Below are 71,943 nucleotides of genomic sequence, written 5' to 3'. Positions count from 1 at the left end.
CCAGTGCAAAAAGACTACAAGGAAGAAAGAATGTAGAAGAAGAAAGCCCCATTATAACTGCCAGCACACATTGGATTTTGGCCATTATTTTAAAACCCAAACATGTTATATTTAAAAATAATCACAAGCTTACTATACAACATGTTATTTTCCAGTTCTCATTGTTGGAAACAATGTTGTTGTAGAAAGAATGACTGCATGTACAATACTATGTCACACTCTTCTTTATCTTGCATATTTATGTTACTTTTTCTATTATGTGCCTGCAAGTCTTGGACTTATTAAGAATTGTGTGCATTTTTTTTCTTCAAATGGTATGTGTTTTGTGAGTAGGCATGATTTTTTATAGTTATTTTTTCCTGAAAAATTTGTATTAACTCATAAAGGTGGAGCCTTGTGCTACATCGAATGGTGTTTCAATAATTATGCTGAAACTGTTTTTCCATATGTGTTGTAAACAAAACTGTGCCTTTTGCAACTGACTTGTACACAGCAGACTTGAACTTGAAGCCTACAAGAAGGGACATTTCTGTTGGGATAAAATACTGTACATCAGTCTATGCATTATTAATGGCAGCTTCTTTGTGGAGCCGTTTTTGTTCCTTTTCGTTGTACTTTGGATACTCAAGACTCTTGTCACCCTGATACTACTAAACATAATGTAGCTGTAAAAACTCAGAATGGTTTGTGGGTGTGTAGCTACTACAACAGCTTCCTTTACAAGGAAGAAGAAGGTTGGCCATGCTACATCACTGGCCAAATGCAATTCCTTTGCAGAACATCATTGCTGTGTTATCAGGTGCACAATTTAAGGCCAATGTAGCTGGTTACATTTGCTTCACTCACAAAAAGGAAATTTTTAGTTTCTCAAATGTTGTTGGACTCCCAACTTCCATCAAGTTTCAATCAGTGGTCAGTGAGGATGGGAGTTAGAGCCCAACAATTTCTGGAGGCTTGCAAGTTGCTCATCTTGGCCTACCTGTATAACCTACAGATTTCTGAAAATGTCCTTCTTTCCCTGGGATCCCTCATACAGTGTGTCTTTGATATCTGCTGGGGTTTGGTTCCAGGACCCCCCATGGATACCAAAATCTGTGGATGTTCAAGTCCCATTAAACACAGTGGCGTCCTAGCAAAATCAACGTTTGTGGAATTTATATATTTTTGGAAGATTTTTGAGTTATGGATAGTTGAATCTGTGGATAAAGAATCCATGGATATGGAGGGCCAGCTGTAGTAAGCAGCTGGTCTACACTAGGAGCAGATCACATGCTTTAAAAAGTGCTCCAGGATCATATTGAAGTAGGCAGCAGAAAAGAAGCTGCCCCTGTTCCACTCATTCTTAAAATTACATTTTCCCATGTATTTAAACTTGGAATTAATTTTGGGGTTGTTGTTTTTTAAACATTCATTTCTTGTGCTGTCCCAGCTGATTTCAGTTGAAGACCCAGCCTGTCTTCTGTTGTAACTTTGGCAATTGTTATAAAAATGACATGAAACTTGCAGCAGACATATTAATTGTCCCATTCACATACTGGTACATACACATCAGGCCTGCCAGATTTCAGATGGATGAGATGAAGAAGTCTGTATTTGATGGGCAGTTTTAAAGGGCACATAGATTTAGCTTAGCCACTACCTAAACAAGAAGGATATCCTGTCAGTTACTGTAGCACACTCCACACACAGCCAGTGTGGTGTAGTGGTTTGAACATAAGAATTACAACTCTGGTGACCAGGGTTCGATTCTTAGCTCAGCCATGAAACCCACTGGGTGAACTTCAGCAAGTCACATGCTCTCAGCCTTAGGGCAATGGCAAAAGTTCTTCTGAACAAATGTTGACAAGAAAACCCCATTTTAGGATTGCCTTAGGGTTGCCATAACTTGGAAATGACTTGATGTTTATACCAGGTACTTAGTACATAGACATGACTAAGTAACACCTGGCTAGACAGTGCCCTCCCCATGCCCATGTTAAGAGCCAGTAACCACAATGGGTGAAGGAGGTGTGTTCAGATGTGAATCAGGGTGCCAGGAGGATATGCTTGTGGGCACATATACCTGTGTTCCTTTGCTTTGCATTCCCAGGTAATACCTCCCTGCAATTCCATGCTGATATTAATAAGCACAGGGGATAAAATGCAGTTCTGTAAAGTGCTGTGACATAATTGCCATGGGATAGAATAATAATTCCCCAGTAGCTCTTTCTAGGATAATTCATGCAAGCAGAAGTAGAGTTATAGTAGTAAAGAACGCCTACATCCCAACTCATCCAAAATGGTCAATGGTACCAACAACCAGTGACTTGAACAAAACAATCCCAGTGTTTGCCTTTTGGAACTTGTTTTTAACAGTTTATTCATGTTGACACTTGTGTCCTGGCTAACAAGGTGGACAGACCATTCCTATACACTCACAGTATGCCAGAACTAGAGATACAACACCATCGCATCTGCACAACAGCCATCATATTCAATGTCTTGACACCACTGCTCCTTAAAACATCTACCTTTGGGCATTCATCTGCTTCCCTTTAAAATGCTTTAAGAAAGTGGGAGTGGGAGGAGAAAGGAGAGAGCTCAGAATTTTTTAACATTCAAATTTCAATTTTTATTCTTTTTAAATTTTCTTTAAAAACACATTTCAACCAAATCTTCACTATGTACAGTATATGTAAACACATTTAGATTGTATGTATGATATCATAATTTGAAGGTATAATTTTAATTTTGCTGATTGTTTATGTCACAACTATTAGCATTACACTCAGTGGTCTATGGAATTTACGATTTATGAGTAGTGTTAGTGCAATGAAGCATCACTAAGGATTCTGTATGATGTGAAATGGGAGGAGCTCAATGGAGGGGTGACACCAACTCTAGTGGCGCTACTTGTGGGGAGACAGGTTTTTGTTGTTGTGTGCCTTCAACGTATGGTGACCCTAAGACCTATCATGGGATCTTCTTGGCAAGATTTGTTCAAAGGACATTTGCCATTGCCTTCTCCTGAGGCTGAGAGAGTGTGACTTGTGGCCAAGCAGGGACTCAAACTCCCTACAATACATGGACTGTGTCAACAATTGTGTAAAGACACAGAGACAGCCAATAAACATATACCAAGATGGTACAACCTCAGACACACCCCTGGCTCAACATTCTGTGGTTGTGCAACCACAGCTACAGAATCAGCAATAACTTGGCTACAGTAATGGCATTCCTCCAGTTAGATATTGGGTTTCTTGGTACTAATGTTCAGAAGGTTTTGCAACTTTCTACAGAACTAGACCAGTAGTATTAAAAAAAATAAACTTCATGTTCTTTGACCAATGCCCACATTACTGTGATTTTGGAAAACAGAAGGATCTAAATTGCTATAGAAAATTCTAGCTCATTGAATCGGTAGGGTTTATATAAGTATTGATTTACCAGTGAGTCATTAATTCAACAGACACAACTCCAATTTGCACTAACTACTGGCTTTAGACTGTGGTTACTAAATATGGCACTCTAATGCTGTTAATGGCACCAAATATTCTGATAGTATCAAACTGTCCAAAAAGAATGTTAACATTTTCCAGTAGTCTCTGTTAATACCAGGCACAGAGGAAACGTAGCAGTTATTAAAATAAATAAAAATAAAATAAAAATGTTCTCCTCTTTATACTTTTATTTTTGCTCACTCTTTTAGGCTTGCTTTTATCCAAGGGCAGTCTGAACAACTTGTGTACTTCACATAGTTGTAGCTTTGGAGAAAAGCCCTTGTTTAGTGATAAAGCATGCACTTTGTATGCAGAAGGTCTGAGTTTGGAAAAGGAGTACAGTTCCCCAAATCCCCCAGCCAGCACTGTAACGCCTTGAGCAGTTTCCTGTATTCCTAACTGCATAAATTTGAACAGAACTACTTAGATCACATTTTTAGCATACACCGTTTATTCTGTTATGTTTTGAGTTAAGCATATTAGTAAGGGAAAATAACAGTATAGCTCCACAAAGAAAAATAAAAAGGTAACAACATGACTAGAGGAAAAAGAATATATACCACAGATCAAGATGACAGTATAGTTGCTGGAATACGGCTTTGAGAAATTGCCAGAAATTTAATGTAATAGTTAAATTCCCCCCCCCCCAAAAAAAATCTGAATTGTAAAAAAAGTGCATAATGGAGAGATGAATCTTTGTAAGCAAATGAAATGAAAGGCCACCGAACTGCTTCAGATTTAAGGCTGAATCTACACTGGAGAAATAATGCAATTTAAGACTGCTTTAACTGTCATGGTTCAACGCTATGGAATCCTGGGATTTAAAGTTTTGTGGCACCAGAGCTCTCTGACAGACAAGGCTAAATATCTCACCAAAAAAACCCCAGAATTCCCTAACATTGATCCATGGCAGTTGAAGTGGTATCAAACTGCATTATTCTGGCAGTGCAGATTGGCTCTTAGACAAGTGGTCCTTTTAAAAATGCATTGAAGATGGACTATTGTACAGGTTAATGTGAATGTGCACTTCCACCTATTGCTGATTCCAAGCAAGTTTCTTTGGTGAGAGATCCCAATGAACAGTACTCACTAGTATAGTCCCAGAGCAAAGGACAGAAGGTTGTATGCTTCCAATGTGAGGTTTAATATGCATTAAAGCATGTGACATAGTTGTCTGAGTGTTGGACTACAACTGGAAACCAGGGTTCAATGCCTGACTTGGCCATGAAACCCACTGGTGACCTTGGGCAAGTCACATTCTCTCAGCCTCAGGGGAAGGCAATGGCAAACTTGCTCTGGACAAATCTTGTTCAGGATACCTTATGATAGGGTCACCTTAGGCTTGTCACGCAACTTGAAGTCACGCAACAACAACAACAACAACAACAACAACAAAACAGACCTAAACCACATTGTATATAACCATCATGCTTATTTCAGCCATAATACAATGCAAATCAGGATGGCAATGATCACCGTCATTATCAATACCACATCATCATCAATACCATATTTAATCTTCATACATTCTAATACAGTTTAAAATACCAGACAATAAAAAAAAATTGAATAGGAAGACAATGATATATGTGTCTTGCCATTGTCCTTACTCATCACTGTCTATTACTTTAAACTATTATTATTATATATTTATTATATTAATTAGTATCCCTCTTTCCCCCCAAAACTGGGACCCAAAGTGGCTTACAGTCTAAAAAGTTATAATAAAAACTTACAAAAGTGACAATTAAAATAGATTTAAACTGTTGCAAAGTTAAAACAGATCGGTTGTTTTAAAACAGAATATACTTATCCTTCCTCATTCGCTGGGGTTAGTGGCACAGGACCCCCGTGAATGTAGAAAAACCACAAAGAACAAAAACATTATGTTTTTACCTGAGAGAACACCTCTCTAGGAATCTCTAGGTTCTCCAGGGCAACTCTGTGTTCGACGTCTGACAGACACTGACCACAGAACTGCACTGGAGGAATTACAAATGCCTGGTGGAGTGTTCTCTCTAGGAATTTCTAGGTCCTTCAGTGCGACTGTTGGTTAAAGTTGACCACAGAGTTGCAGTGGAAGACCTAGATATTCCTAGAGAGAACTTATTAATAAAATCCATGAATAATCAAATCTGCAAATCTGCAAAAGTCAAAGCCGCAAATGTGGAGAGACAAGTGTACAATTAAAAAGATAAAAAGACTTAAAAACTATACACATTAAAACAACACACCACCCCCAGGATGTTCTTTAAAAGCTTTCTGTTTTAAATACCTGTCCAAACAAAAACTTTAAATACCTGTCTAAACAAGGAGAGGGCCAGTCTGTTCTCCCTGGGAAGGGAGTTCCAGAGTCTAGGGGCAGCCACCAAGAAGGCCCTCCACCAACCGTGCTTGTGATGGTGATAGAATGGAAAGAAGGGCCTCTCCAGAGGATCTCAGAGACCAGGCTGGTTATACAGGGAGATATGCCAAATAGCCTGGACCTGAACCATATAAGGCTTTATAGGTTATTACCAGCATTTTGAATTGTGCCTAGAAACAAGCTGGCAGCCAATGAGGCTGTTTCAACAGGGGCATTGTGTGGTCTCTGTAACCTGCCTCAGTTAATAGTCAGGCTACAGCTCTTTGGAGCAGCTGAAGTTTCCGAACACTCTTCAAAGGTAGCCCCATGTAGAGTGCGTTACAGTAGACCAAATGGGATGTAGCTAAGGCATGTACCTCCATGGCCAGATCTGATGTCTCAAGGAATGGATGCAGTTGGCACACATGTTTTAAATGGACAAAAACACTCCTGGTCACTGCAGAGCCCTGGGTCTCCAGGTTCAAGGCTGAGTCCAGGAGTATCATTGTCTCTACTTGCTGCAGTGTTGGAAAAGTTGCTTGTTACATTATTCACTCTGTTGCTCAATGACTTTTTGTTACTTAAAGAAAAACTCAAAATGCTCAGAGTGGTTGAGAACAGCACAAATTTTTAAACATTTCCCCTTAATTTTCTTGCTCTATATGCCCCTTTAAAAGTAATTTGAAAATAAATTCACTGTGTATTGCACCTGAAGAAGTGGGTTTATATCCACAAAAGCTCATACTAAAATATAGTTAGTCTTATTAAAAGAGCTGCTATAGTCCTTTTTTCTCCTCCTCCCCCCTTCTCCTTTTTATGCTACAAGAGACTCACACGGCTATGTCTTTGGAAATGAACAATTATATTCATTAATCCAGTAAAGTAAATTTGTTTACACACTCATTACATTACTTTTGAAATATGGATTTATTACACTTTCTTTACAAAGAGAGAGTGGAACTTGCTACAGGCTATAGGTGTTACTTGCAAGTGAAGTTCTGTCCCAACCTTTTCTCATCTTGAACTTCCTAATGTATCCTTAACTCCTGTTTCAATCTTTAATACTTGTCCTTTAATCCCAATGATATAAAGGTTAGATGTGGTTATTTGGTGGTTGAGCGAGAAGGACTCTGCACATGCTCAGACAATATTTTGTCTTTACATGTTCCTGAACTGAACACTCAGATTCCAGATGAATAAAGATGAGTTTTCAGTCAAATAGAACTCTGATTGAAAATGTTACGCATCATAAATAAATGTGTTTCTGATACAGGCATGGTACATTTTTAAAGGACTAAACTATAAATAAAGACCATGAAGGATTTACATAAATTCACACTAGATAACCAGGAAATTTAAAGAAAGACTTCCCATACCTTGGATCAAACACTGATCAGAATGGAGACTGCAGACAAGAAATAAGAAGACTAGGAATGGGAAAGGCAGCCATGAAAGAACTAGAAAAGATATACAACTGAACACTAAAGTTAGAATCATCCAAGCCACTGTACTCCCCATCACCATGTCTGGATGTGAGAGCTGGGCAGTGAAGAAAGCAGAGAGGAAGAAAATTAATTCATTTGACATGAAGAAGAGTGCTGAGGATATGACCAAAAAGATAAGCAAGTGAACAAATAGAACAAATCAAGCCTGAACTCTCCCTGGAAGCCAGAATGACATACTTTGGCCATGAGAAGGCATTAGAAAAGCCAATGATTCTAGGGAAGTCAGGGGAGTTTATCACACGGGAGGAATTTCTCTTAATTTCGAATTAAAAGAAAGTGGGGCCAGAATGCATTCATGTGAATTCGCTGCTTCAGCAAATTTACATGAATTTGAATTGTGTTCGAACTGGCTTCCCTTTGCCCGAAAATAGCTTGCCTTTCCCCGAAATTGCGTGTGTTAGTCTATCATGCAATAATGTTAAATCCCATGATTGCGTTCAGATTGCCATTGGATTATACTTCCAATTTCCCTTGTCTGATAAACTCCAGGGAGACCATGGGTCTGAGCAGAGAGGTAGAGGATGGAGGTGGGGGGCTTGGAGATGTCTCATTCACAGCTCACCATGAGGCAAGGTTGACTCGAAGGCAGCTAACAACAAAACCACACAACCTGGGATATGCCATAGGTAAAGCGCTGATCCATTAAAGGATACTATGGGAGTATCTCCCTCTTTTCTCACAGTCGATTAATACAATTATACAATTACCTTATATACTCGACTATGTTGACCTCATGTATAAGTCGAGGGCAAGTTTTGGGGCCAAAATTATGGATTTCAATATGAGCCATGGATAAGTTGAAGGCAAAACTTAGGGGCATCTGACAAAGGATCTAAAAGATGAAGCAAAGGGAAACAACACCAAAGAACGTACAAAATCCCAACAGGGAGAACTGTTTGTGCTCACACTAAAGGCTGGATGGATAAGAGAGCAGAGGGAGGTCAGTGCTTCCAGCACAGATTACGCTCTTGCTTTTCTCCAGGGAGTAATTCCTGCTTTAAAAAAAAGAGAGAGTTAAGGTACAATACTTACATTGTGGATAAGTCTATTAATAATTTGGGTCAATTATTTGACTTAAATTTCTAGACTTCAGCATGAGTATATACAGTATGTATTAAAAATGTATAAAATGCAAATGTATTAAACACAATTATATTAAATACACACACACACACATATATATATATTAAATATTGCATTAAATACAATTTTATATATATATATATAAGAACACTAACACCAATTAATGGACTTTAAGCCTCTTGGTGGAAGGCATGGCCTCTCCCTCCAGCTGTCAGCCTGCAAGCAGCCTCTGTTTACATTCTGCAGAGAGCTCCACGTTGCCTCCTCGTTCTCCCTCCCCATTGGCTGGAATGCGGCCTGAGACCCCGCCCAGGGGCGGAGCTTGAAGGGAGGAGCTGTCTCAAGGCTTCTTTGCAAGGAGGGAAAAAGCAGAGGCGGTGGCAGGAGCTGTCAAGGAAGGAAGGCCCTTTTGCGCGGGATCCACAAGGCGGGAGAGAGGGCTCAGCTTTTATTATGGGGCGGGAGACCCACAGGGACACATGGGGGGTGGTCTTGGAAGTTTGGGATGGGGTCAGTTTATACCCCCGGGGGGGGCAAAGCCATGCCACATTTCCTTGCACTGGTCCCCAAACTTTGATCCTCCAGGAGTTTTGGACTTCAACTCTCAGAATCCCCAACCTTTGGCCAGGCTGGCTGGGGATTCTGGGAGCTTGAGTCAAAAAAATGTGGAGGAGCAAAGTTTAGGCACCTTGAGTCCATAGCAATGGTTCCCAAACTTTGTTCCTCCAGATATTTTGGGCTTCAGCTCCCAGAATCCCCAAACACTGGCCAAGATGGGAGCTGGAGTTCAAAACACTGGAAGAGCAAAGTTTAGGGACCCTGAGTCCAGTGCAAATGTTCCCAAACTGTGTTCCTACATATTTTAGGACTTCAGCTCCCAGAAGCCCCAGCGATTGTCTAACAATCAGGAATTCTGGGAGTTGAGGTCCAAATCATCTGGAGAAGCAAAGTTTGGGAACTACTGGAACTTTAGCTTGTTGTTATTGCATTGTGTGCTTGTTGTGTGCCATGTTGTTTCTGACTTACGGAGACCCTAAGGAGAACCTATCACAGGGTTTTCTTGGCAAGATTTGTTCAGGGGTGGTTTGCCATTGCCATCCCCTGAAGCTGAGAGAGTGTGACTTGCCCAAGGTCACCCAATGGGTTTACATGGCCGAGACAGGATTCAAACCCTGGTTTCCAGAGTCAGTGAAACCACTACACCACACTGGTGGATCTAGCTTTTAGGTGGTTCGCACAGTTTGGCCTTCCAGATGTTTTGGACTTCAGCTCACAGAATTTCTGACTGTTGGCCAAACTGAGTGGGGCTTCTGGGAGTCGAAGTCCAAAATACTTAGAAGACCAAAGTTTGGGAAACAGTTTGGCACCAATTGGTGGTTCCCAAACTCTAGCCTTACAGTTGTTTTGGACTTTGGCTCCCAGAATCCCAGACCGTTGGCCACTCCATGCATCTGAAGTAGACTCAAGTTTACTATTCAGCTTCTTTCACTGAGGCTGCCTCCACAGTGCAGAAATAATCCGGTTATTATTAAAGTGGGGTCAAACCGGATTATTTCTGCGCTGTGGAGGCAACCTCAGTCTCAAAGGGACTATAAAGCCCTGAGTTTGCAAAAGGGTTACAAGACTAGGCTACCTAGTCTCAAAGGGGCTACAAGATCCCTTTGCAAACTTGTGAAGGCCAGAGCTTTCCAGACTGACAGGGCCCTGTGTTTGAATTCTGCTTGAGATTCCAAGCCTCTGAGAAAGTGGCTGGCTGTCCTTTTGGCAAGAAGATTAGCACTCCCATCTGTATGCCCTTTGCAAAGTGCATTTGGCAGGACCAGGGCCTCTTCCTCATCCTCCTCTTTCGCAATGGGTTCCTGGGGCAAAACCTGGGCCTTGTGTTCCTCCTGGGGCTAATTTCCTAGGTAGGACATGGCAGCGTTTATTGGGGTGTCTCAGAAAATCCTTCTCCTTGCAAGCCAACATTTTTGAAGTCTTTCTCCCTGCAAGCCAGATATTTTTATTTGATGACCTCCCCGCTCTCTGGCCAAATAATAATAACACCACTAGAGCCAATGGTTTGAATGTAAGGCTCTGGAAAATAGGGTTTGAGGTTTCACTTAGTTGTAGAAACACACTGGGTGACTAGGGGCAAGTCACACTTTCTCAGCCTCAGGGGGAAGCCATGGTCTCTGGCCAAATCTTGCCAAGAAAACCCCACAATTGTTTCACCTTATGGGGCTCACAATAAGTTGTAAACAACAATAACAGTTACAACCACAAAAGCTTGGTAGCTGCTGGGGTTTGGTTCCAGGATCCCCCTCAAAATCCGTGGATGCTCAAGTCTTATTAAAAGTTCAGTGGCTAGTAGTGAAATGGTGTCCCTGGTGCAAAATAGCAAAATCAAGCTTTGTTTTTTGGAATACTGTATATATATATATATATTGTTGTGTGCCTACAAGTTGTTTCTGACTTGCAGTGACCATATGTCAACCCTGTCATAGGATTTTCCTGGCAAGATATGTTCAGAGGAGGTTTGCCATCTCTCTCTCTCACACACACATACACACACATATATATTTGCTATTGTGTGCCTTCAAGTCATTTCCAACTTATGGCAACCCCAAGGAGACCCTGCCATGGGTTTTCTTGGCAAGTTTCTTCAGAGGAGAAATATATTTGTACATATACATGTGTTTGTGTGTGTGAGAGAGAATATATGTGTGTGTAGTCACACTCTCTCACCCTCAGGGGAACGCAATGGCAAACCTCCTCTGAAGAAACTTGCCAAGAAAAGCCCAGGATAGGGTCGCCATAAATTGGAAACCAAGAGTGTGTGTGTGTGTATAAATATGTGTGTGTGTGTATGCATCAATATATACTGTGTGTATATGTGTGTCTACATAGGTATGTGTTTATATATATATATATATATATATATATATGTATATCTACGTATTTGTGTGTATATATATCTATGTATGTGTGTGTATACCTGTGTGTATATCTATATAGTATATGTCTGTGTATATATGTGTGTGTGTGTGTGATGTGTGTATATATGTGTGTACACACACACACACATGTCTGTCTATCTATCTATCTATCTATCTATCTGTATATGTGTGTGTGTATATATATATATATAGTGAATATGCATATATGTTTATACGTATGTGTGTGTATATGTATATATAGATGTATGTGTATATCTATATATAGTATATATGTATGTGTGTATATGTATCTACATCTGTATATACTATATATATATATATAGAGAGAGAGAGAGAGAGAGAGAGAGAAAGTATGTCTGTATGTATGTGTGTGGTGTGTGTGTGTATATATATACATATACATATAGTGTATATGCTTATATGTGTGTGTATAGTGTATATGACTGTGTGTATGTATGTGTGTATACATATATATATGCACATAGGCATACACACATTAATATATATATATATACACACACACACACACTATATATATATATATAGTGTATATGCCTATATGCCTATATGTATCTATGTACCTATGTGTGTCTGGGGGGGCCCTCAGTTGGGCGGGAGATCTCTTCAGCCCGGGAACTGGGAGGGATGAGCCTGGGCCCAGAGTGGCGCATGCGCAGACGGAGCCCTATATAAGCCTTCTTGGCGCCGGCGCCAGCTGAGAAGAAGGAGGAGGAGAGGAGCTTGGAGCCCTGGTCAGTCGGAGGGAGAGGGCCACTTTTGGGGGGCCCTGGGTTTCTGGGGAGGTGATGGGTGGGTGACGTCTGCCCCTGAGACAGGCCAGGCTCTGCCTTGGGTGGGATGCTTGCTGGGGTGGGGGTCCCCCCAAAAAACACCCCTCTGAGGAGCAGTGTCATCTTAGGGGTGCCTGTCCGTTTAGGGGTGCCTTGGATTTTGGGGTGTCAAGGGGTTTCCTCTCTGAGGGAGGAAGACAGGAAGGAAGGAAGGAGGGAGGGAGGAGGAGAAGGCGGGATGCCCGCCTCCCCGCTCGCCGGCTTCTCTTTTTGGAGGGAGAATGAGGCGCCAAGAAATAGTGGGGGACCCCTGAGGCGGGAAAAAGGGGGTCTCCCCAAAGGCTGAGGAGGGGCATGCTTCCCCATGGATTCCCTTTCTCTGGCAGGGAAGGGGACCCTTGGGCGCCAGCAAGAGCTATTTTGTTATTTGGGGGGCAGTAGGGGGTCCCCTCTTTTACAGACAAGAAAAGGAGGTGCCTGTCCTCCAGGTGTTGGGGGTGTCTCCCCCCAAAAAGGTTTAGGAGGCATTTCCCCATTGATTCCTCTTCTCTGGGAGGGAAAGTACTCATTTGGCGCCATCAGGAGCGATTTTATTATTTGGGGGGGCAGTAGGGGGTGCCCAGTTTTGAAGGCTGGAAAACAGGGTGTCTGCCCCCCCAAATGTTGGGGGTGTCTCTTCCACAAATGTTGGGGGGCTCCTCCCCTTTGAATCCCCTTCTCTGGGAGCGAAATGCCTCCTTTGGCGCCAATTTATTATTTTGGGGGACAGTAGGGGTCCCCTCTTTTAGAGGCAAGAATAAGGGGTGTCTGTCCCTCCAAATGTTGGGGGTATCTCTTTCCCCAGATTGGGGGGCTATTCCTCTTTGAATCCCTTTCTCTGGGAGGGAAAATCCTCCTTTGGCGCCATCAGGAGCTATTTTTATTATTTGGGGGGGGGCGGAAGGGGTCCCCAGTTTTGAAGGCGGGAAAAAGGGGTGTCTCCCCCCAGAAAAGGTTAGGGGTTATTTCTCCATTGATTCTCTTTCTCTGGGAGGGAAGGCTCTCCTTGGGCGCCATCAGGAGCTCTTTCCTTTTATTTGGGGGGCTGGTAGGGGTCCCCCACTTTTGGATGCGGGGAAAAGGGGTGTCTGCCCCCCAAAGGTTGAGGGTGTCTCCCCCCTCTTCCCCTTTGACTCCCTTCTCTGGGGGGGAAGTTCTCCTTTGGCCATCAGAAGCTATTTTATTATTTTTGGGGGGCCAGTAGGGATCCCCCCTTCAAGAGGCGAGAAAAGGGGGTGTCTCCCCCAAAGGTTGTAGGTGTCTCCCCCCAAGTTTTTTGGGGGTGCTGTTCCCCTTTGACTCCCCTTTTCTAGGAGAGAAGGCTCTCCTTGGCCTCTCTCTTTTTGGGGTCTGCAGGGGTCCCCCTTTCCCTCAGTCCAAGGGGTGTGTGAGGGAGTCCCCTAACCCTCTCTTTTGGGGTGATTCGAGGGCCGGCTTCCTGGGCCTGGCTGCCTTTGCTGGGTGTGGGCTGAGATTTTTGGAGGGAGAAGCTGCAAAGGGGGTGGAGAGCCCGCCTGGCAGCTTCCCGGGCAGCCCTGAGCAGCACTTGCCATATTGGCCTTTATGGATCTCTTCACCCCCAAAATGGGACAGATATATTGGACTAGAGGGGGGCATAAGGAGGAGTGAAACGTATAGGAAGCAGGAGATTGAGAGAGACAGAGAGAGAGAGAGAGAGAGAGAGGGAGGCTGATGGGGGAACACCTCTCTTTTCCTCCAAATTTGCCCCTCCATTTGACCCTTGATTTTCCTCCTGGGGGGCATGAGAGGGAGGGGTGGGTGATCTCCCCTTTTGGTGGGTGCTGTCTTTGGAGGGAAACTGGCTTTTAAGGGAAGGAGGAATCAGTGTTTCAAGCTCCCTCCCTTTCCTTTGCACTTTCCTCTCTGCATATTGGGGTACCCATAGAGGAGCCCACTTCTCAGCATGCATTTTTAAAGTTTATTTTGAAAATCAGGGTGCTTCTCTCTCCTTTGAACTGTCTCCTGCCTGGGTCATCCCACCCTTGCTCTTGCACTTTCCTCTCTGTTTATTGGGGTACCCATAGAGGACTGCATGGGTCTTCCCACCCTTTACCTTTTCTGGTACCCATACAGGACCCCACTTCTCAGCATGCCTTTTCTTTATGTAAAAATTGGGGTGCTTCCTCCCATCCCACCTGAACTATGGTTACATAGAGGACCCCACTAATCAGCATGCATTTTCTTCCTTTATTTAAAAAATAGGGGTGCTTCTCCCCCCACTTTGAACCATCTCCTGACTGGGCCTTCCCATCCTTTGCTTCGCACTTTTTGGGGTCCCCACACAGGACCCCACTTCTCAGCATGCATTTTCTTTCTTTATTTTAAAAAATAGGGGTGCTTCCCTCCCCCCTTTTGAACTGTCTCCCGGCTGGGTCTTTGCACCTTTGCCTTGCACTGTTTGGGGTTCCCAAAGAGGACCCCATCTCATAGCATGTCTTTTCTTTATTTATTTTAAAAATAGGGATGTTCCCCCCCATCCTGCCTGAACTATGGTTACATAGAGGACCCCACTTCTCAGTGTGCATTTTCTTACTTTATTTAAAAAATAGGGGTGCTTGTCCCCACCTCTCCTGCCTGAAATATCTCCTGCCTGGGTCTTCCCACCTTTTCCCTTACACTTCCTTCATTGCATATTGGGGTACCCATACAGGACCCCACTACTCAGCATGCATTTTCTTTATTTAAAAAATAGGGGTGCATACCCCCACCTCTCTCACCTGAGTTATCTCCCTATCTGGGACTTTCTACCTTTCCCCCTGCACTTTCCTCTCTGCATATTGGGGTACCCATAGAAGACCCCACTTCTTAGCATGCCTTTTCTTTATTTAAAAAATAGGGGTGCTTCTCCTCCCCCTGCCTGGGTCTTCCCACTCTTTGCCCAAGTTCCCTTTTTTTAATTTTTGCACCCCTTTTTAACATTTTAAATATTGCATCCCATTAGGGCCATAGGGAGTTTAGCAGTATGGAGGCTGGCGGCAATCTGGAGACGATTGCCTCCTCCTCCACTTACCCGCTTTCTGCAAATTTGGCGCGGGCCAGAGAACAACTGCATCTGGCTTGGCTTTTAGGAAGCGAGGGGCCAGAGGAGGGGTCTTTATAGCTGTCCCCCTTCCCCAGCTTGGCAAGGAGGGACACAACACATGGCAATCCCAGCAGAAGGATAGGGGAGGGTACCAAGCGGATGTTTTGTTACTTGTTTCTTATTGAGTGTATAAACAAACCACAACATGTCTCTTTGTAATAAAGCACCCATCACTCAGCCATGGAAACCCACCTTGGGCAAGTCACACTTTCTCAGCCTCAAAGGATGGCCATGGCAAACCCCTTCTGAAGAAACTTGCCAGAAAACCCTATGCTAGGTTTGCCTTAAAATCATTGTAAGTTGGAAATGACTTGAAGGCACGCAAAAACAACAAACAAGGGTTTGGGGACAGGGTGAACTGATGTCCTCCTTTTCCAGGAGGATTTTGAAAATATCCTCCATTTTCAGCATGACTAAGAAACATAGATTTATATTTATATGAGATTTTTTTAGCTTTTATTTGGCAAAACCCTACATTTTTCTTTAATGTCCTACATTTTACAGTGCCTTGTCCTCCTCAGATGTTGTTGTTGTGTGCCTTCAAGTAATTTCCGACTCATGGCAACCCTAAGGCAATGGGGTTTCTGGACAAGTTTCTTCAGAGAAGGTTTACCATTGCCATCCTCTGAGGCTGAGCGTGTGTGACTTGCCCAAGATCACCCAGTGGGCTTGGATGGCTGAGCAGGTTAGGACATCTGGTTACCCAGTCTTGGGGAACATATACCATAAATTTCTGGTGAAAGATCCTTTTGTATGATTTCTATGCATACAATATGTTCACATATAGACTAGCTATTGATGGACCCAGACGTTTGCCCCACTTACCAAGAATGCAATGGAAGGTAACTTGATTGTGATAATGTAGCATTGTGTTTTACAATGTGCCAGTGTGGTGTAGTGGTTTGAGTGTTGGACTGTGGCTCTGGAAACCAGGGTCCAATTCCCTGCTCAGCTATGGAAGTCCACTGGGTGATCTTGGGCAAGTCATGCTCTCAGTCTCAAAGGACAGCAATGGCAACCCTCCTCTGAAGAAACTTGCAAGTATAGCCATGATAGGTTTGCCTTAGGGTTACCATAAGTCAGCAATGACTTGAAAGACACACAACAACAAACCTTTAATTCAGATGTGCAAGGTTTCTTTCAAAGGCTGTATAGCATGACCAGGTTGCCCAGATGATTTCCTGTTCCAAATACAGGATTATCAGAAGTTGACAGGTGCCTGCTTCTCTGTGGAGCACTGGTATGCTCCTGGTGGTACATTGCAACATTTGGGTAGAGGCTTATGGAATTCACATTTGGATGTGGTTTATGCTTCATGCATCAGTTCTTTATTCTTGGTCTCAGATATTTCTGCAGCATTCAATTGGGGAATATGGAGCTGGTGTGCGTATATACGGAACTGGAAATAATTTAAGATAAATAATGTTTTGTATATACTTAAGTTAATATAAAATCTTCTCTCATTTTCAGGCAAGCATCTGGGATTTTAAGAATGTCCAGACGCAGGTAACATGTCATTTCCCAAGTAAGCTATAGTGTACATAGTTGCACAATCAGCACTTTCTGCATTTAATTTCCTTCTGAAACTAATTATCTACAATCCCACCTCATCTGTGCATACTATGTTTTTACCTGAACTTCTAAGAAATTCTGCATGCATATGATGATGTTGTTATAGACCATGAAAACACATGCTGTTATCAATTTGTTAGTCACACAAAGTTCTGGTATATATAACAATACAGTCTTAATGGAAAAAAATGTCTTTCCCTTTCTACAGCAGCCGCTTGCAAGCTAAACTACATCAGCCTTGCCAGGATACTTCTCCACAAGAACTGCAGGTGTCAGCGTCTCTTCATAATAGAAAAAGAAAAGCAATGCAAGTGAGTAGCAATTTAAAAAGTTTAATGTAGAATTGTGATTAAGAATATGAAATAAAACTGCCTGATTCAGATCTCAACCAAGAACTCACTGTGCTGTCTTAAGCAAACCTTTATCTTTTGAGGAAAATATTTATTTTACAGTGCTGGCTTACTCAAGCTCTTGGCAAGCTCTTATTGAGGCTGACCCCCAATTTTAGTCTGTGGTGAACTGCACACAGATTTAGGTTTGCTGCAGTGATGTATTGTGGGAAACTAAAAATGGTATACTTTCTCTATCACTGCCAGAAAGCTTACTTGGGGAGGGGCAGGGACATAGCCAGGATTTTAGGAAGGGGGGGAGGTCCAGACTAAGTGCCACCATTATAATGGGGCTTGGGTGTGGCGGTGCAGCAGCACACACCATTCATTTTTCTAATGGAAGGGGGGGGGGTCCAGACCTCAAGATCCCCCCCCTTGGCTACGTCCCTGGGAGGGGAGACTAGGTGATACATTCCCAAGAATCCCTCATATTTGGCATTGACTCAACATGTATATCATTTTGGGCTAATTTACACAGGGCAGAATACTCCAGGCTGCTTCCAGAGCATTCTGACGCCAAAGCTGTTTCGGATTCCACATATTACCTCTGCATGTGAGAGTGATGCTGGGCATCTGTGTACACATACATCCCTGTATGCTGCCTGGTATTGCTACTGCTGGCATACATGTCACTGCCTCTGAGGTCAGAAATGAGGTGCCTAGCATCAATCACATGGCTAGGCACCTTGTTGTGACCTCCAAGGGAGCAGCGCTGGACAGCACAGAAAGATGAGAGTGTAGACAGCCATCCAGTATCATTCTGTAATGTTCTGGATTTTCCAGCAAAGTCCAGAGCAAAAGATGAGGTTTTTTTTAAACACCGGTTTAGCCAGGGATAGGGCAGATTCAGTGTGGAACTAGCCTTTTCTCATGAAAACAGTCCGCACTTGAATCAGGGTGACCTTAGGCAAGACAGTTTGTAGTGAGTGTGGGAGGAAGCCAGTGTAATTGCTCTGTGTAGACATGCCCCATGTGAGAACACTGAATACAGGTATACCCCAGTTAATGAATCAGAATAACAGAATTATAAAATTGGAAGAGACGTCAAGGGCCATCCAATCCAACCCACTGCCATGCAGGAATACACATTCTAACACTCCTGACAGATGGCCATCCAGCTTCTGTTTGAAAACCTCCAAAGAAGGAGACTCCACCACACTTGAGGGAATGTGTTCCACTGTTGACCAGTTCTTACTTTCAAGAAGTTCTTCCTAATGTTGAGATGGAATCTCTTTTCGTGTAGTTTGCATCCATTGCTCCGTGTCTTAGTCTCTGGAGCAGCAGAAAACAAGTAGTAGATGTATTCCTGGGCATTACTTCTTTAACAACAACAAAAAATTGGTATGGGAGGCAGAAATAACTTAGAAAGAATAGGGATAAGTTCCTAAACCACAAAAAAGAAGAGCACTTAAGCATGTTTCAGTTAACTTTCTATTCAAAACTAAAAAAAATATATATATATGAAATGATTTAAAAAAAAACAGGTCAGGTAAACCATGAATAAAGAAGAACAGTTGGAACCGCAAAGAGACCGCTTGAAACCTTCTTGCAGTTTGGGTTTTGGGGATGACTTTCTTTTGCTAGCCTCCACTTCTTTTATGATTTCCATTTTGGTGACCAAACTTATACATCTACGCTATTTTAACCTTTTGAAGCAGCTGGCCAGGCAAGCTTATTTTCTCTCCCCTTTTCTCTCTATTTTGCTGTTCACACATGCTCAGCAAGGGATTCTGGAGGCAGCTGCTGTTTAACATACTTGTTGTAGGCAGGCACACACAGCTACAGTAGGATGGGCTAGAAGAGGATCCCATCATTATCCCAGCTCAGTCTTTATTGTATTGTTAATTTCAGACACGATACTGCAATCCAATACCATAAATCTGTGTTTCTCTACTCCATCTTCACCATCATCGCAAGGCCAATAGTGCTTAAAAAAAAAAGACCTTCTACTAAACAGAGGCCAAGGAGGAAAGGTGGCTGAGTAGGTCTGAAAAGACATTGTACAGTCAGCCCTTCTTAAACACAGAATTTTAAAACATGGATTCAAGCATACATGGTTTGAAAATGTTCAAAAAAAGTAAAATTTCAAATATGAAACCTTGATTTTCCATTTTTATAAGGGACACCATTTTGCTATGTCATTATATTTAATGGGACTTGAGCATCCACGGATTTTGTTATACACGGGGGATCTTGGAGCCAAACCCCAGTATATAACAAAAGTTGTGGGTTATAGGCCTAAAGCATTATCCCCCTTTTTGATTATGGAAGGTCTTTATAGTACCACTTTTTTATAGCATGACCACATTACCCAAAATAGGTTACTTTTAAAAATCATTCATTCTTCCTGAAAAATTCTTGATGAATGTGAAGAACTGAATATTTGTTGGCTACTGCATTGGTAATAATCATTGTGCATCTATGCTTGCTTTCCAAAGGACCCCAAAAGAAAGGAAGAAAACAGCACAAGACATCAGTATGAAATTAAGGTAGTATTGGTCTTCATAAATACTGCCCTACAATTGTATTGTCTAAGAGAGGGGTGGGCAAAACTTTTTTTAAGTGGGAGTGGAGATTGAATGTCTGCGGTTGGTCAGTGGCTTATATTCCACTGTTATGAAAAGTAGTGGGTGTAAGCTGCCTAATATGCAGGATAATAATAATGCAATTTGTTTACACTGAGTGTTGTTTACACCAAAATACACATTGTTTCATTTTGTCAGAATGTTTAATATAATCAATATTGATTTATGTACCATTATGTAACATAAACTATTTTCTTGCTTCACTGGTTTAGTATGTAATTTCTAAGGGCAGCAATTTATTAGTTCTTCGTCCATATATGTATTACTTAAAAATTTAGTAAGATTTGTTAAATCTGGAATAGAGGCACTGTTATTTATCATTAAGATATTGTGCCTGTTACTATGTTCTTGTTCTTAATTTGTTTTGAATATCTCATTTGTAGAGTTGTTGGCCATCCACAATATCAGGTGGCATCTCCCCATGTATAATAATAGAAACTCCCCACAAAGAAGAAACAACCACTGACTTCTCCAGTTTCAAAAAATACAGGTTCAGAAACCTCTTCATAAACCCATCACCTTTACCAGAACTTAGGTAAGCTATGATTAAAAGCAGTTGTGATTTTGCTGTAGTGCACCATATCAGGGGTGTTCTAAAATCAATTTCTTTATCTTTCACACTTGGTGAAAGCTGGTTCTTGTGCTATTTGGAAAATGCAGAGCACTAATGTAATGGATAATGCAGGTAATATTTTGAGGGTCTTGTTTTTACCCCTTAACATCAGTGTTTTGTATATTTTCAAGGACAATGTAGAAAAGGTAATACAATTGTGAAATCTTTATGGACCAATTGCATTTTAGAACACAATACCGTACATCTAAATCTCTTTCTTAATTTTTAAGTTATTACTATGTTTCATTATGAATTAATTAATTGATTGATTGATTAAAATTTATCTCCCGCCTCTTCCGTTTTGGAGATCGAGGCGGGTAACAACATGATTATACAATACACAATGATAAAACAATAAACCCACAAATCCCTAGCCTAACCCTCTCTCCTAGTTTAAAATTAAACAATAAAACATAGTATGTAACAATACATCAAAATTATTGCACAATCTGCGAGTGAGAAAGTGGTGAGGAGGGTGGATTCAATCGGTTCTGGACATGATCACTCTGGGAAGGCCTGCCGTAAGAGAAGGGTCTTTGTCGCCTTTTTGAAAGTCTCCAATGAGGATAATTGGCGAATCTCTTCCAGGAGGTCATTCCAAGTTTTTGGGGCGGCGGCAGTAAAGGATCTCCTGGAGGTCACCGCGAGTCTGGTCCTTCTTGGTTGTAAGAAATTTTTCCCAGAGGAATGGAGTGTACGGGAAGGATGATATGGGAGGAGGCATTCCTTCAAGTAGACTGGACCCAAGCCATGTAGGGTTTAATAGGTGATAACCAATACCTTGTACTGTGCCCAAAAGCTAATAGGCAGCCAACGTAGTGATTTTAGAGTAGGTGTAATTCAGTTGAACCTGGATTTTCCAGTGACCAATCTGGCTCCCATGTTTTGTATCAGTTGAAGCTTCTGGACATGGCACATGTAGAGCGCATTGCAGAAGTCAAGATGAGAGGTTACTAGAACGTGTACAACTGTTTCAAGGTTCTGCTGCTCCAGGTAGGGACGCAACTGGCGTATCAGCCGAAGCTGATAACAGGCACTACTGGCTGTCGCGTCAATCTGAGAAGACAGTTGAAGTGATGAATCCAGAAGTACCCCCAAGCTGCAGACGCAGTCCTTCAGGAAAAGTGTGACCTCATCTAGGACTGGCGGACTTATCTCCATACCCGGATTGGAGTTACTTATCACAAGTACCTCCATTTTGTTTGGATTCAGCTTAAGTCTGTTTCCCCTCATCCAGTCCATTACCGACCTCAGACAGTCATTCAGAGGAGAGATGCCCTGCTTGATCACTGAAACAGTCCAAGACATAGAGAAATAAATTTGGGTGTCATCAGCGTACTGATAACACCCCGCCCCATGTCTCTGGATGATCTCGCCCAGCGGCTTCATGTAAATGTTGAATAGCATTGGTGACAGTATTGCGCCTGAGGGACGCCTGATTTGAGCTCCCTCTTAGCCATACAACTGTCCCCAAGCAACACCATCTGGAACTTGCTTGAGAGATAGGACCAGAACCACTGCAGAGCAATGTCTCCAATTCCTAATTCCCTCAGGTGCTCCAGAAGGATGCCATAGTCTATGGTATCGAAGGCCACTGAGAGGTCCAAGAGCACCAACAAGGCCACACTTCCCCTGTCGATGCACAGATGGAGATCATCGACCAAGGTGACCGGGGCAGTCTCAACTCCCCATCCCGACCTGAAGCCAGTTTGAAATGGATCAAGATAATCGGTGTCATCCAAAACTGCTTGGAGCTGGTTGGCAGCCGCCCTCTCGATCATCTTACCCAAGGATTTTTGTCCAAGGGATCAAGGGAAGATTTCTTTATAATGGGTTTCACCACTGCTAAATTTAAACTTGATGGAAAACAACCTTCCCTGAAGGAGGCATTAATTATAGATTGTAGTAACTTCAGAGTTGCCTCACCTCTCTGGATGACCAGCCAAGATGGACAGGGATCGAGAGGGCAGGTGGTCTTTTTTTACTTTACCAAGCATCCAAACAAGAATACAAAAACCTGAATAAAAAGACAGCATAAACTTAGACAGACATAAACATAAACAAGAATATAAGCAATACAAATAAAAACTAACAAAAGAACAAACAAAAGACATAATTCTTAACTTCCTGCATTTTTCTTGTCTGTTAATCTAATGCTGTCATACTTCATATATTTATTATCCCCATATTGCTACTTTGTATGTTTTGTCAAACTGATATTTATATTATTTGCAAAACAATTTCCAAATTTACTATCAAGCCAATAATAGCATTGCCGACCCATTCTTTTTGTAGAAAAGTTATCTGTGGATCCCAGCCTACTTTAAATCTCTCCCATGATTTGCCTTTTAGCATACATGTCAATTTATCTATTTCATAAAATCATATAATTTCAATAACCATTCTTTTATGTTTGGGCAGTCATTTCTCTTCCCTTTATATGCATATAAAATTTGCGTAATTGTTGTATTAAAAATATGAGTATGCTATATTTTTTTCTAAGTTCCCATTGCTAACCATTGCAAGCAGGTTTTGGATCAATATATATAAATCTCCATCAATTAAAAATCCTTTAAAATTTCATTGCAGCAATTCACCAAATACTATTGTGTAGTTTACTTGATTTCTCTAACTCTGGGGAGAGATCTAGAACAATGCATTTTTTATACAGTAGGGGTGAGGGACATGTGGCCCTCAAGATGTTGCAGGACTCTAGCACCCATCAGGCCTAGGAAGCATGGGAAATAATCATGGATGATAGAAGCTGGAGAATGAAAAAATTGAGAAGGCGCAGGTTTCCTTTTCCAGTATACAGTACAACAAACATTTAATTTGTGTCCTGTTTGTCGAAAATGAAATCAGCATGAGAGGTCAGTCCCAGAATGGTCAAACCTATGGTGCTATTGTTTCGTGTTAAAATAGAGTAAGTGAAGGAGTTTTTAATATTTGGTCATCTTAAGATCTGTGAGTCTCATGTCAGAGTGGCTTTGGTCTAAAGAACAGACATCCTGCTTATTCCTACTTACTAAAACTATATTTTGAAATTCAACGGTGTAAGCAGTGGGTTTATATGTGAAATGAGAGATCTGTGACAAGATTTCCAAACTTAAAGTAGCCCAAGCACTCCTCATATTGAGATGGTAGGGTAATTTCCCTATGAAGGCATGGATTGGGGAAATCAGGCAAGTGTGTTTGGGAGGTTAAGAACTGGATCATGGAAACAGTACAAGGTTTAAAGGATACAAAGCCCCAGTTATTTTCAGGTTCTAAAAAAAGACAGCCTATCTCGTCAGAATCTCCCGTGTCACAAGTCGTTTGGTCTGTAGGCAAAATTAAGTAATTTACTTTTACTTTGAAGGCAGCTACACATTTATTAAATGATAAAGGCCCTGTACAAATGGGTAGGAAGGGGCGGTGAGATGCTGACCCTTTCTGCCCTGGATTGGTGCCATGGCAAACACGCCACGCCACCAATCTGGCCTCCGCAGAGCACAAAGCGGCACCATAGTGGCTGCTGGGCAGCTTAAACGTGCCCTTTTGGTGCAGCGCCCATTTGGGCGCTGCGCCAAAGGGACGTCATCATGGCGCACGCTCTCCAGATGGGCACACATCAAGATGGCGCCCAGGCAGTGCGGGGAAAGCTCAGCCCTCACCCCACCTGCAGGATGATGCTTTTTGCTTGTCTGTACCAGACCAAAATTACCTGGCATATCAGTGACATGAAATCCACATAGACTCTAAATAGAACCGCTTTGTAAAATTAAGATGATATAAACTAGGAATGATAAATTGCATTCACCAGATCAAAACATGTCATTTAAACCCAATAAAGTAAAAGCCAAGACAGTCTATTATGTTATATTGACACAGCTTGGGCCTGAGTTACTTGAGGGAACGCCTCTCCCTACGCAATCCGCCCCGCACTCTCGGAACTACTGGTAAGAATTTACTTGACCATCCCAAGGTGAGATTAACAACCGCTCACCAAAGAGCATATACCGCTGCTGCCCCCACGCTTTGGAACAACCTTCCGGTAGAGATCCGCCTCATATCTACCTTAGATGCCTTAAAGAAGGCATTAAAGATGGAGCTCTTCTGGCGAGCCTACCTCCCAGATCTTTTATAAAGAAGACCGGTTTACCCCCAGGTCAAAGGCCAGTTATTGATTTTATTGCTGTAGTTTTAGAGATTGTATTTTAGACACTGTGTTACTGTATTTCTTGTTGTAATCCCGCTTCGATCCCTCGGGAGAAGCAGGAATATAAATAAAATTGTATTATTACTATTATTATTATTATTATTATTATTATTATTATTATTATCTGCTGAAACTCAAACATCTATCTTGGTTTCAGTTGGGGAAGTTCGAAAGATGTCTGGTTCAACATCCTCAAAAAAGAAAGTAAATATTCACACTGTAAGCATTTCACATCTCTACACTCAAGCCTGCAACCACACATGAGATCAATCCTACTTGACTGGCTACTGGAGGTGAGTATTGAAAGGTGAATGTATTAAGAGTTGTACAAGAGGCCTCCTGTGATCTCTGTTTCCAGGTTGCTTTGCCGTACAGTTTCCTGTCAGTTGCAGTTTGATTGAAATAGTTATGCTGAACTAATTCTATGGGATAATCCTTAACTGAAGACTGTGAGATATTCCATCTAATGGAAGAAGTAGGTTGACTGTAGGATTTATACTTTGTATAGATTGATTGGTCTAGATCAGTGGTTCCCAACCTGGGTGCTCACATCCCCAGTGGATGTGAGATGGAATTTCAAGGGGTGCGACAGAGAGAAGTTTGTGTCCTTGAGTAATGAGTTGCAAGTCATCACTCAGCCTGATCCCAATGTGCCTTGAGAAGTGGTAGCATGATTGTGTTGCATAGATAGTAGTCTAACTGTTTATTTAATCAAAAAGAGAGAATTGTACAATTTAGTCATTTACAGTTTTTTTTCTGAATAAAGTGGAATCTAATTGTTCAATTTAGATTGGCCTTTTGTACACTGTGATAAAAGCTTATTTCGATTTGTTCACTCACCTATTGTATGTGGTTTAATTTGCAATTAAAAAATTAGAAATTAGACTTCCATATCTTCAAATGTGGTATTAGTTTTGTAGGTGGTGCGAACATTAACCAAACATTTCTAGGGATGCATAGAAAAGGTTGGGATCCACTTGTCTAGATTAATAATTTTCAATGTAACAGTGTACTTATTAGCTACCCAAGGGTGCACTAGATCAATATTTACAGTTGCCACACCACTTGGTATCTCTGTGTGTGGACTATCAAGTCTGAGTGCTTCTGCCCCTGCTAGAAGTATTAATTGTATCATAGAATCATAGAATCGTAGAGTTGGAAGAGACCACTAGGGCCATCCAGTCCAACCCCCTGCCATGCAGGAAATCCAAATCAAAGCATCCCTGACAGATGGCCATCCAGCCTCTGTTTAAAGACCTCCAAGGAAGGAGACTCTATCACCCTCCGAGGGAGTGCATTCCATTGTCGAACAGCCCTTACTGTCAGGAAGTTCCTCCTAATGTTCAGGTGGAATCTCTTTTCCTGTAGCTTGCATCCATTGTTCTGGGTCCTGTTTTCTGGAGCAGCAGAAAACAAGCTTGCTCCCTCTTCAATATGACATCCTTTCAAATATTTAAACAGGGCTGTCATATCACCTGAAGCTGAAACTAATAAGTCAACTTTATAAATGTTGGAAAGTACTAACTTGGGTGTTAAAGAAATTAGAATTGAGTGGAACACAGAATTGGATTGATAGTTGGCTTGATTGTTGACTTGATGGCAATTAACAAGAACAATAACATTATAATTGTAGCAGTAGTAGTAGTAGTAATAATAACAACAATAATAATTTCTTACCTGCCTCTCCCCATGGATTGAGGCAGAAAACACAATCAGATTAATATAAACATACAACCTCAGTTATAACATACAACATTGGTTAAAAATACACAACTTCAGTTTAAAAGAAAAAAATAAGAGAAACACATATTAAAACAATCCATATTTAGAAATTTATAATTTAAATTTTACAATTTCAAAATTATCTGAATAGTCTGTCAGAAAAGACAGGTCTTTAATGCTGTTTTAAATTCAGAAAGTGTATTCATCTGTTGGATCTCTTCTGGCAGGCCGTTCCACAGTCTAGGGGTGGCTGCACAAAAAAGTCCTCTGGATGACAGTTGCCAACCTAGTCTTGGCTGACTGGAGAACCTGAATATATAGGGTGGATTATACAGGAGGAAATGATCTTCACATGCTGAATTAATAAAGAAAGCGGGTATTTATATGGTAATTCAAAGCACATCAGAGCCCTTTCCCCACGTTCTCCCCACACAGAGTAAACATGAAAATAGGGGCTGAATGGGATTGTCTTTCTGTCCTCATGTTGTGTTATATGCTCCTCTTCTTGAAAGACATGTATTCAGCACAATAAAGGCACATGTGGGGACATGCAGTTTTACAATTGTTCCAATGATCAAGATCTCTTTATGTGATCAAAGATGTTCATCACTTAGAGGACCTACATCTATCAGGTGCTTCTTGGCATACATCCTGCCAAACATCCATCTATCATGAGGTACAGGTGGGAAACATGTTCTGCTCCATCAGTCCTGGCTAAAATAACAAATGATGAGAAATGCTGGGAATCCCAGTTCAATGACATCTTGAGGGCTTTATGTGCTACCTTCATATTCCCATGTGTTATGAGTAAGAAAAACTATTTCCTAACCTGTTCAAAAAGTTGATGCATATGTAAAGAAAGAAGTCTTACTCTTTCACCTGGTTTGTGGCTGCCAGAACTTTGTGTTACAAATATTGGGAATCCCTTCAAATTCGAAAGATATGCGTTAGATATAGTTGTATCCACAGAAACAATATATAACAAAAGGTATGGAGTTTTGATTCTGAGACTCAAAATGTTTTGAAATAACAGAGTACCATAATTGGCAGTTATTTACCTTATTACAAAGTTGTTTTAGAAATTCTGCAGCATATTTTATTTGGTTTTCTTGAAATGTGTTCAGACCATTTTTTATAACAAAAGGATAAACAAAGATAAAGAAATGGGTAAAATGTTTTTGTTTGTTATTCAGAATATTGCTTTCATTTCAAGCAACCCTAAATAAATAAAGTTTATTTGTTACAGGTATGTGAAGTATATATGCTCCACAGGGAAACTTTCTACTTGGCACAAGACTTTTTTGACAGATTCATGTTGACTCAAAAAAACATAAACAAAACTATGCTTCAGCTCATAGGAATTACAACACTGTTCATTGCTGCCAAGCTTGAGGTAAGTAGCTTTGTGCAGCAGCTTCCAATTATATATCTGGTAGCTTTTAACCCTGTAACTGCTGGATTTCTTTGTTTTTAAGAATATATATATTGTGCCTTCATCCAAAAAACACCCTCTCAGCCCCAGAAAACCCCATGATATACCTTAGAGTCGCCAGAAGTCAGAAATGACTTGAAGGCACACAACAACAACAAGCTGTTGTGTGCTGAATTTTGGGAGAAAAGCAGAGTAGAAATAAATATCGCCATTATCTGCTAAAGTAGGTCTCAGCATGGGTAGTTCTCCAATGGAGAAGCAGGACAAACTGTTGTGGCAGTTCAGAGAGTTGTCAGTAGCTTTAGGACCTATCAAGATTTCAATGGGAGGATTAGTTCTGTGAACTGGCTCATGTGCTGGGTGAGGGTTGACCCTTGGTCATCACAATTGTGTGCTATCATAATGAATGTTTCTAAATATGACAATGTAAGTAACTATATCTGTTTGCCCATTCCCGCATAGAGAAATGAATTTATATAAACAGATGCATGTGACTCAGCTCAGAAGCTGCCAATGTAATGCACTCCCCTGGGTGATCACTCTGAGGCTTGAAAGAAAAACACCTGAATAGGGCATCCAGTCTCTAAAATTGAAATAGTTGCGGTCTACTGAGTATACAAACCAAGATTGTAGATGTAGAACATTCTGTTCAACAGTTTTATAAACTCTATTTTACATCCAATGCACTCTGTTGTTGACACTTTTTCTGACCTTCCCTTCCTTCTTTTAATAAGGAGATATATGCCCCCAAACTACAGGAATTTGCCTATGTTACTGATGGTGCTTGCAGTGAAGAGGATATTATAAGGATGGAGCTCATTGTACTGAAGGTAACAAAATAAAGGTGTTGACCACTATATCAGTGGCCCAAAATATGCTACAGAAATAATCCAGTTTGAGACTGGATTTAACTACCCTGGCTCAGTGCTAGGAATCCTGGGAATTGTAGTTTTTTGTGGCATCAGAGCTCTCTTATAGAGAAGGCTAAATGACTCACAAAACTACAGTTCCCAGGATTCGCTAACATTAAGACAAGGCAGTTAAAGCAGTCTCAAACTGGATTATTTCTGCAGTGTATTTTGGACCATAGCCACCTTGACTCCCATTTTGGGAGAAAGGTAGGATATAAATCCAATAAATAAATAAATTTCTGGTCTTGCCATAAGAGTTCCTCTGTTTGCTTCTTAATTGGAACAGAGGGAAGGATTGGTTAAAAACAAGCTCACTTAGATTTGATGGATACTGTAAAATCTCCTGTGAATCATCCACCATAAAAGAGAAGTACATTGTTTTAAGCCTAACCTTCAATGAAAGATAGGTCTGAACCCTTAATCTGGATTTTCTAAATGATTAAGAATTCCCTGTAATGTAGAGATTCTGAAAATGTTTAGACATATCTATATGGGTATGTGATGGTGGAATAACATATAGCTACTTGCATAGCTTTATGGGGAAACTATTTTTTGTTTTGTTTTGATTTGTTAAAATGGGAGCACTTGACTTGGAGAAGGATTAATTCCCAGAATGTGATACCACTATGAGTCCTTGAATATATTTCATGAAGCAAGGGGTTTATCTTGCAAAACAACAGATGAGTTGAACAGGTTTCTGTGTTGTACATATGGCTAAACTACTGCACTTGTCTAACCTAAAGCCTTTCTTATGATGTTCAACCCTTTACAGGCTTTAAAGTGGGAGCTGTGCCCAGTAACAATAGTCTCTTGGCTGAACCTTTATCTCCAAGTGGATGCTGTGAAAGATGTACCAAAAGTGCTGCTACCTCAGTATTCTCAGGAAAAGTTTATTGAAATAGCACAGGTGAGTTCCTGTTCCAGCATATATGCTGTATAATGTTATCAGGTGAGCAATGCAGATCTAGCAGAAAAGATCTCATCTACTTAGATCAGCTGTCATTCAGTGCCAAGACATCCGGCTCTGATTGTTTGAACATTGGGGAGGGATGTGTGTACTTTGGGAATCATGCTTCCAGCCATGTGCAAAAAATACATTGAATTCTGGCTTATGTGGCTATTGATAGCTCTTCTTCTCATCCTCCACTTATTGTATGTATACTGTATGTCAATCTGTTTCTAACTGCATTTATAATGTCACATTTTTCTCAAGCACACATAATGTTGTGTACAAAACACATAGATCATGTTGATGTGAAGAACACATGTCTGGTTTCTTCAAAATATATTGAAGGACTCTTTCTGATCTCTCAGTGATGTAATTTATTTCTCAATGCATCTTTCAATTTCAAAAGAATTAGAGTGGTGAAGAGTTCATTTTTCCCCAGTACACTAAGGATATGCTTGCTTTTAAATTATTATATCTCTAAACTAGCTGCTGTGGAAACAGGAGACTGATGTTTTGCTTATGTCTTGCTTGTAGCGTTCCCAGATTGTTTGGTTTGGCCACTGTAGAACAGAATGCTGGACTAGGTAGCCTTTTTATCTGCTCTAGCATGGGATGCTTCTGTGCCTGATCTGTGTGACTGGAGAGAGGGGCAAACTAGCATTAGCACAGTGATGACCTCAAGGAGTGGAAAGTGCACAGTGTAGGTCTGTGGATGATTTACAATAGATCAGCAATGGTTTCTGGCTGTCAGTTGTTCAATAACAGTAACAATCAAATTATTTGCTTCCCTCTGCCCTAAACATTATTTTTGCAATGGAAAGAGCTTGGGTTAGTCAGAAGTGAATTTTTTTGCAGATGGATTCTGCACTCAATTCTATTCTGGTACTCAGAATAACTTCCTTGGTTCAGAATTCTTTAGTTCTTTGTCTCTTACGTCTAGCTCTTGTTGGTTCCTTATGAGATTCTATTTTTAAAGTTGATCTTGCAACTGACCTGAGTTTCAAATATTTCAGCTTAATCCAGTTTATTGAAATCCAGATTTAAAATCTTCTGAATTTGGCAGTCCTGTGGATAGTTATAGTCAAATCAGAGTTGTGGAGAAAGCACAATTTAATGATTGTGTATTCCTCTATGGCAGGTGTTTGGACTAGTTGGCCCTTGTGGTCTCTTCCAACTCTTATGATTTTAATAGCTCAATTAGCATGAGCTTTGTGTTGCAGCTACTGCTGCCAGAGTGGACAGTAGTTCCTCCTTTATCAGCGGGAGATACATTCCAAGACACTTTGTTGATGCCTGAAATCACAGATAGTACTGATACTTATATACTGTGTAAATACAGCATGAGGTTTCATCATGCTACTTTGAATGGTACACAAGTTTAAACTTATTTACTATATGGTGTTTTGGGAATTTTCCATTTAGTATTTTCTGTGTTAGCTGAAATTGCAGAAATAAAAACCACGAATAAGTGGGGTGATTACTGTAAAACCAGCCCTGGTGGCACAGTGGTTAAATGCCTGTACTGCAGCCGCTCACTCACAAACCATAAGGTTGTGAGTTCAATATTAGCAAAAGGGCTGAAGCTTGACTCAGGCTTGCATCCTTCTGAGGTTGCTAAAATGAGTACTTAGATTATTGGGGGCAATTAGCTTAAACTTTGTAAACCGCTTAGGGAGTGCTTAAGTGCACTGATAAGCGGTATAGCAGTGTACTTGCTTGCTATTGCTATGTACAGTAATTGAGTTATTCTTTTGTAATCTTACTTAGGTAACTCTACAATGGTTAACTGAGTTATTTGATTTTGTACTTGTATGATATCTAGATGAATTGGTTTGTAATCCTATACATGCTTTCTTTTTACAGCTCTTAGATATCTGTATTCTAGATGTCAATTCTCTGGATTTCCAATATAGAATATTAGTAGCAGCTGCACTCTGCTGTTATACCTCAGTACTAGTAGTCAAGAAAGTTACAGGTATGGTAAACCAATATACTGTATTCCTACTACATTTCAAGTTTTTCTTAGCTCTTGTAATATAGCAGTATGTCTGAAGATGAAATCCAAGTATAGGCATGGCAGAAGCACATAACACATTGTGTTGTCAACAGTGCAGTTCACTAATGGAGCTACTGCATAACCCCATGAGCATAAAGATATATTCCAAATCCTCAGGAGAGGATATAAGCCATACTTGTACACTTTCCACTTTCTCACCTCTTCTGCATGCTCTGTCACGTAGCCTACCAACACGCTGAAGCATCAGCAATACCCCAGTCACCACTAGCCACTTACTGCCAGCTAATTAATCCCACCATATTTTCTTTTCAAATTACTTTTCAATACTTTGCAGTAGCTGAACAAGCTCAGTCCACACTGAGCTGTGTCTGGGGGGCAGGGGTAATTGATTGCTTTGGTTTCACTTATAAAATTTCTGTGTTACTCATGTTTTTCTTATTTATTATGATGCTATTTTGGCTTACAGATGGCTTAATCCTATACTGTTAGTAGATCTGAGTTGGACATAGTTCACAATGAAATCCATGATCCATATGGTTAGCAGTGGACTACAGAACTGCTTATTCATTATTTACATGCCTGCACGTCTTACCACAGTTCTTCTATTCTGTTAAACAACTTTCCATCCAAGATTATGAAACAGAATTTCCTAGATAAAACATTCTTAGTGTAGTCTTGCCCTTCTCCAGAACAAGACTTTGAGCAGAAATAAAACTCCCCTTTCAGTCCTGGCTTGGGTCCTGTACCATGAACAAATGATTCTCAACAGACACTCCTCCAAAGCTTTTCCCCTCTCCATGTGTTTTTCCAGCACTTTCATATGTGGTCTCATTCCACAAATGCCCTTTTGAAAACAAGAGGAATAACTTTTCTTTTGTAAATGGCTTTGTTATTGGAATGAGTTGTGGCCAAATCTAGTTGCCTGCTACCCATGATTTGGAAAATGAGTTGAGGGAGCTGAGAGTAGCTGCACTGCAAGCTTCTAAGGAGAGAGAAGGCTGTTTTCATGCTGTTCTTGCCTCCATGCTCATCTGAATTGTGTCCACAGTTCTTTTTAGCAAAGCACATTAATTCTGGTGTTAAGCTATCAGAAATGAAAAGTAACAATAATATCCTATTGTGTGTTAGTTGTTTTCTTATTTGGCTTTCAGATTCTTTAACACACATTGATTGCAATTCTCTATGGTCCAGCATAGCATAATAATTCTGAATGTGAAAAAAACAACTGTGTTATAGCTGGCCATTTACCAAATCACAAACCTACGGAAGAGTTACTGTAGCCCTCAATGGCCATTTTTCCACCCTGCCCTCTACCAGGCATTGGAATGAGGAGGGCTGCAGCAACTCTACAGAAGGTCATGTGGGTACTCTGGTCCATGTGGAGGAAAGGAATACCAACTTCTACGCTGACCAGAAACATACACAGGCATAAATTTAACTTATACCTGCATATGCCACTAAACAGAAGGTTGGTTAGTCACAACTAGAGTAGATCTACTCAGCTATTGAATAGTGAGTTGACATGCAGATAAATCTAATGGACTGAATGGGTCTAATCTAACCAGGGCTAAAATAAGGTTTAAGACAATGATTCTGAAACTGAAGGTTGCACTGAAGAGTTCAAGTAACTAAGACCAAGCTGCGAATAATGCAGTCTGAAACATTAATCAAATGTTTGAAATCCAGTTTTTGTCATGAACTTAGATCATCTTACAAATGTGTAGACATCTGCAGCAAGATGATTCCAGTGTACTGTACCTTTTTATAGTGTTATAATAGTATTGGAGTGCTGATAATTCATAATTTGAATCAATTTGTGTATAATAATAATTACAAAATGTAGATACACAGCCACTTCTTGGAATCCTAGTTGTTTGTACAATCAAGTTGACGCCAATTTAGGAAGATTTATTCAGACGTTTGCTATCAGCTTCCTCTAAGGCTGCAAGTGTGACTTGCCCAAGGTCATCCAGAATTTCCATGGCTGAATGGGAATTTGAACCTTAGTCTTTCAGAGTCCACAGCCCTTTTATGTTGTAGAGAGGTAAACCTACAATTCAAACATCTGCAGTAAAATTATCTTTTCTTCTTTTTAGGCTTGGATTGGGAAAGTATTGCAGAATGTGTAGAGTGGATGGAACCATTTGTTCGGGTAGCAAAAAAATACCCAGTGAAATTGAAGAACTTTAAGAAGATTGCAGCAGAAGATAGACATAATATACAAACCCACACAAATTATTTAGATATGCTGGTAGGTGCATTTATTTCCCTTCTAGCTTCTAAATGAGCTTGATTTTCACAGTGAAGGTAATATATCTCAATAAGAAGGGATGTTGCTATGTCTTTAGTCCATCTAAAATGCAGTTTACTTAGTTATATGCAATTTAACAGACTTGCTTGTACAAATTGAGGTGTCAGAGCCCTATTTGTATAGTACTGGAGAGCAGCAAGTAACTCCTTCTAAGTTAGCAGTCAGCAGAGTCTGGACCAAATCTAGATTATGACTGAAGCACATGGGGGGAAACAGACGGGCAGGAATGGGCAGTTTGAGGCTGTAGCAACTACACCCTGCGGTCCCAATCCATCTTGAACCCGGCCAAAAAAAGAATGGATACAACCTGCTCATTTTTCAGTCGTGGAAAAGCTGGCTTTGCTGGCCCCACAGCAGCCCCATGGTGCTTCATGACACTCTGGCAGTGTGTAAATGCCATGCTACCGGAGTGTCAAGAGCTGCCCACATCTGAGCAGCCACCTAACTTATGGGTGGCTTCAGGGCAGCTTTGTGATGTGCAGCGTCCAAATACCACACTCCAAAGTCGCCTGGACGATGGCTTAAAAGGCCTATCTGTTTGGGCCCATTGTTAGTGTTAGGGGAGAACACTGATAATTTAAATTAAAAAAACGGTATTGCCAAGACAGGCTGAGAGGAATAACTGGTATAAGGAGTAAAACACCTTGCATTTATTTGTGGCCAAATGTGCTGATTTATCCAGCGTTGTTTGCTTTATGATGGCCCTAAGGTGAACCTATTGCAAGGTCTTCCTGGTAGAAGTGGTGGTGGTGGGGTTGTCTTTGCATTCCTCTGCAGCTGAGAGAGACCGACTTGCCCAAGGTCATCCAATGGGTTTACATGCCTGAGCAGGGATTCAGACCCTGATTGCCCAGTGTCTTAATCCAATACTCCTGGACAATTTACACATTTTTTAATATTAGGACCTGAAATGATTGTTGGGACAAAAAACTTGCTTTGAGGATCTACAGGTTTATGGTCTCTCCAACTAAGTTGCTAAGCCAAGCCTTCCTGGAATGCTACAATAAATTAAGAGACAATGTACTGTATGATTAGAGTATCTGCCTAGGTCCCAGACAGGGCTGTTGTGAGAATACAAAGGAGGTGGGAGAACAATCTATGGTCCTGTGGAGGAAAAAACAGGAATATAGTTGTTCTGATGTTTTCTTTCAGGGGTGCATACTATTTGCATGAAAGATACAGGTAGGGTAATCAGGAGGGTAGTAATGAAACAACGAAGCCTCCGACCATTACTGCTGGTAGTTCTGTAGAAATGTTATAGGTGGACTGGAATTTGAAAGAGCTGCTTGAATTTTTCATAAATCTTAATAGCTATTTTAAGAATGATTGAATCTATTACTACTGCTAAGCACAAAGGAATACAGAAGGGGTGGGGTGAATAGTTGTTTGTGTTGAAAAAACATCAGCTGCCAGAACTCGAAGCAATTGTTACTGTCTTTAAAGCATAGCGATGGAAACATATGCCCTAATTGAATCAGAGGTTTTTGTTTAGTATTACTCTGTATTTTAAGCAGGAACTGACATTTAAGACAGAGCATGCTTGTTTTCTGCTGCTCCAGAGACTAGGACATGGAAACAATGGATCCAAAAGAAAATTTATTCCTTCTTTGCTATGAGAGTTGTTCAACAGTGGACTAGACAGTATCAGGAGGTAGTGTACTTTCCTTCTTTGGAGGAATTTAAACACAGGTTGGACAACCATTGGATAGAAATACCTTATTTGTATGTTCCTGCATGGCAGTGTGTTGAACTAGGAAGCCCATGCAGGCCCTTCCAGTTTTGTGATTCTAATAATACAGAGATGACACTCAGGCAGTAAAAGGCAGAAACAGTTTACAGAAATAAGCTTACAATGTAATGTAGATAGCAAGCAAATTATTCTGGCAGGATTGTATGTAGAAGACATAGGCATGCCATTTTACTGAGTTTATTTATAGTTCGCCTAGACCTTCCTCAGAGTCAGTGTGGTGTAGTGGTTTGATTGATGGGACTAGCACTCTAGAACCCAGGATTTGAATCTCCATTCAACCACAGAAACCCACTCGGTGACCTTGGGCAAGTCACACTCTCAGCCTCAAGAAGACAAGGGCAAACGCCTTCTGAACAAGTCTTATCAATATAACTCCATTATCTTGCCTTATAGGGAGGGACATGGTGGCTCAGTGGTTAAGATGCTAACTGATGACTGCAAGATAGGTAGTTCGAGGCCCAAGTGTCGCTGGATGGAGTGAGCTCCCATCCCTAGTCCCAGCTTCTGCCAACCTAGTAGTTTGAAAGCATATAAAAGTGCAAGGAGATAAATAGGTACTTCAGTGGGAAGGTAACAGTGTTCTGTGCAGTCATGCTGGCTTCATGACCACGAAGTCATCTTTGACAATGCTGGCTCTTCAGCTTAGTAACAGAGATGAGCCCCACCCCCCACAGTCAGACACAACTAGACAACCTTGTCAAAGGGGAAACCTTTACCATGAAATGACTTGAAGGCACACAACTGGAACCTCCTTATATGGAGACGATGGCTGACATCCTGGCGGTAGTACAGATAGGTGTCCTAGGCTCTATTTGCCTACTCCTGAGCCCCAGTGAGAGAAGGCTTCTTCTCTCTGCTCAAGAGATGCCTATAGAAGTCTGATTGTACCACTGCAACAGATCAACGGAACTATATGTTTTAGAGACTTTATAAGCACAGGAGAACAGTTCTGTTCTTTTTGTAATTGAAATGACATTTGGGTGACAACTACTTCAATTTCATAAGCCTGTTCTCTTGAGCTATGAAAAACTCCTAGAAGGGAGCTTTCTTTAGCCAGTCGCTTGTCTTTTTTGTAACTAATATGTCTACTGCCATTTGTAGTAATGAGGCTCTAAGTAGTGACCTGCCATGTCCTCTTCTGTTATGTCAGAAATTACTTTTCTAGGACATGGCAGGTTTTTAAACTGCAATTCCAGGTCAGTGCAGACCAGTCTTCTGTGGAGGATACCCCTTTTCTCTTATAAAATTTTCTGCGCTTGTGAACGTTTGGCTCAATTTTTCCCAAAAAGGGGAGTGATTCTTAGGTAACTGTTTTGTATCAATGATCACTACTTTTGCCATGATTGTGACTAACCCCTCTAGTCTACTTTAATGGACATCAGATGACCTAGAATGGAATGGCTCTATGTTTGGCCTTGCCTCAGATAGAGGGAGCACAGCACAAGTGGTTCTCTATAACAGCACAGTATTTTTTCTTTTTGAACAGGATGAAGTTCATTATGAAATAGAACTTACAGTACCAAACCAACTATCACCCGTATCTACAGGAGGTATAATTACACCCCCAAAGAGCTCTGAAAAGTGAAATCTGCACATCCAGAGATACATGCTAAGTTCAGAAACTGTTTAAGACTCCTGAAAAACACATACGAAAAATAATTGGGAAATGCAAACGTCCTGCACCTTCAGGCTGAACCAGCTCTTCTCCCAAAGAGGAACTGTTGAGCAGTGAAATTCATAACTATGCATATTTTATCCTCTTTAATTTTCAGTTTGATGAGGGATGCTGTTAAGTCTCTTAGCAATTTAGCTGTGTTAAGGTAAGCCACACCTTTCTATACCAGCTGCACAAAGCATGTGACACTCTTGGAGGACAGAAGACACATTGGTCTATTCTGTGGGGGAAAAGCAGAGCTGTGCAATCCAAATGAACTATAATCACTTAAGAGGTCCAGTCTCAATATCTTCCACAAGGCCCTGTTGTGAAAATATAAGGTTAATGTCAGCCTTCCTGCTTCCAGTACACATACTGGTGTAGCTATGGAATGAAATGAAATGGTCACTACTACCTGAGATGACAAGATTCTTTACATGGGCTATAATCCTACAGGGCAAGAACTGCTCATAACTGGAAAAATGACATGAACAACTGCTACATACTACCTCTTCCCTCATGAGGTGCTACTATTGTCTACAGCAGAAGCTCCAACAATGCAAATGAAAAATGTAAACAGACTGGCGCCAGAACAGTTAGTACTACGGAGAGCCAAGCTCTGTTCACAGTACTTCACTATTAAGACTGGCACTCTTTATTGAAATGCATTACAAAAGATAATATACATCTGTATAGTCTTGTAAAAATGGAGGAATTTAAGTTTTCTAAATAGGAAAATACCACACAGTATGTTTATAAATATGTATTGTAAAAAAGTCTCACGAGTTAAATAAAGTATTGGAATATCTTGCAACTGATATGTTTCAATCCCATTATGTTACAAATAAGACACTAAAAGTAAAGTTTTGCCATTGCTTGTAGAAATTTCTTTTTACGTCTTTGAGCAGCAAGCTGTAGTACTTCTTCCGGGTTACTAGAATTCAGCTCCGTTTGCCCAATAGCTTTAATCTAATTAGAGAAATAAGTATCAACATGAATTAAAGTTAGCATTTAGAAACTAGCATGCTTTAAAGCAGGGGTGGCCCCACACTCCACCTCAGCTTATCAGCCAAAAGGACTCATTTGTAGACGATTCCATTTTATGTTTGTGGTTTTTTGGGGGGAGTGGGGAATACCTCAAAATCAATCTCCAAGTGACCTGGAGTGATGTGATTTCACTGTTGGTCACCCTAAATGGCAGCCAAAGTTGAGCGTTATAGCCCTTTGAATCCATGACGCTGAGTTTGCAAGTAGGGCTATTGCTAACTAGGTTCTTATTCATAAGCCTCCCATAAGTTAGAGGTGACTTGTCAGCAAATAACAACCCAACTGAACTAGAGACGGAAAGTACAAACAGATTTTTCATTGCTCTGTGCTATGACTATAGTGCCAGACTCCCAGGCTTCTTATTGCCACAAAAAATAAACTAGAATCCTTTGGTGTCAAGCTACTGGAATAATGAACTATAAGGTTAGCTGTCTGACATTCAGTATTGATATACAATGGTATCCAAAATTTAATTACATAAGAAGTTAATGTTCAGGGTGGTGACCAGCACATGCCAATTGCTGCACTGCATGACTCTATGGAACCGCTCCAGCAAAGCTCTCTGGTCCATTGGTACTATGCATAATTTCATCTTAAATTTGAAGTTTTAGTATTTCAGTAATGCTGGGTGGATGCTTGAGACTCAATATCTCTTAATCCAGTTCTGTCCTAAACTTAAAAAAATAAAAATTACACAACTAGTTATGTAGAAGCACTGTTAGAAATGTATCTCTGTAACAACTATAACTTACTGCTATTTGTCTCTTGTCTGACTCGCCTCGCTTATGATGAAGGTCTGAAATGCTGTTAAGGAAAACTAGACAAAGTCAATAAACAAGACTTAACAGTTCTTCTGATTAGATATTTGTTAGGTAAAACCAAATGCCAGTTTTCAGATCTTTTATCCTCACATGGATTGGATCCTAACTTTTCACTCCATGAATAGGACATCTGCAAGCACCTCTCTTGTTAGGAAAGAAAACAACATCAGTGGATTGCCAGAACCCTGTATCACCTTTTACTTAATATAACTTTACTTACTTAGATAAATTGAAGAGGTTCTAACTGTTAGTGAACTGTGAAGATGCATGTTGGCAGTCCTATTGGGATATTACATCTTTGTAAATGGAATTACATATGCAGGAATTAAAATTAAGCAGTTTCCTGGTATCTGCATCCAGCAAAGTTCATGACTGCCCAATTCAAATTCCCACATTAGAATTCTTTGTACTTCACTTTACAAGGATATAATACTCCAATAGGATTCTGGCCAGTGACTGACACATTTTTAGATAGAACTAGGATACAGACTGACAAGCAAAATATCTATTAGATTTCACTGAACACAGCACACATCAACAGTACTTTCTGCAAAAATATGCTTCACCACTAATTCTTTTTCTATTGAGCAAGATGGTATCAATGTATCCATATATCGGTCCTACTTCCCATATGCTTCAGTAGACAGGAGCTATGCCAAACCATCTGGTATGTTCCATTCTCTACAACAGAATGCCCAACAGTTCCTTCATCAGAGTATCTAAGAAATAGCTACAATATGATTCTGTTACACTGGTCTCCCATATAGTTCTTTGTATAAAAGGATACATGTCAAGTATTCCAAGATGGTAATGTCCCAGATGTAGTCATAATAGGAGTCCATAGCATCATGGCTGGAAAGAATATTTCATTTTATACAACTGTAGGCACACAACAACAACAAACTACACAGTATGTTGTGGAAATATCAAAACTTTATTTACCTATTTTGCTCCTGAAGTGCTTTAAATGCAGTTTTATAATCTACTTCTCGAAGAAACTGGCATAAAATTGCTACCTGATAAAGAGAAAAATGTGCCAATATATAATAAGGAACTGGGGGGAAGGAGGCCTCTATCAGCATCTTTGAGAGTAGGGGATATATTTCAGCATAAGCTTTTGTGGATACTTTCATCAGATGCATGGAATGAGGCCTCTGTAAATACACATGTAAATAAACCGGCTGGAGGAAGGTGAGTGCGAAATGTAAAATATAAAACATTGTATTGATTACGAGGTGACAAATATCTTAATAATGGTTGTAAAGAGTAGTTAAACAGACAAAGGTGAGAAATAGTTTGCATACAAGCATAGCCAAGCAGATAAAGACATACATGGTGGAAAGGTCTTTGTCTAGCATATGCACACCTCAGGTCACAAAGAAGCTCCTTTTTACAGAGCCTTTTTCTGCTTCCAATGAAACTTATCCTCCTTGTCCTCTGCTAACTGGAAGATTTTTACACCATCAGCATTGGGAGGTTGGTGAGAGAGGGCTAGAGAAAGCCTTTTAGTGTTGGGTTGCAACAGTGTTTCTAGAGTAAATAATACAATAGATCCAGATGCCAAAATGAAAATCATAAGAATAGTGGAGGCTGGTGAAAGAAAACAAAATCATCCCTGGATACATCTTGTGAGAAGCTTTCACGAGATCTCTTGAAGGTTCAAGTTTTTTATTTACATATGAAAAGTTCACCTGAGCTGGTTGTTTCATTTCACATGTGCCCATTGTTAGTTTTGGATAAAAACTTTGCTGAAATATGTGAAGTGTGTGTGTTACAAGAACCTACTCCTATTACTTCTATCTATGGTACCAAATTTTCTCTGAAAGAAGTAATGTCTAGGAACACAGCTACTTTGTTAGCTGAAGTATATAGGAGCCCTCGTGGTGCAGTGGTTAAATGCTGGTACTGTAGCCACAGGTTGTGAGTTTGGTCCCAGGGCTCCAAGGTCCACTCAGCCTTTCATAGGTTGGTAAAATGAGTAACTAGGTTGTTGGGGGCAATTGGCTTACAGATTATAAACCACTTATAAGGATGGTTCACTATTAAGCAGTATAGAAATGTAAATGCTATTGCTATTGCTACCACCACACTGTTATAGATACACACAGTAAACTATTGCCATAAAACAGGATAAGTCCTTTTGTTACATATGTAGCTGTGCTGAAAACATGTTTTAATATATGCAGTATACCAAGACTATTTGCCGAAACACAACTCTGCCACCATAGTATCATGAATAGAGGAACCCAAACAATTATCTATAACACACTGAAGAAAAAGGCAGTACAAGTTTGGTTTTTGCTTTAGTGAACTTATTTTGAAATTTCTTTTTATGTGCAGGAGTAAGCTATCATAGCACTGGATATAAACGCATATATTCTTACCTGTGTATGGCAGTTGAGTAGAGAACAACACTTTATCATTCGTTTTATCACCTAAAGAGGGAGAGATAGGTTACATATTAAACAAGCCTACAAGGTATCCAAAGTAGATGAGAGAGCTACCCAATATTCAGGATATAACTCATGCCTCTGGTCTGTGGCTTTACCTCTGCCAAAAAAGGAACATAGAACAATTTATATAGTAACCACCAATCATGTGTTCACAGCATACAGACTTCTGATTTGCCTAGACACTGGCGCCTTACAGACGGGCCTAAGCGGCGCCGTCGTTGCACCAGGAATACGTGCGAGGGGCGGCGCTTCCGGACGCGCCTTGCCCCTCGCGCGTATTCCGTACGGCAAGATGATGGCGCCCTATACAGATGGGCGCGGCCATCTTGACGTAACGGACGCACAGCGTCCGGATGTCTAAACCCGGAAGAGACGTCGCGAGCGCACGCTTTGGCACTTGCGATGTCTCTTCCGGGTTGCCGGAAGGAGCGCGATTTTCGCGCTCCTTTTTTACAGCGCGGGGGAGTCGCGCGGTTTGGCTGCAGTGGCTTCCCTGCGCTGCAACCGGCAGCGGCCCAAGACCGCCTCTTTTGGGCGGTCTGTAACGGGCCTTAGAACTCTTTATTCTGGAGCTGTCAGAAATCCAGAAAAGTCATTTGTATTACATCTCAGGTAATATGCTCATCTGCCCTTGTTACTGGAAATGAAAAGGACAAAACAATAAAGCAGGGATCAGGAACATGTGATGCTCCACATGTTGAACTGCAACTCCCATGATCCTAGACACACAACCAATGGCAAAGAATCATAAGAGCAGCAATGCAATGCAGTTAACATGTGGAGACCCATTTCACCTTTAATATAATGAAGAATTTCATTTTTTAAAAAATAACTGAATGCAAGACTTAAAATACATTTAGGTGCACAGTAGAGAAATACGGACTGCAAGTTTTTTTGGTCTAGTACTCGACTGCAAAGCTATTTCATGATTTTTCTCCTCAACAATGAACGACCTTGCCTGACAGAGCAGAACAACAGTGTCATGCTTAATATGGATCTAAATTGGAAGTTTCTTTTCCCCTGTTCAAATAGTAGTAACTGAATATTTCATGAGAGATGCAGCTTATTCAGGCACCAGTGACCAATCTGCAGGCAACACAACTCTGCCATCCATGGGCATTCCCTCTCTCCATAGGGACACTTTCAGTTAATAATTCAGAATATATTTAAGACTTTAAAACCCACTTTTATATTGATCATGAGAATATATTTAAAACTTAAAAAAAAAACATCTATATTGATCATTTAGGTGATTTGTGGCCTGACATGTTCCAAGGACTCCATCTGGGCAACATAATACTAATTATTCTACCCACTCCTAGACAACTTCTAAAGACATTCAAAAGCATCTGTGGCTCCTCAGAAGTTGTTGAGCATCAGCCTTAGCTGGCCAAAGGTGAAGTTAGATGGCAGGAGCAGGTTATTAACTTCTGACAGCCCAAGTTCCCTCATCCTCCCCACCTCTGACACAGAGGCTTAGGAAACTCTGCACAAGAGAACTGTAAAGTTGAGGGGTAAGTGCCAATAATGTTTTTCACATATCTAATTTGCATAGACGGTGCCTTTATCTGACTCATCTTAAAAGATTCTGGCAAGTCTTCAAGCAATCAGTGCATTTTACTTACGGCTCACGGCACTGCCACAGATGAGAGGAAACCACATATTAAAATATTTAGTAGGCCTGGAATTTTGAACTTGGACTGATGGGCTTCTCTATATTAAACCTATCTTGTCAAAATTTCTGTATTAGTTCCCTATTTTATAATTGGAGAACACAGTACAAACCTATACATCATTTACTGCCACATTACCAGAGAACTCACCTGATCAGTATAAACATCGGGTGGCACCATCTTAGTAAAGAAATCTGAGCACACAGCTCCTGCCTGAAGGTAGTAGCGAAGGGCAGCAGAATACTGATTAGTTGCTATATTGGAGAGACAAATAAAAGCAAAAGCATTTAATGTCAAGTTCAGTCAGGCCTAAATCCAATTGGGGTAGAATTCAAAGACCCAACTTGGTTAGTCTGGAATATCAGTATGGCAAGGGGTCTTGCAGCACCTTTGAGTTGTAGTATGAGTTTTAGTAGACTTGCTCTATGAAAATAGAGCGAGTCTATGAAAGCTCATGCTATACCTTTTTTTGTCTCAAAAGTGCTGCAAGATCTCTTTGCATACTAAATCCAACTTTTAGTCCCAAACAGAGTAGACCTACTGAATCAACAGAACTTTCAGAGACCTAAATCAACATGTATGTAACTACTTCGTTCAGTTACTATCTATCCCAAGAAAGGCAAGAGTAACTTAAATGAAGAGGCAAATAAGTTGCCTCTTTAGATAGGATTATTAAAGGATATTCCTTGATATGGTTATATCTAAAGAACAACAAAAAGGGGAGAATTCAGATCTTGTAACAGCCTTCTCTTGAGATTTTAAGGAAATCCATAAGATGCTATAGCACTGTTTTTTTAACAAACACATGAGAGGCTGCTACAAGATGTTTTCTACAGTTGATAACATTATGCACTGATTCATCTAAGAAAAGCATTTTAACTAAGAATGATGTTAAGAAAGGATAGGCAAAACTTGGGACAACTATTTTTTGTATTATAATTCCTAGAATTCCACAGCAAATGGTGTGGGAAGTTCTATGTCTTTTGTTAAAAAGTAACTTTTCCAAGTTGTATGGGGCAGAGATGATATGGTTTTAGAGCTCTTGATACAGAAGAGTCAACCAATAAATAGAAATCAGATGTGGGAACTAGGTTTGGAAATCAACTAAGAAAGTGATAGATTTTACTCACCGAAATAAATATCTGCCTGAATGATTAACCAGAAGTGATTGTTCGAATTTATAGTCAGTGCGTAGCTGACTAACTCTTTGACAGTAACAGAGACAGCTTCAAAATCCACTGATTGTAAGCTAGAAAGATAATGGTTTAAATAATTAGCCACTATATTTAAATTTAAAATGTAGCTAAAAACCTGAAGTCATCAAACATGATAGAAACAATTTTTCTTGGGGATGTTTGGCACAATCATGCAGGAGGAGATCAACAAGAACCACGGAGGCTGCAACTATGTGGCAGGACTGGCAAAAGGTTTTTCAGTTTTGCCTTCTCCCATCAATGAGGTGAAGGAAATATATTAATCTGAGGAGTATCTATTTCTAGCAGTCTATCCAAGAAGAGAAAGGGTTCTTTCTTCATCCATTTCTCCCATTTCCCCCATCAATATTGTCAGAAAAGATTCAGAATTCTTTACCCAAACACCTCATCACTCTCTCTCTCTCTCTCTCTCTCACACACACACCCTATTTCCCCAGTACACCAATTAACCTTCCCTCTTGTATGCACAGATGGAGTGATTTAAAGCAGTACACTTAGGTACTATCATGCACCTTCTGAGGAACCCAGGACCAAGAAACATGCCCCTATCCAATGCTGTCACAGTTGTGTCCACAGAAGCAGGTTGTGATGGGAGCAGCACAATCCCCTCTTCCTCCTGCACTTTTCCACATGCCCGAAGATGTTTAAAACAGGTTTTAAGAGGACTATGAGACTGTTCAGAGCAAATTATCAGCACTGGAGCAACTAGGAGGGAAGAGGGGCTGAATCTTGATGCTATCACTACTGCCATGTTGGATTTAGGGTGCAGTCTATATATATCTAGACAGACATATTTTTCTCTGGTACTGTAACTGAAGCGAGAAAAAATGTTCTTACTTAGGAATGGATGATGGCCAAATTGAAATATGTTCTGCTGTAATATCATTCACAATGTCTTCCTAGAAGAAGGAAAGATACCATAAATGAAATGTGTCAAGAGATGACAGATATCAAAACCAAAGTTTTATTATAAAGAGAAAAATACACTAACCCGAACATTATGAAGTTTCACAAACAAGGATAATATTGTTGTCAAAACCAGAGGTTCCTATAAGAATAAAGAAGAAATAAAAGATCACATAAAACATGGTTCATTTCAGCACTAGACACTTTCATGCTGCTTCCACAAATGTTTACAAACTACAAAAACTATTATTCCCTCTTCTAAAAATGTGACCTGTGTCCCCTTGCAATTTAAAATATAGCCCACTGCAGAAATAAAGTATTGCTTTTTCTGTGAAAAGATAAAACTGCAATCCTCTACAACCTTGTTAAGGAATCAGTCCAGAGAACTTAGCATGATTTCCTACTAAATTTTATTTTATTATTGTATTGTGTTTTACTGTATTGTATGTATGTAAGCTTATTTATAGGGAAACTCTTTCTGGGTGCAGGGACACACCTACAAGAGGGCAAAATGAGGGCACTGACACGCCAAATAAGAATTCTGTCCCAATAAAATTATCTTTCTGCTTACAAATTTCTAGCATTAAAGATAGTGAGACACTGAGAACTGTTCACATATAGAATTCTTACATTTGCAGTATTTGCATGCTCCTAGCAATTTTGCCAGCCTCTTTCCTTTCTATAATTGTATTCCTAAATGCTCAACTGATGTTTTAAGTTACTGCGGTGCTAGAGATTTGGCAAGTGAATGATATTTTAATGGGGGACATCATACTGAAATCATGGTGATATTTCCTGAAGCTCTAATATGTAGTGCACACAGTATTGTTGATGTAAACCTTCAAGTGGTTTCTGATTTATGGAGACCCTAAGGGTATCACAGGGTTTTCTTGGCAAGATTTGTTAAGACTTTGCCTTCCACTGAAGCTGAGAGAGTGTAACTTTCCCAAGAAAACCCAGTGGGTTTCCATGGCTGAGCAGGGATTCAAATCCTGGTTTCCAGAGTTGTAGTCCAATGCTCAAACAACTAAACCATGCTGGCTCTACGGTATGCAGTATACAGATGTGCATTTCTCACTGTCTGATTTCAATTTTTCTCTCTCTATCAATTTAACAATAAAGCAGGAGTAATAACAAACAACCCACATAAACAAAAAAGGCGGTCAGTTTGAGAAAAGGTTCTTTTAAAAAATCGAGTCAAAAGTCCATCAGCTCCCAAGCCCACAGAAATAACAATATATGTGGCTCGTTTATTGATGTGTATCAAATTTAGTTCAGAATCTACCCGGAATCTAATGAAGTAATGTAAACCAATAATGAATTGGCAACACCTCCTCTGCATAATGTATCTTTTCTTTCAATTCTGTGCAAAAATAATCTGTTTTTATTATAAAAATGGTGCATTCTAGCATAACATTTTCCTACAAAACAATAAAGAATACTGACATTTCATGCTTCAGTCCTTTTCAGAACCTTTAACACCAAAACTCACCCTCAGCTTTTTAATAAAAGATAGCAGTTCACTCCTGGAAAAAAAAAAGAGAAAGGACGTCTTTGTATATTATTAAATAATTTTCAGTGTTTATACAATTGTAACAGGAACAACAATGCACAATATACATCTAATTGATGGAAATGAAATTCCTATATTTAAGCAGGATCCACTGATAGAGTGTGTGTGTGTGTGTGTGCGTGCGCGTGCGCTATTTTACAGACTTTTGCAAGTATCCAACTCTTTTTCCCTTATGTAGCAATTTCTCATTTAATTGGATGGAGCAAAGTTCTGATTAATCCAAATAATGGCTGTAGAAATCTCAGTATTCAAGGATGTTTACTTTGTCTTTATCATATAACAAGCAAACTATAGAAACTTACCTGTACATAATGCCTAATGTTGATTCTCTCTGTTTTATTAAACTCACTCTGCCATCATTCCCTCGTTTATGTTGGTTGGATATACTGCAGATCTGTACAACAACCTCCCAGAGGTCTTTAGCTGCCCGTCTACTTTCTTTTGGTCCAGGGAGATCTTTACATGTGGCCGCCAACAGCTGTCCTAACTGAGCAAAACACACCACAGAGAATAAAGAACAGCTTTCAAGACACAGTACTTCCTGCTGTAACAGGAAATTGGTTAGAACTAAGAAATCAAATTTGATGACAAAATTCTAAGCTACAATCCAGAGACCTACTTCAGGAGAGTCCCCCAAAACATTTACATGGCCAAGGATTTTTTTTTTTTAAAAAATCTTTATTGGAAAACAGACACACTACATGCGAGGTACATAGCATTATTAATGTAACTCTCTGAATTATGGCCTCTCTGATAATAGCTGGGGACTTTTCTAAGATGGATCTAATTACAGACCTTCATTCTTAATGGAGGTACAGATGACCGAAAGCAGACTCCAAGCAAAATAAAAATCTTAACATTCTATCAAAATAAGATTTAATGTGGTACCCTGAATCTCAAGGTTATTTTTTTTTACAACCATTAGTATGTTACTTTTACTTAGCTGTGTTTCAAATCTGATACATCTTGCAAATGTTGTACAGTAATTTTCTTTCCGAATTTTAGTGTGACAAGCCAGAATCCTGTATGGGGTTTACGGATGCATAAGTACCTTAATTATGATGCTATGCAGTGAACTCTGGCACAACCCACATCCACACTTACCAGAAAGCAGCCACTAGAATCGATGGGAGTCTGTTCCTATTACTCAGGAAGCAGCTGGTTGTTGTTTCCGGCACTTCATATGAGCAGTCTCTGGTGCAACAAGCAAACAAGACCCCTGTCGCGATTGCCCCTCATGCAATGGGGATGGGATCTTCAGTCAGTTGCTTCCCAATTTACAGGGGAACAAACCCTTATCACTTGCAGTGGCTTCTTCCTGGTAAGTGGGAGCTAAGGACTTTCATGATCCTTACACAGCCACTGAACTAGGGGCTATGTAGGGAACATGAATACATAACACTGCATGATGCTGGGTTATGCATTTGTAACTGCCTTAGAGGATTCTGGTCATTATTTCTTTTTTGTGGTTCTGTAAGAGGCAAAAGTATATGACTGATGCAATTTTTCGAATACTTCTAGATGTGTTAATTTCACACATTAATTCCATTTTTGCTCATTACAGTACTTACATTTCTCTAATCTGTTAATGAATATTTACAGAGTACAAAAACTGCTATGCCCTCTTTTAACAATGTTTTCTTTCTGTGTCTCCTTGCAATTTAAAACATAGCCCATTGCAGAAATAAAAACTGTTGCTTTTTCTGTTAAAAGATAGACTACAGTCCTCTACAACCTTGTTCAGGAATCAGTCCACTGAACTCAGCATGATTTCCTACCAAGTTTTATTACTGTACGGCGTTGTTATAAGACTTGATCTTACTGTGTAATGTGTATTTCATTTCATGTTGTAAACTTTCCTGTTATAAAAACAACTACAAACATTACTGGTGAATATCTAGTTATGAATCCAAACATTTCAATTAGGCAGAGGGGCCAGAAATAGGAGAATCTAAAAATACAGACTGGAAAAAAATATTACAGATAAACTATGGCTTGGTATAAATGGGTGCTTTGTGGCATGCCGGCGGCGATTTTAGGGTTTGGGAGCATGTAGCAACCACATGCTCCCGAACCCTAATATGTTTGGGTGGCATCATCTTGAGCACCACATACGGTGTGCACATCCATAACGTGACTTGTGCGACACGTCTAAACAGCGCGGCACACAAGACACCTCACCGCAACGTCCCAGGGTGCAAATGGCACCTTGGCGGCGTCATGGGAAGGAGCTCCATTTTGGGGTGGATCATTGTTGCAGACATGTAGTTGTCACGGCAACGATCTGGAGGAGAAAGGGGCGGCCAGAGGGCCTAAGTTTTATAAAAGGTTGTATTTGAATAGTGCAGAAAGAAGTGTACACAGAGTTTTAAATTCTCATTTCAAATGGATTGAGTGTCAATTCTGAAACATACCTTAACATATGGATTATTCTGAACCAGAGGAAGAGGAACTTGCATGGTTAAGTACTCATTCTCCCTCCAATTTAACAAAAAGGCAACACATTCCTCTGCAACAACTTGCCGAAAAGGAACATCTAGAAGGTAATTTTAGAGTAATCAGACATTTCAGAACAAACATAAAATATAAGATTCAGTGAAGATATGGGCAGAGTTCAAGATCATGGATCTACTTTGTATGTGTATGTTGCTTTTTTAAAATTATCAGAGGCCACAATGAAAATGGAATAAGTTGTTTTAGATGTAAAATGCTAGTTAACCTAAGTGGAAAAATGATCTACTGGGATTCAAGGTCACAGATTGGGGTGGACAGAACTATGTACCTCTATATCTCAATAATGATTGGAGATTCTATAAAACTGACTAAAAGAGCTATATAAAGGGCTGATGAAATGAAACCAATTAAATGACCCGAGTAACCAAATGCAGATGCCTGGATATTTAGCAATGGACACTGACACTTGGAAATAAGGATCTGACAGAAAGCCAGCCATGACAAGTTATTTATTAGCCTTTTCTTGTATTTTTATTTGCTATTGCAAAATGTACTGGGATTCAAAAACCTTGTCAAGTTACTTCATGGGGTCACCATAAGTTGACAGGCAACTTGAAGACATATACACATACAAACATATCAAAATAATGCTAACACTAAGCTCTCTAATATGTTATTATAGTTAATCTCCTACAATTTTTGCAGGAGTCTCATACTATAGAAGTATAGAAGTCTTGCCAAGCATTCTTACCAGGGAGCCTCATTTCTAAGTATCCCCGAACTCTGCTAATTAGGTCAGAGGGAGGACGGTCTCCTGAAAGGCCTACTCCTGCTTCATGGGTATAAATGTCCAGAAGTAGCATCTCATTCAGCATGACTTGGCGAAGCTTTGGAGAAAACTCTGTCACAAGTTCAAGGCATGCAGCAAAAAGCTGTTTTGCATGAACAAAATTCTGTGATAAAAGAAAAGGTGAGGACTTTGTCTGATTTTCTGTTACAAAACTTGAATTTGAAAAAAAGATTAGTAGTATTAGTGTACTAAAGCAGTCCTGAGGTACCTTAAAATCAACAAATTTATGTTTATCAAACTTTACAATTCAATTGAATCAGAGTCTTTAGGGGTAAAGACTGCTGCCCTTATTAAAAGACGAGAAGGTTTAATTCACCTCAGTTCTTATGCCTTTCGTACTTGATCCTAGATTTTGTGTATGTGCTTTTAAATATATATTCTTGTGTGACACACTAACATTTTAAATGTAAAAAAAGGAATTATCATTAGAAAGTTACTGTACTAGTTACATTCAAGAAGGTTATTAAAGAGTCTTCATAGTAGATAGGTAACTGTTTCCTCACCTTAACTGTACTGCAATGTAGCCCCTTTGCCATCAGGATGTAGACCAAATCTCTGGTCAAATTATCTTTAATTCCTAGGATAACATTGCCATAAACATTTGGTACTTCCCACTAAAAAAATAAAATAAATAAAAATAAAAACATACTCATTGCTAACTGTGATATATTCTACACTTAAAGTACTTAATTGAAAATAAGACTACCTTGTTAGAAACTGTCCAGAATTGGCGTTCTGATGTCATGCCATGCAATTCAATTAAGATCTGGCGGATTCTCCAAGGATCCACTGATAATATGAGCTGGTGTTCCAGCTGACCAATATTCACACTTGCTGAAGCTGGAAGAAAATTGTTCACATTTGTAACAAGGAATTTATATAAGAGTACAGTTAAATAGAGAGCCAGCATGATGTAAGGGTCTCAGTGTTGGAGTAGGGCACTGAGAGGCAAGGGTTTGAATTCTCGTTTGGCCATGGTGACAAGGGACATATCACATTGTCTATGTTTTAAAAGAAGGCAAGGGCAAACCTCCAATGAATGAATTCTTCCAATAAAATACTGTGATAGGTTTCCTTGGGGTCAGCGTAAGTCAGAAATTACTTGAAGGCACACAATAATAACAGTTAAACCAAAATGACTAACTGGAAACAATGGACAAGAAAAAACCAACATTAAAAAAAAATTAAAAAGAGAGTTACCTGGAATATCATAAAATGAAGTTATGGGCTTAGTGCCCAAATTGACTCGAGGCGACCTTTTCCTCATTTGATCAATGAGCAATTTTCGTTCATCATCTTTCAGTAATGCTATGAAGAGCTCATGGGAAGATATCATGAAGACAAGCTGGAGATCTTCCAAGCCTAAGCACAGATTCCTGCATAAAATCGAAGGAGGTCAAGCAAAGACTAGTGTGAAGAGAAACTTTTATGCAGTTTGTTGTGTCATGACAGCAACAGCATTGGAAAATTAAAGATTACTTGAACAAGGCGATACCCACTGGTCATTGCAAATAACAGATCATACCAGATGTACAGCTGATCTAGTTAAGTAGGATGCTCTAAGGATACAATACTGGACAATCTGGTCTCTCCTATAGCAATAGGCTAAGGAAATTAGTAGGCCTGACCTACAATGAGCTTTTCAATCATGCAGCTAGAGTGGACTATAAAACTGAATAATGTGTTAAATAACAGGGTATTTAGCTTGAAGAAACTTTACCAAAAGACAGGATTCTCCTCAAAAGTTATGACCTCATTTTGAAAGAAGTGCAACCAATGGTCAACACAGATCCAGCAAGATTGAAAAGGGGAGAGGATTGAAACATTAGGGCTATTTGATTTATGCACTTTCTTTCCACTGTGCTACATCTCTCATGTGGTTGGCTTTTCCCTAGTGACACTGTTATAACATGATCTGATCTATTTCTCAGTAATGACATGTTTTAGACCAGAATGACAACATTACTCTCATGTATTTAACAAGTAGTACAAGCACTCTCTTATTACATACTTACTTCAGAAAATAGGCCATTTTCCTTTTTGAAGATTCTGAAGCCGTTTCTACATGTATTGATTTTGAACATACCTAAAAAGTGAAAATAATGAACAAATGGGGTCAAGCAGACAGGCAGGAAAGAGCGGCCTGAATCTGCTTCTTCCAAGAGCAGGCCAAGACCCTGCTGACTGCACCACCTACTCCAAAGGTGGCCCACATGCACAAGCCATGACTTCACAGCACGATGTCAAGACGTGCTGTTTGGTTTTTGTTTTACTTTTGCCCCAACTATCCATGCACATTGTCGCGCAAACACACCACCAGTGACTGCCTCTTGCCTAGATCAATCCCATTGGATGGCCACCCCCTTTGATTGTGCAGTCGCACATGTGAACCTTCACTGGACACTGGAACAGAGGTGTGCCCAGTAAAACACTGGCAATGCACAATCATGTCCCCCTTACATGTCCCATTCATCCCATGCCTCGTCTTCAACTGTTCCGTTTGTGTATGCTGTATTATAGCCATTGGGGGTGTCACACTTACCCATTTTTGCACTACCGCCCCAACCACCAGCTCCATCCTTTTAAAATGCACACCTGCACCTGCACATTTATATGGCACTTTAGGATTAGGGTTAGGAAGGAACAGTTTCTTGCTTTTAGTCCAGTTTTTCCTCTTTTAGTGTGGCTGCAGCACAGTTTCTGGCTGCTTTGGGAGCGTGCATCATCTAAATGCCATGCCTCCAAAGCAGCCTCAAATGCTTCTTTTGGCCTGTCTGAGGTCTAAATGACCTTCACAAGAAAACAGAGACCATTTTGTGGAAGTTTTTGTTTGTTTGCTTATTGCATATAGCAACTACAATAATGTGGCTTTCCTTTCTCTGAAAGAAAAATCTTGATATTCCATCCCCCAAATATTGGAGATAAGAGTAATAAAAGATAGCATGCTATCCAAGAGAGGAAAGTGCCATGCCACTGTAGTAAAATCTACACAAATTGTTAACTATGGAAAATACAGACTTGAGATGCAGTTATCAGTTTATGAAAACAACACCTCCACATGACTACAGCCATTGCACACTCCTCAATGTAGGCCACTACGGCCTCATTCATACTGGCATAAAAGACCTGGAAGGAACTGGGTTGATTCGGATGCCCCTCCCCCGAATCGCTCCGTTAGCAAGTGCCCACTACAAATTTTAAATCGAATGCATTCTGTGTCTGCTGGCGAGGTGGCCGCTGTCAATCAAGTGATCGTCATGGTGACATTTTGAAGGGCATCGGAAAGTGTCCTCCCCCTCCTCCCTTTTTTTAAAGAGCCAGGCACAGGGTCAATTTTTTATAAACCTGTGGGCATTTGGGTCAGATCTGCCCCTGTTCCAGGCAAAGGATGGAATTGTCATGCATTTTTTTATGCTTTTAAAAGCAACATTTGTAGCTTTCCCTTTGCTTCCCTTGCTGTATCTGCTCAAGAAGACAAATCATGTGCATATTTGCTCAAAAAAAATTGTTAAAATTTTGATTGTAAGTGAGGTCTTTTGCAACATTTGTAGCTTCCCCCTCTGCTGTAAGCCAGGAGATCCAAGGATATAAACTGCAAGCCTGGCTCTATCTGCCTCTGGAACACAAACAATGTGCATATTTGCTCAAAAAAAATTGTTAAAAAATGTAACATTGATTGTTTGCAACATTTGTAGCTTCCCCCTCTGCTGTAAGCAAGGAGATCCAAGGATATAAACTGCAAGCCTGGCTCTATCTGCCTCTGGAATACAAACAATTCGCATATTTGCTCAAAAAAAATTGTTTAAATTTGAAAAGGGGGGGAGTTGCCTGATGTGGGCTCCATTCGTGACCTGAACTTTTTCCTCCTGCAAGGGAAGGAATGCCCAGCGACAGAGGGCTGTGGGCAGGGGATGCAGGGAAAAGAGGCTCCTTCGGTAAAGAATGCCTTCCCTTGCTCCCTTCTTCCCAGGGCTCTTTCCTCCTCCCCCTCCCCTCCAATGAGGGGAGGAAATGCCTTGCCCTTTGCCCACCCTCTGACCTAAATCCCTCCCTCAATTTGCCTCGATCGTGATCGGTGCCAAGTTCTCATTCCCAGAACCTGGGGTTTTCCAAAAGAAACGGTATTTGCGCCGATTTCAAAAACACCGCGCTAGGGGCCATTTACCACGGAACGGGTGTGCAAGCCTCAGATTCGCATGTGTGAGATTCGGGGTGAGTATGAACTTCATGTGCAAGAATCGCTTTGAAAACCGGTTTTTTTCGTAGTCTGAATGGCCCCTACATTTCCTTTTCATAGTGATAAAAACATTAATAATCATAGGAAAGATAATGTGACTCCATGTGATTTAGTCATACATTTCTCTCATTATGTAGAGTTTATTTTACTTGCTTGTTGTGGTATTTCTGAAGCAGCTGGTCATATATGTTTGATAATTCTAACAATACATTAAGATTTAAACAGTTATATCAAGGTAGCACCTAACTGAATTCTTGAACAAGTCAGTGATCTGTAAGTACTAACACAGGCAACATACATTTGAAAAACAGCTTTCTTAGGTCAGAGCCAACATTTTAAAATATATGATTTAAAAGGTATGTTAAGCTGGATAAGTTATATAAAGGAAGCATGATAAAAACACTGTTTAAAAATGGGTAAAGTGTTTATGTCTCAGATTAAGGAAAATTCCTTACCTCAAGGAGAAAGTCTATTTTTTCTTTGGTGGGCTTAAGAAATAGCTGATTAAACTTGACACCAACAGGTCGACCATACATTACATCACAAACACTGTTGCATGCACAAACTTTGAAACATATTTCATCCAGGACATCATTCCTATAAAAATAAAGATGCAGGTTTAAAGGGCACTGTGAGCAGCAGATAAAGGTCCCTAAAAGTGAAATATAATGCAGTGTTCTTTATATATCAGACTACCAACCAACTATATGGTTACTGTCATGTGGTTCACCAGTTTCTGGAAAAATCAAGGAATGAGGTTGTGAATATAGGTAGGAGAAGACAGAGGTTGTTGTCTATTGTAGATTTTGAGATTGAAAACAATGTGAAAAATGTATCTAAATAAAATAATAATGGGAAAAACAGCAATTATATACATTCTTTGAGACACATACACACACACAAAACTGAAGATGGTTTAATAAAACTGAAAATAGGTGTTTACAAAAAGCATCCAACACACTTACACACACTGTCAGAGCTATAAACACAGTATAGTATATAGTGTGTGTACACATGCATTGGATGCCTTTGATAAACACTAATTTGCAACAATTTTGTTAAATCAACTTCAGTCATCTCCATCCATCCATCCATCCTTTTGAGACACACACAGACACACATTCAGAACTACACAGTGTGAGTTTTAATTTTTTTTAGGTGCAGCATTGTTGTAAAGCTCCTCTTAAATGCATGGTCTAAACATAAGAACTGAACAATACGAATAACCCAACATCAGTTCCCTCTTTATATTTACCTTTGTACCTCCTAGGTAATCAGTTTCATGCCCCACTCTCCATATGCATTCATATCAGGTTTACACTAACTCTCTCTTGCCCCGAATAACTTAGGGGGGATACAGATGGGCGATTCCATGCCATCTGTTTTTGTCCCTCATTGGTGCCGCGTGGCACCAATGCACTCCCTAAAAAGGAACCACTCTAGGCGGCTTCTTTTTAGGGGTGTCATAATGGCATTTGCACACCATCACACTGCCACTTCCAGGAGTGCAGTTTGGGAGCTTGGACATCCGTGCGTCATCGTCGCACACCCTGTGTGGAGGGGGGCCCGGCCCGGCCCTACTGAACTCTAATTTTGGCCCCAGGCCAGCGCAAAGCACCAGTATATACAAGGCCTTAATTTTCTAAAAATGATTCTTCAAGGAAGCAGCATAAACTACATATTCTAAACACACACACACACACAGAGATAAACACAATTTTTAAAAGGAAATAGGTGAGTATCAAAAGCTTCCAATTCAATCCTAGTCTAAAGTGACATAAGATTTAAACATTTTGACACCACAGGAATTTTGATGGCCAGCTACCAGAGACTGTTCCCTTTGTGCTTGAAACACTGGTCTTACAACCAAAAGCAAACTAAAACTTTAAATAGTGTGCACTACATAGAATGCTAGACAAAATTATGAATGTTTTAAATTGTCAATTACTATTTCAAGATTGAATTGGAAGATACATAGAAAGACATTATTCAGAAAGTATACATTCTACCTGACTTTAACTATTAATTAAAAATAATATGTGCTTCTAAATTATTGTCCCATTCAGATTATATCTTACCCTTGTTGAGCTTTCTGGGAGAGCTCTCTTAGCACAGACTGCCTGAACTGAACAGGTAAAGTTGGAGTTCGGTTATCTTCAAGAAAAATCTTCACCAGCTCCTGGAATACATATGTAAGAAATATGTATCATTTTTATGGCAATATGGATAAAAGGACCTCAGTTTCACTTTCAAGAATGGGATGCAGCACCCTGAGAATTGGGCTCAACACAGATTAATCACAAATTAACACCTCTATTAACTCTCACAGGGTGACTGATGTTAAACTACCATTCTGATCTCAAAGACAGAATACAAATTGAATAAACAGTGAAGACAAACTGCCTGATGTTAACTGGCCAATGAAAACAACATATTAGAAAATCATTGATGAGGGTATGGTTAAAGTATAGGGGAAAATGGTGTCCTAAAGTTCCATTATGGGTGTCAACAAATGAAGCCATGTTTGGAAGAGAATGATATAAAAAGAATGAGTGGGTGACGTATGAAGAAATTACAAAGCAGGTGGAAGGAAAAAGAATAATGAAATTACAAGAAGACTTACAAATGGAAGGGATCTCTAGTAATTGGTTCGCCTATAGACAAATTAGAGAATGATTTTTGTTTGATATGAGAGAAGGAGGAATTGGCGAAGGAGATCCACAATTAGAGAAAATAGTTAAACATCCACAGAAACACATTTCAAAATTATATAAATTAATATTGGCATATGAACTGGAAACAGAAATGGTAAAAGAATTTATGATAAAATGGGCGAAAGACTTAAACGAACCAATCCAATTGGACCAGTGGGAGAGACTTTGGAGGGGAAAAATTAAACAAATTATAAGCGTTGATTTAAAAGAAAATATTTGTAAGTCCATGTATAGGTGGTACCTTACCCCTTATAGGTTGGCAAAAATGTTTAAACAAAATAAGAAAGTATGCTGGAAATGTAATAAAGATGTAGGCAGCTGCCTACATATACGGTGGAACTGCCCTATAGCTAAAAAATTTTGGAAGAATATACATAAAGAGATTAAGGAAATTTTTGGATTGAAGGAACGACCGACCGTTAAATTCTATCTCTTGAATATGATGGAAGATCAGAAGTGTGAAAAAAAGTATGGAAAAGTTCTACTCTTTGCTTTAGCTGCAGCAAGGAGTATTTTTGCTAAGAATTGGAAAAAAGAAGAATGTCCAGGAATTGATGAATGGAAATGGAAGATGTTAGACCTCTATGAGATGGATAAGTTGACATATTTGGTGAATGATAGATCTTTGGAAAAGTTTTATAAAGAATGGGAAATCTGGAAAGATTATTTGCAAAAGTTAAACAAGGATAAAATGTATACAGTTTTAGAAACTTAATAGGATAAAAAGGAAATAAGTTTGAATATTAAGTAATAGATACAATGTTGTTTTTTCTTTCTTTTTTTGTATTTTACTTTCTATAAATATATACATATGAATAATAATAGTTGTTATTATATAAGTTAGGATAAGGATATTTAGAGCCTGTAAGATGTAGATTTAATAGGAAAAAGTAATAGACGTTAATCTAGTCAGATGTGAAGAAAACGTATATTTAAGTAAAATTGAAGGAATCAATAGGAGCGATATGATTACTTAGAGTTCAGTAAGGAAAGATACTAAACAAAGATTGGAATAAGTCAGTAACCAAGGAAGTAACTAAGAACATATAAAATACTGAATATATATTGTATTTGATGAAATTTGGTATATGATTATACAGTTGGATATGTCTGATCTAATGTATATCTTTTTAAATATTTAATAAAAGAAAAAAGAAAAGAAAACAACATCAACTCACAACATTAAAATACTGTCTGAATTATGCCAATCTAGTTCAAGAACTTCAACAAATGTCAAGTACTTTTCCTAAAAATGTGTGTTAGGTATCAGCAAATTTAAGAACTCAACCACAATGCCTAGCACATTACTGGCAATCCTGAATATACCAGCACATTTATTAATGGTAAACTAGAGCACAAAGCACATGCCACACATCAACAATTATGTACAGTGGAGCCTTGGTGTCTGTGGGGGTTTGGGTCTGAGGTCATCCCGTGGATACCAAAATCTGTGGATGCTCAGGTCCCATTAAATACACTGACATAGTAAAATTATGTCCATAAAATAGGAAAATCAAGTTTGCATTTTTGAATTTGTATTCTTTAAAAATATTTTCAAGCTATGGATGGTTGAATCTGTGGATAAATAATCCATGGATATGGAGGGCTGACTGTATTTCAAATTCAACTAAGTTTTTCAATTATATATATCAAGGTAATTTTAACACAAAACTCAATAAAAATACCATATGCAGAAAATTCAAAGAGTAATGTATCTAAATCACTAAAGATAAAAGTAAAGGTATTCCCCGTTGACAAAACTATCAAGTCGTGTTCAATCATAGGGGATAGTGCTCATCTCCGGTACTAAGCCATAGAGCCAGTGTTGTCAGAGACTACTCTGTGACCATGTGGCCAGCATGACTGCACAGCACCTGGGCCTCCAACTTGCAATCTTGCAATCAACAGTCAGTGTCTTAACCACTTGAGCCACCGCATTCCCTTAGTGATTTAATAGCAATAGGAAGTACATTTCTATACCGCTTATCAGTGCATTTAAGCACTCTCTAGGTGGTTTACAATGTGTAAGCTAATTGCCCTGAACAAGCTGGGTACTCATTTAGCAACTCGGAAGGATGCCAGGCTGAGTCAACCCTAAGCCCCTGGCTGGTACTGAACCTCGTGATTGGTGAGTGAGTGGCTGCAGTACTCTGCGCCACCAGGGCTCCATTTAAGTCACTACTTCAAGTAATAATGTCTTTAAGTAGTAATTTAAGTCACTACTTTAAGTAATAATATATTTAAGGGATGAAGTATAAAACAGAGGTAAAATGATTATTTGCCAGTATTTACTTAATAATAATAATAATAATAATAATAAAATAATAATAATAAAAGTTTATTTTTATCCCACTTTTCCAACTTTTGATCAAAGCGGTACAGATTTAGATAAAAAATACATCAAGATAAAACAATTAAAACAGCATTTAAAAACAATCACAATAACAACAATAGGGTTGTTACAATAGTGGGGGGAATCCATAACATTGCAAGGTCATCGACAGAGGGGGTTAAACATAAAATGACATCTCATGGGGGGAAGGCTTGGGAGAAGAAAAAGGTCTTAAGATTCTTCTTAAAGAGATCTAAAGATGTGGTGGAGCGGAGCTTGTCTGGGAGATTATTCCATATTCTAGGGGCCGAGATAGAAAAGGCCCGTTGCGAGGTCCTCGCATAACGTGCCATTGGGAACTCCAGCAAGTTCTTCCCTGCTGACCTGAGTGTGCAGGGCGGATTATATGGGGATAGGGGGTCCTCCAAGTACCCTGGGCCCAAGCCATTTAGGGCTTTATAGGTCATTACCAGCACCTTGTATTGCGCCCGGAAGCAAATTGGCAGCAAATGGAGATCTTTCAAGATAGGTGTTATGTGGTCTGACCTGGAACACCCAGCGACCAGTCTCGCTGCCATATTTTGCACTAACTGTAGCTTCCGGGTTTGGTACAAGGGTTGCCCCATGTAGAGCGCATTGCAGAAATCCAATCGAGAGGTTACCAGAACATGTACTACAGTTTCAAGGTCCCTCCGGTCCAGGTAGGGGCGCAGCTGGCGTATCAGCCGAAGCTGATAACAAGCGCTCCTGACACTGCACATTTTGGAAGTGGTTTACCTGATAATTGCCAGATCTTAAGCAGCTATGGATTTGACTATAAGGAGTTGATGGAGATGAGGTATTGTCAGAGGGCGCAAGAACTCCACAGGCCTGACAGTAGCCAGCTAGCCTCTTTTCATCTATGATGCAGTGAAGTGATGTACCAATCTGAAAAACAACAACAACATCAGATTTCTATCAATGACTTTAAACAGTCCACTGTTTAAGAGAAACACTTCAGAGGCAGTATTAAGGGACAGAGTTTCAAATGGAATGTTATGTACACACATTATAATTCTACCTAGGATTATTACATGTTTGTATGGCTTTAGTTTTGCTGAACAAAAAAGAATGAGTAATCTGAGTGAATTCTTTGAAATGATGAAACTGGTGAATACATATTGGTACTGTAATAAGGTATTTTTCTATTTGAGCCTTTCACAATTCAGCCTGTTCACTACTACCTGGCTGAGTAGAACTCTCAGGTTGTACTGGCAAACCTCAGTTAACGAAGCACCTGACAAAGAAGTTCCTTTTGACAAAGTCCTTTTACAGGTCCAGCCCAGGCCCCTTTCTTGTCATCTTGTCTAGCTGAAAGTTACCTTTTTTTCTCAGCACTAGCAGAAAGACAAATAAACTGACTGAGTGACCTTCGGCAAGTCACACACTCTCAGCCTCAGAATATGGCAATGATAAATCCCCTTTCAAGAAACTTTCCAAGTAAACCCCATGACAGCTTCGCCTTAGGGTGACCATGAGTTGGAAACAACTTGAATGCATACAACAATACAGCAATACAAAAAGACAAGGCTTTTAGTGTTGGGTTGTGCAACACAGTGTCTGCAGTAAATAATCCAATAAAGCTTGAACTGAAAAAGAGCAGGATTCTGCTCTAGATGATCCTATTGTAGTTGTGTGTAGTTAAGTGCAACAGACATGATAAACAACTGCCTTTAGAACTGCTTACTAATATGAGTGAAGAGCAAAATAGAAAGAAAAGCAGAAAGCAAATTAGCTTGTCTCACCAGTTGCCCTGGCATGTTGAAAAAGCATAGAGCTATAAAGTTTCACTTCTAAAATGGAAATTATAAGAAAAATGAAAGCTGTTGAAAGAAAAAGATCATCCTGGGATGCATTTTGGAAGAAGCTTTCAACAACATGTTGAGATGTTTTTGTTTACTAATGCAAGGTTTGCCTGATTTGGTTGTTTCATTTCACATGTGCATAATGTTAGTTTTTGAGTAAGAAATTTGCTGAAACATGTTGCTCTCCTTTTCTGTGGTGTAGAAACCTACCCCTATTCTTTCAATATTATTTCTACCCCTGGTACTAATGGTTCTGTTAAAGACAAGCTCAGTAACACATCTACTCTGTTAACTGAGGTATACCAGTAATTGTGATCATAACGTATTTGCTCTGTCAATTAGAGGTTTTAAAAACAGGTAATTAGTTATTGGAATCTCATTACAGATTTATATACAATTTAGGTTTCAATCCTAAATACATTTATTAAGGAGTAAAACTCACTGGAAAAAAGGAGACCTAACTGCACTGCATGAAGGATTGCACTATACAGGATTGCACTGTCAAGTACTTGGTTACCCTTGTACAAACAGTTATTACAGAACAACCCACCTTTGAAATAAGTTCTTTGGTTCTAAAGAATTTCTCTCTGGCATTTACATACAGCTCAGAGTTTGTGGAACCCTGCTGAAAGTAGATGGCTCCTAAATCATAACAGACCTGGAATAAGCAAGATTAAAATGTTAGAAAAATATTTCTGCATATGTCACTATATTTGAGAAATGATGAGACCATTACATCATTTTGACAACTAAATTTTCAACTGCAGCTTAAGGCATACCTGGCACTGCATTTCCTCAGCACTGATGATGAATCCAGCTGCAGAGCTCTCTGTTTCTCCATTAACCATACCAGGTTCCATGGCAAGCAAATCAAGAGTTCTTATTGTGTGAATGTAAAGATCCTTATTTAACTTGAGTGCTCCTTCTAGCACCAGAATGGAATCATCAGCCTGCTCTTTCAACTATAATAATGCAAGGAAATATATATATATATATCTGTATGGTAATTACTCAAAAGTTGTATTTTTAGAATATTTAAGAGATAGTTCTCCTTTTCTCTATTCTAGTATGAAAAGAATAGGATCGGGTTCCACACTAAGAAATATCAGCTACTCCTATCCCTAATTATTCCGATGTGATTACACCTTAACTGGTTTCTAGTTGAGATTTATTCATACTGAAAGAACACATTAAGAAACTAAGGTTAAATGCAAAGAAAAAAAATGACTTTTTTCCAGTGTTATTTCTTCTTTGTCTGTAATCATGGATTTACTGCTATTTATGAAACAGTTCCCTTAGATATGTTCCTGAATCATTAAACATGGGAAATGCCAATGCTGCCTGGGAATGATGGAAGTTTTGGTTCTACATCTGGAGAGAAACAGGCTGGACAAGGTGACCATTAACTAAAACATCAGGCTCACTATTTCCAACTTCCAGATCCATGTGAAACAGGAAACTGGTCACATTATCATCATGAATAAATTAAATCAGGAGGCAGGTGGAGGAATGGAATTTGTAGGATGATAACTCAGACATTTTAAAAAGGTAACACATTACTGCTCTCTACTTCTTTATTTGTAATGGTGAGGTAAATGGCAGTTGGAGGCATATAATCCATATCCTGTGAAAGGAACTGTGAGCAACACAGAAAAGTGCTCATCAACTCTTTTTACCATACCTAAAGACAGACATTCCCCTCTCAATAATCTTCTTGATTTCCTACCTATACCTATTCCCAGAGCCATTCCTATTATTGCTAACAATGCTCAGAATTTGAGAGCAATTCCAAGGACAGACATTACAGTTCGAGGTAAAATTATCTGTTTCTTTCTTGTGTTTTCACTTGCCCAGATAAGAGTGCATAAAATAGAAAAGTGTCCCTCTCAAGGTTGAACTTACTTTACAGCTTTGTACTACAGTAGAAATAAATCCAATGGCTACTGAAACCAGACCTTTGCCTTTATTTTTCTATTCTAGTTCCTTGCACCATACCAATGACCAATTTGAGAAAATCTTCTCAAATGGGAATGTCATTTCCAACATGGAACTGGAAACCGTCTCAAAACAGGATAGCATCAGCTTTCACAGGGAAGTTACAAGGAGCCATAATTAAACAGGTAGACACTAAATTTGGGCAAGTTGTCACATTATTAACTTCATCTTTCCAATTCACTCATATTAGTGTTTATCAAAAAGAAAAGCACTTACCACCTTCAAAATATTTTCTGTTACTTCTTTTTCTTGTTGAATCTGGTTCATTCTAACAAAAACAGATAAACACAATTCTGAAATTACCACTTACATGTTTAAAGTCTGTGTTTATATTTAACTGATTTGATAAGAGTAGTGCTGGTTAAAGTTTGAAAAACATACACAGACTTACACATTTAACTGAGGTGGGCCAGGTTTTGCTTGTTTGACAGGAAAACTACTTTTGACTATGGTTCTAATAGCCCTATTATAATAAAGAGAAAATGATTAGGAAAGAATAGGCAAATCTTGTGAACAGTTGGATCTTATGGTCATCGTCCTTTAAAACAAGACTCTGTGCTACTGTAAATAAAACAGACTCTGAAGTGTCACAACAACTGGACATGCAGTCCCAGCAGCCTCTCTGGTCATAAAAATACCATGCTCAAGTTGCCAAGATATTTAAAATAGAATAAGAGCCAACACACAAAAATACAATAAAATAATGAGGAGTTAAAATGATGCATGAAATAACTGAGACTACATCTGCACTGCAGAAATAATCCAGTTTGTCACCACCACTTTAACAGCCGTGGCTCAATGCTGTGGAATTTTGGGAACTGTAGTTTTGTGAGACATTTAGCCTTTTCTATCAGAGCTTTGGTGCCACAATAAACTACAATTCCCAGAATGCCACAGCACTGAGCCATGACAGTTAAGGTAGTGTCAAACCACTTCTGCAGTATGGATGCAGCTGTAGTAGTATTTAAAATCACCAACATATAACAGGGTTTGAAATATCAAGAATTTCATAGGCCTGGGAGAACAAAGTAGTCCTAATTAGCGACGGAGCAAAACTACATCCGCACTGCAGAAATAATCCAGTTTGTCACCACCACTTTAACAGTCATGGCTCAATGCTGTGGAATTTTGGGAATTTCACAGCGGGAGCATTATTTTAAATATTTTTAAAAACAACATTTCACAAAAACAATTCATTCAACAAAAGAATGAGAATTGATTAGAATTGATAGATATTATTAAAATTACATGAAAATTAATCAGTAACAGCTGATTATCATTTTATTAGTTTCAATAGCTTTTCTATTGTGGATGGAACAGAGTTTGAACTCACTGGAAAGGGATACCCCCACCCTCACCCCGCAATCTCTTTCTCCTCTAAAGATTGTTGAAAGTGATCATTCAATTTAGGAGAATCTACAAGTAAACAGAAAATGTACCAAAATTATGGTGATCTTAAGCATGGCTCTTTTGTATTAGAAAGCTGTACAACAAGGGAGAATAGGTGAAAAATTTCCATGAATGCACCTGGATACTGTATGTTAAAGTCACAGGCACCCAACTCCCAACATGGCAATAACAGATCTTGTACTCTAAATTTCTATTTTTATATATTTTATTTATGACTTAATATAAATATGAAACAAAAATGCTATCGAAGTAAATTCTCAATTCTCTGAATGCACTTATTTAAACATTATAAATGAATTAAGATTTATTGAATCTTAACATCTCCACTGTGTTAAACCTCTGTAATTACACCCAAAATAATTAAGACCTCACCATCTATTATAGAGCAGTATAGCCATTGCAGTGGTTGGAGGTACACTAGCAAGGTCCACATCCACATGTTTAGTTCCTGGAGGAACCTTACTAATACACAGCAGTTCATTCAGGAGCATGTTCAGTACAGGGACTGACAAGCTAAAAAACAACAACAAAACAAATAAAAAAAACAAGATGATAACCTTATCATTGCAAGCTGTTGGCACATTTTCCCCTCAAAAATAATAGCCTCAGATATACTCGCAAATGCAGCCTATGCATAACTTCCAACAAGCAATTATGTAAAACCCTTCAAGAAATCCAAAAATTCTATATTAATAATAAATAATAAAAATAAAAAAAATTCATTTTTGTCTGTCTCTATAAGCCTTTTTCCACTGACAATACATATATTCTTGCACTTGAAAATGTATTTATGTATTTATGATTTTGTGTGTGCCGTACATTCTCTTCTATAGAGGGAAGGAAGAAATTAAAACATTTCATCAACCACCATAATTACTTTTGCTAATCATAGTTACAGGGGCACGTTACAGACTGCTGAATTGCGGCGGTCTGCTGCCAGCGCCGCTTGCAGCGTCTGGGAGCCGCAGCTTATAAACCGCGGGACTCCCGGACGCTGCGAGGAAGGAGCACGGAAATCGCGCTCCTTCCTGGGCCCCAGAAGTGGCACCGCAAAGCGCAAGGCGCGCTTTCACAGCGTCACTTCCGCTGTGACACGTCTGGATGCTAGGCGTCCAAGACGTCAAAATGGCGGCGGCCATGTGGAACGGCCACTGCCATTTGTTACGGACAGAGTCCGTAACAGGAGTAGGGGCGTCTAGAAGAGACGCCCCTTTTTTAAACTGGGATGTCCTAAGGACGTCCCAAATGGCGGTCTGTAACCCACCTAAGAAAAGAAGCGGGAACAGGTGGTGGTGGTGGTTTTGTCCTCTGCTGGGACTAGTATGTCAAATAATATTGGGGCAAGGGGAGAAAAACTAGTATTTACCTATGGTTCCTCCCTCTGCTATAGCAAACTAGACAGGTAGGGAGAATATTTATTCCCTGGGATCCATTTCCCCTTTCACAATGGTGGCTTAAATGAATTGGAGAGGAGAGTGAGAATCTACATCTACCAAAGATCACTAAACATAAAGTTCAAAGAACAAATAATGCTAATGTTGTTTGCCTGAGAAATTACTTCAGGCTACAGAAATTGTCTACTTTGTATGCCTGCATTTTCCAGATATTATTTCCACCTCCTGCTCAACATCCCCATCCTGCCAACTCCCTTAGTTCCCACTCCAGGGGCAAAGTAAAACAGAAGTACCTTTTTTTGTTTCCTTTTTAAAAGCCAATTAGTTTTTAGAAACAGGAAAGTTAAAAAAGCAAAAACATATATGTAACTATAATGGTAACTGAGTTTTAAAAAAACACAAGAACCATCATTTTAACTAATTAATTTTCAAAATTTAAGTCCCAAACTCTGGTCCAACAAAATCTAAAAGACTTCAATTCCACATATGCTTTCGTAGAACCTTTCTAAGGATGTATATTACAGTACATTTATTTCCTGCCTCTCTTGCATGGTGAAACATGAGATGGTATACACTGTACTTTCCCTTTCAGGTACAGACCAAATCTTTTAACCTTCAATACAGCTGACACATTATAATTAGGAATTATTTATATATGTCTTTAAAAATCAGATTTGCATTAGTTTGTGTTCCTCTAAAATGGAGACTTAAAATAGTACTACAGGATAATTAAAACCACAGAGAACTCATTCACATAATGAAAAAATTAATATCATCTGCAGCATAATTATTAGTTAATAATAATAACAACCAAGAAGGTCATCCCTACCTTTTCTCCAATACATCTAAATCCCATTTTAAATGTGCAGCAACTTTCAAAGCAAGTAATTTTAAAATACGGTTCCTCTTGTTATCTGGTGGAGGCTGAACCTGGTTCTGCTCATTTACTAAAGGTTTGGAAGCCTGCTCCAAAAACTGAATGATTAGCTGGACAGGTGACGGATCTAATAGGCAGAAAAGAGATATGTGCATTTTCAGTAAAAATGTTACACAGGATGAAGATAAAAAAATAAAAAGCAAGGTGCACCTTTTTTAGAATCATGCAAAACAATTATATTTGTTGCTTGAAATAAATCTTAGCTAAGAGACTAATACTTAATCTCCACTGAGATCGTAATTGTATGCGTTTAAGAGTATTATGTACTTTACATAACAGAACATTAAGGTGCGCCATCCAATTTATGTTCAACAGGGAACTGGATATGATATATTTTTGCAAACACTTATTAAGGCCTAAATTATATCTTAACTCTTCCGTCTATGAACTTACTACACACTAAGCACACATAATGTGTAGCATGCCTCTTAGGCTACAATCCAATGAATTTCATCCTGATTTTAGAAGCTTAACTATACGCTGGATTGCTGTCTTCTACAAGTGAGGGACAGCAGACAATAAACATTTTTTTTCAAAATGGTACAACAAAAGAAACCCTACACAGTTAAGGAGAATCGTAAAAACTTTAGTATGGAACAACCCAGTCCTTTCCATGCTACATAATTATGTTCTGATTTCCCTTTAACTGCCATGACCACATCCTATAGAATGTTAAAACACGGTTAAAACAGCCAAAGAAGCCACTCGTGCTTTTAAGGTCTGAAGGTCAGGCAAAATAACAGTCTCAACTGTTCACTGAAAACTCAAGAGGAGGAGCCAGCCCGACTTCTCTTGGGAAGTAGCTCTCTTTCTTTTAGGCTACAGATAATTTCATTTTGCATTCCTTCCTGACAACATATTTGGCTTCAGTCCAGAGTTCTTCTAGCTCCTGGTCAATAAGGCTTAATAGTGCAATTTTTTTTTTACATTATGTATTCTTCAGGGATGTCCTTCAGTTTGTATTTTGACACAATGTGTTCTTTAGCAATGTGTTTAGCGTTCTTTAGCTTTACTCCATTTTTTTATATTAGTGGTTCATGGTCTATACCACAATCTGCTCCTGGTCTTGTTTTTGAAGAGACAATGGAGCTTCTCCATCTCCTGCTTCCAATTATGTAGTTTATTTAATTTCTATATTCCCCATTAGGCGATGTCCAAGTACAGTGGGCCCTTGTTATCTGCTGGGGTTTGGTTCCAGGAACCCCTCTGAATAACAAAATCCATGTATGCTCAAGTCCCCTTAAATACAATGGCATAGCAAAATGATGTCCCTTATATAAAATGGAAAAAAAATCAAGGTTTTATACTTGAAATTTATACTTTTTTTAAATATTTTCAAGCCGTGGATGCTTGAATCCGTGTATAAAAAATCAGTGGATAAGGAGGGCCAACTGTATACACAGTAGTCACCTTACTGTTTACCATCCCTGCTCCAGAACACTACTAACAAATCTTAGTTATAGATCCAGACACTGCTGTTGTCTCTGAGAAATCCTCTGCCAGTGTGAAAAACCCACACATGCCCTACTGCTGTTGCTGTCCAGTAGCTGTCTGGCACATTTATTCTGTCTCCTCAGCAAATACCTGTCTGGTATGGAAGATCCTACCAGCAGCACTGCTACCGTCTGCATAGCTTCTTGCCTTGCAAATGCATACAATTCCAACACCATGGAAAGGTAGTGCTATGGTAGGATTTGTGGTTTAGGGAGACATATTTAGAATTGTCAGCCAAAGAGCTCAAATGCCTCACTATACTATAAACCCAGGATTCCATAGGCTGTTGCCATGGCAGTTAAAGTGGAATCACCGTGCTATAAGTGTGAAGTGTGAAAGGGCCTCCAGTCTAGCTTTCTCCTCATTGGTGGTCACTAATACAGATAAAAACTGTAGGTTAGAACATAACCTGCCTTGAATCCCATTGTGGGAGAAAGGCATGATATAAATCATTGAAATAAAATAAAATAAGTAATACTACCAACCAGGAGAACTCTTTTTCAGATGTTTCTCTAGAAGTGACTCTTCTAGCAAGAACTCAAACCAGGAAGTTTGTGGTGGTGTGCAGGGTCGGCTAGAAGTGGCAGCCTCTCGGTCAACAGCTTCTACGCTCATCTTCCTCTTTCAATTTTTTTTTTGCTTCTTTGAGAACTCTCTTGGGTCAGTAGCACCAGATGTCTCTTATTTAAAAGAAAAATGCTTTAAGTCAGAAAACAAGTATTTCCATAAACACAAGTTATGCCTCTTATCAAAGGACTGTAGATCCCAGGACCACCTAGTCCAACCCTGTCCAATACAGAAATGGGGGACAGCTAAAGCACTCCTAACAGATGGCCATCCAGCCTCCATTTAAAAATCTCCAACAGAGCTTCTCATTTTCACAACAGAGTGAAAGTGGAGTGAAGTTACCTCCTTATTTAGTAATTTGGATGGAACAACCAATAAAGCAAGAACTCTCAAAATAAATGCAAGCTTACATCAATGAAAAAGCGTTATTCCTTGACCCTTATGTCTTATGAGAAGAGGCTTACAGTGTCTTAAAGATGACAGATATTATTGGGCATGTATTTGGTAAGTCATCACACACACAAGGTGGTTTTAGACCATGGCTGGGCATCTGCATACTGTGGGCTACATGCAGCATCCCAAGCCCCTTTTGGTGGTCCTGCAGTGTTCCCCACAATGTTTTTTATATCACCACTGCAGTTGGTCAATAGAATTCAGCAGCATACCATTAAATACACTATAACCCACTAAGAAAGGAATTTATTTCATGTTTAATACACTTTGTCCAAAATGGGACCCAGAAGGCCTTACAATGTAAGTTTAAAATGATAGTCAATATCATTTCATATTCAGTATCATAATAAAAGCCACTAAGCATATGTAATATTTATATATAATTAATATATCTAGCAATAATCAAATATGTGGTGGGATTTTCTTAATAATGAAATTAATATTACCAAATACTAAAACATCACAGTTAAGTAGTGGATCTTTTGAAGAAACAGGGTACTTCTGAGCATATACTAGATATACTTGACTGTAAGTTGATCTCATATATAAATTGAGGGCAGGTTTGGGGGCCAAAATTATGAATTTTGATATGAACTATGGATAAGCTGAGGGTAAAACTTAGGACCATGTAGCAAAACGTGTACAGGATGAAACAAAGGAAAACAATGCTAAAAAACTTACAAAATTCCAGCGGACGTAACTGTTGTGTTCAGTGTAAAGGCAGGATGGATCAGATAACAGAAGGGTGTCAGTGCTTCCAGCACAGATGATGCGCTTGCCTTTCACCAGAGGATGGTTCCCTTTTGTATAAGAGATAAAGTACAGGATTTACATTGACCCATGGATAAGTCAATCCAGGTTTTTGGAGTCAATCTTTTAACTAAAATTTCTAGATTTATACATGGGTATATACAGTATACTCAGGCAATGGAAAGGGTTTCAGTGTATGTGTACCTTCAAGTGGCTTGTCAATTTATGGAGACCCCATGAATTTCATAGGGCCCATAGAGAGACAGGCCAAAATAAAGCTGCTTCGGGTCACTTTGGAGGTATGCTGTTTAAATGACACACGCATCTTAAGAGGCCAAAGCTGCGCCAAAGCTGCGCTTCAGTCTTTAGGACTGGAACACAACTTTGGTGCACCTTCTAGGACGCACGCATCATTAAACAGCAAACCTCCAAAGTGACCCAAAGCAGCTTCATTTTGGCCTGTCTGTATGGGCTCATAGTTTCCTTAAGCAAGGACTATTCAAAGGTGGCTTTGCCAGTTCCTTGATCTGAAACATAGCCAACAGCACCTGGTATCCCTCGGCAGTCTCCCATCCCAGTACCAACCAGGGCTGATCCTGCTTGGCTCTCAAAAATCAGACTGGATCTGGGACCTGATTTCAATACTGGAACTGAACTGTCCCTCCTTTCCCAGAGCAATCCCGCCTCCCTCCCTAAACCCAGGAATTTAAAGGGGAGCATCTATCTCTCTCTCTGCTGTTCCTGTTATTTGCTGCAAGAAAGAAGCCCTTGCAGATCTACTGAACAAGAAGAGTCAAGTCTAGGAAAGCTCATGCTACCAACCTCTTTCTTTCAGTTCGTCTCAAGGGCTGCATCCACTGCAGAAACAATCCTTGTTAGCAATGCTAGAAATCAGAGCAGATTTAGTTATTAACAATATAAATTGCATTCCAGGGCTGCATCCACACTGCAGAAACAATCTGGTCTGACACCATTTTAACTAATGCTATGGAATTTTGGGAGCTGTATTTTGTTATGGCACCAGAGCTCTCTCTGGCAGAGAAGGCCAAGTGTCTCAGAAAACTACAGTTCCCAGAATTCCATAGCACTGAGCCATGGCAGTTCAAAGTAGTGCCAAACCAGATTATTTCTCCAGTGTGGATGCAGGCTTAGAGAGCGGGACTGGAAAGCACTCAGTTCGGCTCACCTTCCCTCCGCCTGGCCCTCCTCCTCCTCCTCCTTCTCTCCCTTCTTCCTTCACAGAGGCCCCTCCCTCCCACAAGGCCATCCAAAATGGCGGCCATCGACGCCCCTTTCCCTTCATCTTGCCTCAGAAGCAGCGCTGCCGACGTCCGCTCCGCCTCCATGCCCTGATTCTGACCAATCAGGTGGCGGCAGCAAGGCCAAGGCCTAACGTGATTGGTCGAGGGCGTCAGTGGGGCCTGGGCTGTTTCGCTTGC

At 39.7% G+C, this 71,943-nt stretch overlaps 3 protein-coding genes across 7 annotated transcripts in view; 2 read left to right on the top strand and 1 right to left on the bottom strand.

Annotated features, from left to right (window-relative positions):
• Positions 1 to 567, top strand: part of TP53INP1 (tumor protein p53 inducible nuclear protein 1) — a 15,771-nt gene extending 15,204 nt beyond the window's left edge. For both annotated transcript variants that reach the window (XM_089517658.1, XM_089517659.1), the window contains one exon: positions 1 to 567. This exon is cut by the window's left edge and continues 3,016 nt beyond it. The gene's annotated coding sequence lies outside the window, so the exon portion shown is untranslated.
• An 11,488-nt stretch (positions 568 to 12,055) lies between these two features.
• On the top strand, positions 12,056 to 38,200 carry CCNE2 (cyclin E2). 2 transcript variants are annotated; one of them, XM_089517656.1, is made up of 12 exons: positions 12,056 to 12,102; positions 16,754 to 16,789; positions 17,064 to 17,166; positions 19,683 to 19,733; positions 20,213 to 20,364; positions 24,798 to 24,933; positions 27,609 to 27,755; positions 28,529 to 28,624; positions 29,478 to 29,612; positions 31,518 to 31,629; positions 33,768 to 33,922; positions 37,219 to 38,200. In XM_089517656.1, the coding sequence occupies exons 2-12, from the start codon at positions 16,776 to 16,778 to the stop codon at positions 37,315 to 37,317; spliced, it is 1,200 nt and encodes a 399-aa protein (XP_089373782.1). In that variant the 5' UTR covers positions 12,056 to 12,102; positions 16,754 to 16,775; the 3' UTR covers positions 37,318 to 38,200. The 2 variants fall into 2 exon arrangements, with proteins under 2 accessions (XP_089373782.1, XP_089373783.1); XM_089517657.1 differs by having other exon boundaries at positions 12,075 to 12,102; positions 16,754 to 16,808.
• Positions 38,108 to 71,727, bottom strand: INTS8 (integrator complex subunit 8). Of its 3 annotated transcripts, XM_089517652.1 has the most exons (30): positions 71,691 to 71,727; positions 71,327 to 71,388; positions 70,436 to 70,554; positions 69,220 to 69,414; positions 67,133 to 67,307; positions 65,282 to 65,422; positions 63,891 to 63,962; positions 63,716 to 63,767; positions 62,284 to 62,466; positions 62,055 to 62,162; positions 60,438 to 60,587; positions 56,693 to 56,793; positions 55,070 to 55,211; positions 52,393 to 52,463; positions 51,578 to 51,753; positions 51,084 to 51,217; positions 50,881 to 50,991; positions 50,279 to 50,480; positions 49,488 to 49,609; positions 47,376 to 47,560; positions 46,993 to 47,026; positions 45,586 to 45,642; positions 45,432 to 45,493; positions 44,511 to 44,629; positions 43,531 to 43,634; positions 41,639 to 41,689; positions 40,197 to 40,270; positions 40,042 to 40,106; positions 39,186 to 39,229; positions 38,108 to 38,355 (listed from the first exon to the last, which is right to left on the bottom strand). In XM_089517652.1, the coding sequence occupies exons 4-30, from the start codon at positions 69,347 to 69,349 to the stop codon at positions 38,239 to 38,241; spliced, it is 2,982 nt and encodes a 993-aa protein (XP_089373778.1). In that variant the 5' UTR covers positions 69,350 to 69,414; positions 70,436 to 70,554; positions 71,327 to 71,388; positions 71,691 to 71,727; the 3' UTR covers positions 38,108 to 38,238. The 3 variants fall into 3 exon arrangements, with proteins under 3 accessions (XP_089373778.1, XP_089373779.1, XP_089373781.1); XM_089517653.1 differs by lacking the exon at positions 71,327 to 71,388 and having other exon boundaries at positions 71,691 to 71,713; XM_089517655.1 differs by lacking the exon at positions 71,691 to 71,727 and having other exon boundaries at positions 69,220 to 69,412; positions 71,327 to 71,660.
• Positions 71,728 to 71,943: the final 216 nt, after the last annotated feature.

Source organism: Sceloporus occidentalis, unplaced genomic scaffold, assembly GCF_023333645.1.
Source record: "Sceloporus occidentalis isolate IW3139 unplaced genomic scaffold, rSceOcc1.0.p SCAF_3, whole genome shotgun sequence".
Lineage (NCBI taxonomy): Eukaryota > Metazoa > Chordata > Lepidosauria > Squamata > Phrynosomatidae > Sceloporus > Sceloporus occidentalis.
Note: the sequence above shows the minus strand (reverse complement) of the source record. Positions and strands in the feature narration are given on the sequence as shown.

Excerpts from the sequence above, each read along its gene's own strand:
- CCNE2 (XM_089517656.1), top strand. Across the intron at positions 27,756-28,528 it reads TCATTGCTGCCAAGCTTGAG|GAGATATATGCCCCCAAACT; the intron begins GTAAGTAGCTTT and ends TCTTTTAATAAG. Across the intron at positions 33,923-37,218 it reads CAAATTATTTAGATATGCTG|GATGAAGTTCATTATGAAAT; the intron begins GTAGGTGCATTT and ends CTTTTTGAACAG.
- INTS8 (XM_089517652.1), bottom strand. The coding sequence starts at position 69,349 with ATGAGCGTAGAAGCTGTTGACCGAGAGGCTGCCACTTCTAGCCGACCC. Across the intron at positions 63,963-65,281 it reads ATACTGCTCTATAATAGATG|GGCTATTAGAACCATAGTCA; the intron begins GTGAGGTCTTAA and ends TTATTATAATAG. Across the intron at positions 50,992-51,083 it reads TCTGGACAGTTTCTAACAAG|TGGGAAGTACCAAATGTTTA; the intron begins GTAGTCTTATTT and ends TTATTTTTTTAG.